The following is a 72089-nucleotide window of genomic DNA, read 5'->3' on the forward strand; positions in this document are numbered from 1 at the left end:
ACTGAAAAGCCCCCCTCCAGTTACATCTGTGGAACACAATTCCCAATATGGATGAATGGTATAAACAATTTGCGTTTCATACCTTTACCGACAAATGAAATTTGAATCATCTTGGCGAGCGCGATAACACACACACACTTACGTACGTACCTACGTACGTTCATACATACATACATACATAAATAACATACATAAATACAAAGATACATACATACATTCATACATACATACATACATACATACATACATACATACATACATACATTATGCGGGGATAGTGGATAACATTTTCTTTAACAACATTAATATCTTTATACGAAAATGTGATATTGTAACATATCACCTTTCTGGAACACAAGTTAAATTATATCCACTGTATAAGCAGGAAAATGGTTTAGTTTTGTTTTTGGTACATACCAAGATCGCTAACGAATGAAAAATTAGAACACAAGACGCGTAATTCAAGCATCCGTCATGTGTTGTCGCTAAAACGTTGATTTTAGAATAACAACCATGCTCGGAGTAGAAGTATCTTGAAAATTGTTTCTCAGATTGTAGTAGTTACTATATTTAGGTATGTCGTATTTTTATGTAAATGAACATAAGATATTTTCGTACAAGCGTTATTCCACTATTTGTAAGTGATGTTTCTTTGATTATTTTAGGTACCCATCCTACTTTAGCAGAAGGTATTGTTGACAGAATTGCGTGTGCAATTGGTATTGGATCATTTTGTTCCACTTCGTACAGCATCAAAGTGAGGAATTGCATGACTTATTCAGTATATTTTCTGATTAACACGAGGACTAGTAACGAAGCTTACTGTTTCGGTACGTTGAAGCTAAGTACATATTCTACGTTTTCAAGTAACATAATACCAGTATTACAGGAGAGTCACCTTTTTGACATACTCAATTGTATTTTTGATAGCAAGTCTCAGAAGGAATGTTTAATCAATAGTATCCGATATGACAGGGATGCGTCGATGCCATCTGGTCGAGACGTATTTATAAGCTATATCAAATAAGTTCTTTCCCACGAGACACGACTGCGGTTCTGTAATTTTTCCATGCCCCTTCTTTTACGCTTTCGAAACATTTTTACTATATGAATAAAACTGAGATTTATAAAAGTTCGACTAACTGCGTCTAAAAATGGGCTAACGAGGTTAAAGGGTGCATGTTTCAGACGTCATGATATACCGATGACATCACAATGATGCGCGTCTGAGCCGCCCTATATAGTCTTGTTTATTATACCTCCTTTATGATTTGATTTAAATCTATGGTAATCGATAATAATGTAGGACCTTTGTCTAAGAGCTTGTGTATTAATGCGCAAAATCTATGTAATAAGGTTAAAATTCAGTTGGTCAAAATAGCCTTCCGGAAGTGTAATATTCTGAAAAAGTATTAGCATTGAGGGACATAAGTACTTTGTTCCAATTCGGGGGGGGGGGGGGGCATAATACGGCGTAGAAATATGCGTCTTGACTGTAAGAAATTCTTTCCTTGTACACACTGGGAACAAAACACATATGCAGTTTTGTTTATATATTGGTCATTTCTATTTTCCGCGTTAAGTAAGCTCTTATACTTTCTAACATGAAACATGATGTTAGTAGGATATTTTATTTGAAGATACAGAATATCGTAAAGTAGGCATTCTAATTCTTAAATCCCACATATTTGGACGTTGATATTTCCGGGTGCCATCAAGAGATTTATGTCGAGTGAGAGTTTGTAGTGGTCCGCATAGATTTATGTAACCAATAAGACTTGTTCTCACCCATGCGACAATTGTTGTTGTAGGTTTAACGCCATTTTTCAGCACACGATAAGCTATGCATGGCGGCCAGTATTTATGGTGGAGGAAGAACCCGGGAAAACCCCGGAAATAACCACCGACCCACGAGAAGCTTCTGGCAAGCTTTCTCACATACCCATATTAGCCGAATCCGAGACTCGAACCTACGCAGACAGAGGTGAGATGGGAGTGATCCGTAACGGAGAGCGCTTTAGACTACTCGGCCACTCCCCCCCTCCCCATGCGACAGAGAAATACTGCTGTTTTGCTAACCTTACTTTTCTTATCTCAGTCTAGTCATTTCAGACCAGTCGTCTTAGTCAAGGTGTCCACCCGCTCAGAACTACTTTTTAAAAAATAAACCATTGTTGTCTTCTGCTGTGCCTGACGTAGTTGTTCTGAAATCAAACAACAAATATATAACAAAAACTTAGTAACTTAAGATAAATCCATCTTTGAGAAGACACCATACAAAAACATTTCGAAAGAGACAAAGACACACGCATACGATGTCGAACTTTTTGGTAAAATGCTAGTTCGTTCCACACAGCACGGTCAATGTTATCCAATATGCAGGCCTAGCTCAATACATTTTCAGGTCAGCGTCATTAAATGTAGCTAAAGCTACGTAACTAGTTTTAAATATTTTGTGTGAAACAAATTATGTACTGTTAGCTTCGTTTAATGACGCTGATCTGAAAAATGACTGCTACAGATAAAATTCTCAATGCTGTGTGAAATGAACTATGACAGAAAACACTGACCCATGCACATAGACTATAGACATATACAATTCATAGCCTCCCAGCTCTCCTAACAACTACAGAAAACTTAGTAACAGCCAGAAAATGTGTTATGTCAAACATACTTTTTTCTAATTTTGTTAAGCATCTCCATTGTACCCCAGTTGAATCACAAATATACCAATACTATTTAATGACAAATAATGCTCTTACCAGCCAGAAGAAATCATTTATCCGTCAACACATTAATCCAAAAGCAAATTTCACGATAGCACTTGTCATATTTCCAAGACAAAAATAAATTTTTCAAAGAATCCGTGAATTTAAAAGTTTAGCACATGGTTATCCGCCAGGGTCTGTTTTTGAAGGGTCTTTTATACAGAGGGGTAATATTACAATCAATATTAAGGACAGCACAAGTATGTCACAAACAGTTTCACCTCCTCTAAAGAAAATGAATTATATACGATAGTGACACGGATCACTAATTACTCGTGAATAACCCAAGCACGGACACTCGTGCTACATGCAACTTTTCGTAATAATAATAGCCTATACAATACAACATACGCGTGGGCCCAGTATCGTTTAATTATTTACAACATAATTTTCTAAATAGGAACTGATGAAAATGAAACATTTTCTTGCAATAAATATTAACTCTTTATTGTTAATTTCATATAACTTCCATATATTAAACGTGATAATACCTCAATACTATGCAACGTTTTATGTTGTTATTTTGTTTGGCTCACGTATAAAAACTGTGTACTTTGGATGACACGGTCACGCCACAGTCCTCATTAACTTATTTGTATTAATGCACCGCATGTAAACATTGGCACGTGAACTATATTGAACAAGTGAGAAGTTCTATCTTACTTTAAAGAAAATTATTGGGTGAGAAAAAGAATCTACGTTGGGGTTTGAACCGAGACAAGAGAATCCCAGTCGCAGGGTTATATTATATGTCTCCCCCATCGGCAAGCCTCCTGGGGAGACAAATAATGTAACCCTTTGACTGGGATTTCCTTGTTTCTGTCCAAACCCCAACATAGATTCTATATCTCTCGTCCTTTGTATCAAAGTTGCACGGTGTGCAATATTTTTCTGCCAAATTACAAATCTATTTTGCTTGTACATGTCTTATTTGTCTACTTATAACCAAACAAAAAATAAAGCACGGTATGTTTACATTCGACAAGAATGGTCCGGTCGTTTGACTTTTCTATTGTCAACTGAACAGTTGTTGTTTTTTGTTGTTGTTGGTGTTGTAGAGTTTGACGCCATTTTTCAGCACAAGATAGGCTATACATGGCGGCCAGTATAAATGGTGGAGGAAGAATCCAGGAAAACCCCGGAACGAATAACCGACCCACGAGAAGCTACTGGCAAGCTTTCTCACATACCCAATTTGGCCGAATCCGAGACTCGAACCCACGCAGACAGAGGTGACATGGCAGCGATCTGTAACGGTAAGCGCCTTAGACCACTCAGCCACTCGGCCACACGGGGCACCTCCACTGAACTGTAGGCACTGATGCGTATGCAGTATGTGTTCTGTTGGGCTTATCTATCTCTTTTATATCAAGCATGCACGGTCGATGCACACCTCAATACCTCTCTCCTAATAAATATCTGGAATATAGCCTTTCTCTGATCACTGACTTTGCCAAATATGAGAAAGTCTTGTTTGGAGATCAATAGCAGACTTCCGCTAAGCAAAGATCTTCATCTTGTATATAGGATGCTGTAATTCAAGTATCCAATTTCAAATTGTTTTAATATTGATGAGTACAATGCTGAATGTTCAAAATGCACTCCATGTATTTCGCTAACTTTATTTTTCTTACCTTTAAAGGTGTATATATGTAGCTCATAGCAATTTGAATTAAGGCTAAGGACGACATTGTAAAATGTTTCATGTTTCGAACTACGCTTTATGGATGATTTTCTTTTCTATCAAAACTAAATTTCGATAATCTCTAGCAAAGTTGAGGATATCGTAGGAACGAATCCTTTGCTACAGTTTAATTATACTTTCAATTTCAGGCATTGGCGAAAGGGGTATGTATACAATATTTATAATTTATTTGTGTTAATCTTGTTCAGACCACATTTTCATTTTCCGTATGCATCAATGTTAAATTATGAGAAATTAAATCTATTTTGTTTACGAGAGGGCCCCGTTCGAAACACATATACTTATCGACTGAAGGTAGCACAAACTAGATGCATAATCACAGCATTATTTCGAGATAAATGACCCTAAGTCTGTGTTACGGTACAATCTAATTTAATCTACGATCTCAACAGGGTAGGCATAGAATAATTTTGATTTAAAAAAGTATGAAAATGGCGAAAGTGCATAGATAGCTTCTGTATCGAAGTTGAAAACTTTGATATAATTCTCACAAAATGCAGACATAAAAGCTTCCAGGCTTAAAATTTATTCATAGGACCGAACTTGGTCTAATAAGTTTTGGTATCTGTTGTAATCTCAGTTCCAGACTTTGAAATTAATAATAAGTGAGTCAAGAACAATCGAGTGGCATGCAGCTCTCACTAGACAATGTATTCAAGTAAATACTAAATACAATTATCAGTAGCAAATAGTCAAAATTATATATATATATATATATATATATATATATATATATATATATATATATATATATATATATATATATATATATATATATATATATATATATATATATATTCTCCCATTGCTGTTCCGGCAACTTTTTATTTATGATTTTCTTAGCACTGCGCATGACAGATAATACATTAGTCACAATAAATAATTTAAAACAGGACTATAGTTTCTTGTATTAGATATCCAACTTGTGACTTCCAAAGCAAATGCATCGTGTGAGACGAACCAGTAAAATGTCCATTTACTAAGCGCCATCGTGTATTTATTTTAGTTGATGCGCAGCACTTTTAACATCTGTTTGATTTGTTCCTAAGTAACGTGACGTTGCTGAACGTCTGTGAAAACCCAATACTTGCAATAGTACTAGTTGGTAAAGGAAAGTAACATTTCCATTGGTCAGAATGTTACCACGTGATCAAAATGAATTGCGTTTATTTCTGTATTAACTGTAAGGAGAACTACTTATCTAAGAATACCCACATCTATAAATAGAGTCTCATGTACAGCATAAGAAGGCAGACACGAAGTAAGCTTTCTTCAATATTTTTAACAAATAATTGACTATATTTGGCTACCATTGGTTGAAATACTGGTATTATGATGACCTTATTACGATCAAGCAGGGCAGTAACAAGTGCTATAAATAGCTTCGTAACAGAAAACCTTAAACATGTATTTCTAGGCTCAATTAAGATTTCTGTTTTTAAATGATGCAAACAAAATAACATAACGAATAATTGAAATTTCAATTATAAGACTTTAACGTTGTTCTTTTCTGAGTTTATCGTGGTATAAACTGTCAGTTGCCCACTCACACAGCTTACATAACGCCATTAAAATATGTATGTATTCCCTTAAGTTTATGAAAAGGAATTTAAATGCAATTTATTATCTAATCAGATAGGGTACAGTGCATAATAAATAAATTAAAAACTCGCCTCGCTGTGCATCGGTCTCAACCACAACATCCACCATTACAAATGCTATAAAATGCACTAAAATTATACCAGAATCGATGCTCTTTTTCAGAAAAGGTTTAAAATTTTCATATCCAAGTTCAGTGTTTGGTCTTGTTTCGTTGAAATAATCGGACTTTCATGTAGACTCTCGCTTCACTGAAGGTGCTAGATCTAAGGATTCTAGTGGTGTGGCTTGTTTATGTCTTGCTCAGATTAACGTAACTTAACGTATTTATTTATTTTTTAATCTAGTAAATGCAATTGATAGAATATCGGTTGCTGGATTATATTCATTGTAGATGTTTAATTGTACTTTTAGGAACTTCAGCCTTTCGCGTCACGTTGCAATATTATATGATTGTCAACACTTTTTTTGGAACTGATATCCTGTAGTGTTTTCTAGTGAGTACAGTAGTCTAGCCGAAGGAGAATGCAATGCATATTACAAGACAACACCGTAGAAGAATAAACCCAGTGGAGGAGGGCAAGTTTGAATCAGTATTTAATCCTAGAATCGCAGTTAGGTCCCCTGTCATAACAATTCAAGGCACATACAGGTTTTGTAACCAATGACAACTGTTAACTTAAATTAAGTATAAAATTAAAAATATAATTATTAAGAAAAGTTGGGAACTATAACAAATGTTTTCATACAGCGAAAAACTCCCAAAAATGGCCGCCATGGCTTAACAGGCTAGACTACACTGTGCACTAGACGTAACAACTGGGACGACATTCATATTTACTTAAATTTAATTGGCAGCAAAAAAATCTAGTTATCTTCCTTACGCCCTTTCATTAACAACAATTTGAAAACACTACCAACAATGCGGAAAACCTAATTCAAATTTCTCTTCAATCGTCAACCATGAAGTCCGATCAACCACTGACCATTGTATTATTCAAAGCCCATTCTTTAAGACCACCTAACAGAAACATGGCTAAAACATTCAGGCGATGAGGTCAAATATGTGGTATGTAGATCTAACACCCATCCCCACCGCGGTTGCTACATCGAGTCCTTGCCATGCAGCTCCCACGGAGGTGAAATTGCTGTAATCGCTAAGAACTCCATAATTCAGCAACTTAACTACCCTACACGTTTCAATTCTGAACGCCTGTCATTTTAACTGGTCCAAACCTCACTTATAAGGCTACAAAGAGCAGTCAAGCTTTTATCTGCCTCTACTGCGTTCCTCATTGTTGAATAAACAAGTTAATCTTAGTCCCGAGCCAGCCACCAGATTTGCTGTGCTGTTTTCAATCACCAACGCGTTTAACCGCGAACGCAACATTGTTTCCAAAGCTGCATTGATGATTTTCTAAAACAACCTGTGGCGGCGCACTTGTAAGTGGAAACGAAGTTGCCCGAAATGAAACACTCTATTGCTGCGGTTTTCTACGACCAGTCTGATTATCTTTTCCTTTGTCGCAGAAACACCACGCAGAGTAACACTAACTGCCGCATCACTAACTTTATCCTTAACAACTTCAGCATCCTTCTAACCGAAATTGTTTGGTCAAACATTCCATGTTCGTGAGCCACTGGGCCAATTTTGCTACATAACCCATGGACAAATCGCCAAACACATTTCCATAATAAACTTGATAGACAGGCAAGCGTGAATATACCACCCTGACTGGGGTATCTCCGTAATGATGTATGCTCCTTATGCTTATTCAGTCAGCAGCGATTAGCTGAACAACGCTGCAGTGTCCCTGATTTACAAACTAACGATAAATATTCCTCTATAGAGTCAACCAGATACCATTCTTGATGTTTTAGTATAAATCTCACCCGGGAAAGAATATTGTTATGGCATTGCAGATAACTGGAAGCGTAGGCACCACCGTTATAAGATTGCATGGTGATACATTCGGGGAAAAACTATACAGGATATATTACTATGAATGTCAGCAACAGCATCACATATGTGATTTACTGAGTTCTGGAGAATTGTTTGCTTTTAACAGGCCCAGGTCACACCATCCCCACCAAGCACACTCTTGATCGAAGATTCTCCAATGTTGATGCCATACCCCGCTGTGGATAATTAAATGGCCAAACTTAGCATTGGCTCTGCTGCTGAAATAGCTTCGTTGATTTCTTCTGGTTGCACCTCGAATCGCTTCAACGTCATCAGGAAGACGTTGTAGTGTCTGCGCGGTTAAAACTAATGGAACGGCGATTTCCCAGAACACCTTAATCAAAGGGTCAAATATTTGTTCGAGTCGTACGTTGAGATCTTCACGGGCCGTTTGTCGTGGTTGCAATCGTTGTTTAACTGCATCGCCTTCTTGTAAATATCGCTGTAATGTTACTAAGACCTCATTTGCAACTTGTTCTCTTCGACTCATCGTTGGAATATTTCTGTTCTTGTGACTCAGCACTGATGTTTACTAAACGTGCTTTTAGTTGAAGCATTTATGCCCACTGAGCTAGTTCTGGTGATTTTATCGCTGACAATATGTCGTATCAGTGCCACTCTGGTATTGCGTCGGAGTTGACATCGATATGGCAACAAACATGCTTTAACTTGTGCGTGTGAAATGACACCACATGTCATGAATATTTCTCAGTGTATGAGAATCTACCCCGTTTAACACAAATAGCATATTGGCGTTTTCCCTGATGACCTTTGTGGATCTGTTGCGGGGTAAGATTGTTGTTCCAGAATGACATCTTCATACCCTACCAGATTTATAATCCCCCTCCCCCCCCCCCCCCGATGGATAGTGCTTCTTCGATGTCGCTGATGAATTCACTAATGTTATCATGGAGGAGGAGATGTATCTCCCAGAGACTCGTCTAGTTCGTGCGCTGATATTTCCTTGGCGGCCTCTTTGTAGTCTCGTAGAAAGTTATATTATTGCTGATCATCATCGGTTGCCCCGACCAAATAATATAACTTGTCCTATTGAGCATTCTCATGACGAGGTTAAGTAACAGTTGAGTCTTACCAGACGCAGACAGCCATATGATTATCGCGCGAATGCTATTTGGCAAGGCCTCATGAAGCTTGACTGGTGAGGGATCTTTTGTCTTAAAAATCAACTATCCTGAATGAATTTTCCGCCTTCACTGAATTGTCTGCGGCTGTCAATAAATTGACTGCTGCTTTAGTTATATGAAATGTCCATAAGTCTGTCATGTCTGGGATGTAAGGACCACGTTGAGATACTAGAAGCGTGTGTAGCCACCACGAAATAAAAACGTCGCGAGACCACTGTGACCTGTGCACTGCTGTGGGCGAAGATATAAACTTATAACAGCCAGCAATAAAACTGCGCCTTCGGGAAAAAGAAATTTCCCACGGTGGTGATATCGCATGGTGGTCTGCCAGGAACACCATGGAGAAATAGCAGGAACTTGAAAGGAACCAGACTGTATCCTGGTGATCATTTGAGATCTGGCTACAATCCAGTCAAAAAAGATAGATAAGGCATGTCATCATATGATCTCGTGAAGAGGAATAATGATATATTGCCGCTGATTCACGCGGTAAATGTTATCAGTTCAACGACGATGCGAGAATGACTTGCACGATGGCAAACAAAAACCGCGATAAAATGCAAGTTAATGGAACGACAATGTAATGTCCCGAGGCAATGACTTAAATCGAATACTAATATTGGAATGTTAATATCAGAATAAAAGTATTTCATAGTGGAATCAATTTATTACGGTCCCAGTAGTTACTGAAGAGGCACCGATCAGCACATTAACGAGTACCGCTCGCATTGATAAAAAAAATGTCCAAGATCGATTGACACGACAACCATTATGACGGATTTATACAAAGGCAATCAAAAAAAAATTCCACTTGAATTGATTGATGTCAGAACACCCAACGAAATTCACCAGGCTGATATTTTGTTTCCTCTACAGGAACATTAAAAAACATTAAAATACACGCTGATCTTGGTTGACATAGCCAGTCGATACAATGAAGCTGAACCGTATACATCCAAAACAGCACAAAGTTTGCAAACGTATTAGTATTAATGTATGCGCTTGAACCATTGAGTTAGTCCAAAATTGTTTGCAGGATGATTCACGCACAGAATTTCTCGGAGAAGTAACCGCACTGATGGAACGCAACCGATTTAAAATTGACATTGACATGCTTAAGTTCACTGAGATCAAACAATCGCTGTACTATTTAACCAAACACTTACGGACAGATTATTTGGATATCACTGCGAGCATGTGATGCGGATGCGAGAATGCAAGGGTTCCAATACACGACCACGAGAATGTGTAACAAGACTTTCTGCAGTCGCAACCGCGTTGGAAATAAAAGTACGCGCTCGATTGCAATGAAACCCGCTGGGGCATTCAAAATAAATTAGTAACACCAGTGCGTATCGCATCCTTAACTGGTCGCCTTGAACCAGTATTATGCCACGACATTATCGTGAGATATTTATATGAGCCTTTAGAGCAAGAAGAGGAATCAAAGGCAATTACCCTTCCATTTGGAGATCGACCACACACAGGATTTCCCGTGTGACCTTTCGCAGCAATGCACAGGTGATTTATTACCTTCAAGCGGCAGCGCCTCGACGAGGGTCCCTTTGGCAGGAATTGCAAGTGCGGATACAGTCATCACCTGCGACGAAAATGCGGCGGCAAGGTCGTTGGCATCCTTACGTCGGTTATACTCGAGACACGTCATTATAACGTTACCAGGTAGATGCCCAAGTCGATTATCAATACGATCTACGGTATGTTGTTTAGAATCGCGCGAGATAATGCCATAACATTTCGATGTTACATAGTTTGCAATGCTTGTTTTGTTGTTGCGCCAGCTTGATTATTTACTACATGGTGAGATCACTACAGATCTCAGAGTACATCGCAATGTTTTGAGTCACAACGTCAGTATAATAATATCGTATTGGTTATCATGATTTGGAGCTTCTATGGTATAAGCACCTGGTGCTAGTGACAGCACATTAGCGTGCTAGCAACAAGTCGCTTGATGTCGCCGGTTGATAAATCTCTAAGGATTACTCGCGACAATTGTGATATGTGTATGACTCGCGATACGGAGACAATAGAAGATGTCGTCGATAATCCAGACCTACTGTGGAGGTTTTATAATTAACCCTTGTAAGGAATGAACCGTCATTGCGTATCCAATACACGAATGAGATGACTTACCATCCACTAGCGAACTTAACGCACTTTCAAGCTTGACACAAGTGACATAAACTATATTGTTGAGAACTAGTTCTAATCTCTCACTGTGTCGCCAGCAACCCTTCCAGGTATTTTCATATTGATATTTTGAGGAAGAGTATCCGCTGGTCGATACATCAGCGACACAACTTTGTTTAAAAATTTTGTTGGAGCACCGTAAATAATTCTTGCTGAAGATCGTCACAAATTTCTTTTCTAGAAACCACGATTAAATGATCGAGAGACCATATGTCGAAAAGGTCGTTGCAAGTTGTCTCAGGTACTTGGTCTGATCTCAAACGCTTTCTGGCCTTTAGTTGTCTCAGCAGCACGTTTTTGGCACGATAATCTTGAGAAACGTCTTCGAAAAAATTAAAGTGTTCGAGTAGCTAATAATGAGGAGATTCACCAGCAATCGGAAGTGGTCCCCACAAACTCACACAGCCTGACATAAAATTTACCCATGTCAAAATCATTTCCAATGTCTCCGGTGGTACCGTACTGAGTTTGTCCCATTTTATCACTTGAGGAATATATTTATTTCCCATGCACATTGAATCCCAGCTGGAATTACTCATCATCTGAAGAATTTGTTATAAGTTTTTGATTTGACTTCTTTGGCTCCTCTCATGTCGCTAGCAAGTTTATATGTGGGCGTTAACACAACAAAATTTGTAAAGGTTTTGAAAAGGTAAGTATTGTTTAACCATAACCCCTTCCACCATTCATATATACAAGTTTGTGACGCACTACCGGGTCACTTACCGGTGAAACCATTGATACTGCAGCAAATTGTATCGTTGCTAGAAACATTATCTGGTGCATGATACTTATTAACAATATTCGGAGATCTTATCATTCCTTTCTTAATTTTCCAGTGGCCATATGGAACAAGTACATTTGGTCTTGGTATTTCTTCAATTGAATGTTTAGTCAATACTAACACAGGAAGTTTATCGAGCTTTGGTAGGTTTTAGTAGGTTTTTTAATTGACGTAAAATGAATCCGTGGCAACTCTAACCGCAGTAGTGGTAAATTTATTAATCGTCGAAAACACGTTAATACTTGCATATGCATATGCAAGTATTATTCTCTTTAATTGTGGAGAGTTCTGGTCGCTGTAGGAAATTATATGCGAACTGATTTCTTCTGTGTTGACATTGGTTTCCGAAATAAATGTACCAACGCGTGCAGTGTTCTTGATGATAAAATATCAAGTTCAGTCTGGTCAATAACAAGTTTGCTACTCAGCCATTTTTAATATCATTATGTCCCTGTGGTAAATTAACCAACGATACTCTGTCCGAAATCCTTAAAGTCTAAATCTTCCAAAAGCGTCGCACCATGTGTTGGCTCAGGAAGCCGGACTTTTTTGCGACTTATTATGTGATAATTGCTTAAGACACGGTTAAACTTGTTACTATGGGCATTTCTGTCACGTTGCTTCTGTGAATTTGTGGCCGAACCATGCTGTAACAACAGGATGAACTCAGAACTGCTGATCTCGAACAATCCTTTCAAGTTAATTACCAGTAGAGGCCTGTCAGAGTGGAAATTGTAGCGCATGCGACCACGCGTGTGCGTTGTGTTTGGTGCCAGTATTTACCAGAATCAAAAAAAAGCTTCACCGGTTATATTCGTGATAACCATTGAACATTTCAATGCCCAATCGAGCGCAATAACGTCACTGAGTTTAGCGCCATTTTTTCTCACACGCTCTACACACTGAGATATCTTTACACGTCGGTGCTCTGTTAAACCCCATCAAAGTAGTGAACCAGCAAAATGCTCAGTAACACTCGCGGCCACATAATTAATTTTTCCAGTGAACAATGGTGCCAGATTAAAACTACTGGATTCATGCAGCGCGCAAATTCCATGTACAACAGCGGTGACCGGATTTCCATCGTTGTAGTAAAATTCATCAATACTTGTTAGCTTCTTACGTGAAGACCGCGACGTAAACGTAATACCTGACTAACCACACTTGCGTTCTTCATTTATTTGGTCATTTCTATCTCTAATCACCCACTCTTCGTTAACGCTATTAATACATTTAATTCTGAGAAAGACTATATTGTGGGGGCAGCAAGTCAGAGATTTCACGAGGTCGTGTATCGTTCATACGAGTATCATGGACGATACGCTGCTTATCCTGTTCAATGTACCACGTTGAATATGCGTAAAAAGCGCTATCAACTGAAAACTCATATTTTGTACCACTAAAACACTGTTGCAGCTCTGAAAAATCTTTCTGAACTTTTCCCCAATGAGACTTTGTCTGGCCAAGATCAAATGCTGGCTCACCAAGAGGACCGATTTGAAATAGTCGTTGGAATTCTTTATCGGCATAAAAAAAATTGCCTAAATCTTTTCTAATCGTGATTTAGGTCCATTACTTGTAAATTTCAACGTGGCCAGGGACACTTCTTTCTAGTGAGTTGAAAATACTTGTTTTGTGCCCATGGAGCAATGATCTGACGACTATATATATATATATATATATATATATATATATATATATATATATATATATATATATATATATATATATATATATATATATATATATATATATATATATGTGTCTGTGTGTGTGTGTGTGTGTGTGTGTGTGTGTAGTTGATTTCTACAACGTGATTTTTCCCTCCGAGGAAGTATGGATGGTTCATTCCAGAGTTTCAGTCGTAGTTTGGTCCCACCATGCTGTTTTCCACGCATAACAAATGCGTATGTGTTGCATAGATCAGAACCGCCACGGTCAAGTACACGACCAGCATATATCTAACAATATTCATCGACACGCTGTTGACCATAATGCGTGGTCTTCCCCATGCGGAACCATTTGCATTAATTCTTTTCAATCATATGTATTAATATTATACTGTTTCTAATTAAATTCAGCGTATGGGGAATAGCAACAAGTTGGGATATTCCCTCGGTGGTTACTAAATAATTTGATTAGGTGGGTGAATTATCCTACTGGAAAAGATCTATTTACCTTTCATGGTTTAGTATTTTTATATTAGATGCATATTAACATAATACGTTTACATGGAATTCAACCTTTTCAGTAGGGTCCGTTCCTTTGGCAACTGGAAAGTCAAATACCATTTTTCCAGCTCCCCCCCCCCCCCCGAACACACACACACACTGCTTGTCGAGCTCTATAGTGCGCGGATGTTGTATGGCTATTTTATTAACTAAATATGTTCACACCGTTTCAAGAGCAGAGTGTAGGAACAAAGATTTCCAAAGAAATCCAACTTTTACCCTTTAGATAAATGGATGGGAGGACATTCCTATCTGATTAGCTATCGGTTTTATGGTGGACATTTTACAAAAAACTTTCATAGTTGTATGGAGTCACTGCACACTGAGTTTGAAAATGATAATATTTTGGATAAATCGCGATCGCTTTATATCCTTTTTAGTTGGGTGTATAGTAGGTATATGTTATTATTTTTCATTATAGTTTGAATGTCAATTGCTTTGTTGGGTTGGGTTTATGCAAAATTTGTAAAGAGGTAGCCCAAGGCTGGGGGGATCGCTGGTCCACATTTTTTTAAATGCTATTCTTATTTCTTATAACGTTAAGGACTAGTGGCCATGATTTTTCCATAAAAATTCGCCAACTATTGGCTAAGATTATTTTTTTTAAAACTTTGAAGGTTAGTGGCTAACAGTTTCATTCATTAAAATTTTGAAAGTATTTAGCCCTGGTTTTATTTCCATTTTTTATTTATTTGACGAACAAGTGGTCTATAGAGGACAGGAAGAGGACCTAGGTTATTTCAAACTAAAAAATGGCACGTGTTCATGTTATTTTGAAGACCGGTTTAAAGTGTACGGTAATTGGTTAATCTCTGTAAACTAGATAGAACCGGTTAAGTAGCCTAGGATGAACTAATGTCCTAAATTCTCACTTTTCTCATCCAGTTCGGTTGCTTTCTTCATGATCTCAGCCTCCGTATGTTGCTAACTTTGCCGTTCAACATGATTGTTCCAACAATAGCTTCTACATTCGTACTATTTCAGGGCTAGAAAAGGGAGATTTTAGGGCAGTAGTTAAAAATGTTACGCAGTGTTTTAATAGTTTGTGTCACCTAAAGTACTTTAAATGTTATTTTCCATTTTTAATATGTAACCAGCCATGTTTAACATTTTCACTTGTATCAAGTGTTGTTATTATAATTGACTTGTTTGGTCGAAAGTAGTGTATAAGAAGGTGCCTACAAAATGCAGCAGTTGAAAAACTGAAATAAATATATCACTCTTGTTTAGGACATATTAGATGAATACATTGATCTTCGGTTTTCATTACTTTTAGGCGAAGAACCAAATTTCGTACCGCTAAAGCCTGTAGTCTACCCCTTAGAAGTAACAAAATCTGATTGGGTAACAAAAGATAATTATTCTCACGTCCACTTTGTGTGCAAATTTGAACCCTCAAAAGATGTATTAGATGATAACCTCTATTACCAAGTGATCTGGTATACAGTCAAAAACAATGTACAAAAAATGTATATCATGCCGGAAAAGCCAAATAAGAATTTGTCTGACCTAGAGCTAACAGAGGACATCTTTAGGAAAGAAATGAAGCAGACACTGGGTGTTGAGGTAAGTGGTGTCTTACAAAATGTTACCTATTGACAGATATAACACATTTTATATTTGACCTGTACAAGAACATGTATGTATGTATGTACGTACGTACGTACGTACGTACGTAGGCATGCATGCATGTATGTATGTATGTATGTATGTATGTATGTATGTATGTATGCATACATATAGTGAGTGATTCTGACATTGAAAAATCATTGCGCAGCGGCAACGGTATATATGTACGGAAGATGCAGTTCTGAAGTTTTCGTGGTCGATTCTCCTGTTTTATTCTGCTGATGTTGCTAATAGTCACATATACTGTTCTTCTTTTGAACCTTACATCCCGTAATAATAACTTCGTGTTGCTTGGCTCTGAAATGTCGTGCTCTCGGTACAGCTGTGGCTGATAAAAGAATGTTACCCGTTTGTTGGCATTGTTAATCGTGTGATATGATTTTTTGCAAAATATGAAATTTCCTTGTAAAAATGCTTCCATTTTACAGATAAGCTGTACTGTATTACCTCTCTCTGGACCAAAGGGTACTCCCGGTACGCAGTCCGAACGATCTGATGCATTTTGGGCTGGAATTCGAGTGAGTATATAGATTAGAAATTAACATATCACTGTTGCTTTATTAGCTCTATTATGATAAGCTTTATGGACTTTCAATCAAGTAGTACCACTATTGAAATAGACGATTCATTGATAAATTAACACTAGTTATTAATTATAGGAACTTTCAAGATAAATCACATACTTTTTGGTTTGCGAGCAAGCTATTCCGAATTGTAATTAGTTAAATATTAGTTAAATATTAACCTATTCGCTTAGGTAACTAGACAGGTATGTTGGTCAGAAGGTTGCTACCAAGGAGCTAAGCAACACTTACAAATCGCGTACAGTTTCTGATTTATAGAGACGATTTGAACCATTTTGCTTACATTTTGTATAAACCATCGTATGTGAGCTTGTTAGAGGTACAAAATATTGCTTCTGGTTTTGTCAACATCTTCCGCAGTCTTTACAAAATATTAAAGTTACAAAACCTCGAACCCAAATGTTCATCAGCTTTAACCACCTGAGAAGAATGTACACACACCTGACATTTTGTTCCCAGCTTACCCACCCCAACCCGTGTGCCGCCAATTTTAAGAGCTAAAAGCATTAGGGATATAAAATAACGTACAGAACTTACTTATTTCTAACCCGATTATCGCCGGGGAGTCTCTAACGACATCCTCTTGCACGTTTCAAAACAAGCGGGAGATCGTTTACTGACACTGTCGCCATATTTGCGTCTATCTTTTTCAGACAACAGCTTTGATATGGTTCTTCATCCTCGATGACTTCTGAATAATTCCGTAAATTTCAGTAACTTTGGGAGTTACATGCCATTAGCAGGTGTATGCAAGTGTTGCACCGTATTATTTTGTTCAATTTTTTAAATATTAAAACTTGACATTGAAACTAGTGGATGCAAACGTCACAGTTATTGCTGAAAATGGACTGTACTAGTAACGCAGAAAGGATGTTGAGCAGTCTGTCTAGTTATGCACACTGTTTGGTTTGAAAGGCAAATAAAATGATTGGTGTATCCCTGACGACAATCAGGTTATAATCATAAATTAATGAACGAACGTTTTGTGTAATTTTATATCCCTGTAGTGGGAGGAGGGAGAGTTAAAACGGGTGGGATGCTATGCGAATAATACACTATTTTACATTGGGCAATTATTATACTATTTGCTTACCCTCCGTGCAGTTTGCGGCACTACCCCTGCCGCCACTGCCACCACCACTGATTTAAAACGAAACACACGAGAGATACAAAATAAAATGAACAAAACTTAGTCATTTCATTCATTAATTTATCTTTTCTAACCTACGTGTCTCCTGGGGTTCACGAAAACTGTCACTTTGTTCGCGTTTTAAAGTAAACAGAAGTGTCCACGGTAAACAACGAACTTGCTTGCTGTACTTTTATGCTTCCTGAAAAAGTCCATGGAAGATGAAATCTCTGTCGTATGCAGACAATATTGGCAAATTATTCGCAAGCCAAAAAGGGCAAGCATTGTAACTCTCATGTACATGGGACAAAATAGATGTAACTCATAAAGCTATGGAAACTGACCAAACTTTCGGCACTTATGGCAGACGATAAACATATCACTCCTGAAAAAATAAAGGCAAATATGGCAGCCGTGTTAGTAAAGAAACTACCGTTTCGTTTGAAACGCGTAGATTACAGTGTTAGATACCCTTTGGTGGCACTTATACGTTGATGAATAATTCCAATTGTTATGATTCGACCGAATATTCTACAATATGTTTGGATATAAACGAACAAGTGATACTGATCAAGAGTGGTTTTTACGTCGGTATATTCTGCGGACTACTTTTGGTTCCCAGTTTCTAGATCATTTTATGTGAAGCTTTATCTATACAATCTCTTACACTATAAAAATAACAACAAGAAGCCCCACTCACCAAACGTTTTGATTTCCGACCAAAATATGCAACTCCCTCATTAAAATCGCCCATTAGAAGCTAAAACAAAGTAATTACACAGTAATTTCTGCATTCCAACAATCACCCGTTTTGCCAAAGAAAGCATATGGCTGGCTTTACAAGTCAGTCTTGAGAAAACATTGTACTTTGTATCGACATTGTTTCACCGTCTGATATTAAATATCAGGATCAAATGTCGAGCAAGGGATCTCCCTAAAACTGGACACGTTTTTACTTTTGAAAGATTGAAATGCGTAGAAAGCAAGAACAACGGATGATATAACAACACGTACCATACGCAAGCGTAATGTTAGAAAGAAAAAAATAACCTGGCTTAAATAGTATCAACCATATTTTTTATATTAAAATAATGATCATAAATATATATCACTGGCATGAACCTCTCTGACACTCTTCCGTATATCAATACATAAAGACCGACGACTCGTGCCTACCGAAGATCGGGCTATATATTCTGCCGCAGTGAAGAGGCTAATGAAAGAAAACTTCCATCTACCTAAAAGTGAATGTTTTGTTGATGAAATCTGATTATATGATGACAGAATGAAAGTAAATTGGAATTATAAGGATTAAATGATTATGTATTTATCAACATCAGACCTTTTACCTTTGAAAGTGATTAGGTAAAATTTACTCATCGATAAATACACAACCATGATCAATTAATCATATAATGTAATGACTCAGTTCTGAGCATTTTGTATCCTTAATACTCTTCTCTATTAGAATGGGGGGGGGGGTGAGCGAGCACTATAAATAATCACTAGTACCAAACGTAGCCACGGAGTCGATGCAACTTACCTGTTCAATACTTCTTGCATAATAATCATATTTATATGCATTAATATTATAAGGTTGACGTCAAAAAGTCAACGATTGTCAGAGGAGATGAAACAAAGCGAGGCCTCGTCACTGTGACTTCAACAATACCACTTGGATGTTCTGGGATGCAAGGTTGTGAGCTTCGTATTAAAGCAATGGTTCCAGATGAATCCAAATGTGAGGGGCCTTCGTTTCAAGATGCCTGTGGGGCTGTTATCCTAAGTGATAAATGGAATTATTCGCATGATATTGTTATCCAAGCTGCAGACTCTGCTGAGTATTCGCTACCAGTAATATTTACTGTGCACCTTAAGACTGTGCCATTTTGGACTACTGTTCGGATTTGGGATGACTATTCTCTGAGTGACTTTCAGGTAAGCATGATGACATAAATTAATGATCCAAACTTGGGCTTTATGTTTTGTAACACACAACCAGCAGCAGGGAGGCTTAACAGACCAATTATTCTGGAAAAATAAGGATAATACCAAGAGGCTGAGGAGGGGGCTGAATAGACAGAAATATTCGGTCAAAACAAGGCTTAAAACAAAGTTCGCCACACGAAGTCTTTGACGCTGAGGCGAGGGCGCAGCCACTTCGCTATAATAACGCTTCGGGAAATTGCGACAAATGTCACCAAAAACGTTGGGGGTGTTACGACGTTTTAAACGGAATCTTCTCACTGGGGTAGCGCTGACGGGTTGCTTACCCAAAAAATTGTATCAAGACCTATGCTATATCACGTTCTTGGATCGTGTAAATTTATTGTAACAAATCCATATGGGATTTACTGAGCATTAGCAAAGAATTTTTTAAACCTAATTATATCCATATCACCAGAACACCAACTCTGACGAATAGTTCGCAGCGTATGTGTATCAACACCATTAAAGTCAACCAATGTGTTGCAGTTATCTCTGATCACTTTAGTCACCTGAACGTATCGTTGCGTGACGTATATGACGTCCATGTTTTTATGTCTACCTCGCGAGAATATTCGAGCTGGATTTGTTTGTCTGTCGAGCATATCATAATCGTATACCACTAGATTATTAATACTACCATTAAGATCATCGACTGATGGCGTATCATCGATGTCAGGGATAAATTCAATAACATTATTATCATCATTGTCATCGTCGTCACCCTTTTTCCAGCAACTTTTTATTTTCATTTAATTCTTTATGAACAGTATAACATCGTTGGTCATCCTCGGATGGTGCCACTGAATAAAGTTTGTCCCATCTGAACCATCTCATTATCAGGTTAATAACAACTGAGTTTTACCAGACCCAGCTGGACCAATGATAATGGCACGAATAGAGTTTGTAGTGCCAGAGGAAGCTTGACTGGCTCCTGTTCTCGCATTTCTGACAAGTCAATCATTGTGTTAAACACATATTATGAGTATATGAGTTTATATAGTGTTCGATGCAAAAAATTCACTGATACAAATGTATTAAAAACAATAACGACAAAAAGAATCGTCGATGTGCACTTACCGGTATGTGCATGAAATGTGGTACAAAAAATACAATTTTGTGGCGTCTTGAGACGTCAAGCGGTGATGATATCGCAACGGCACTTAGTAGATTACCAGGAACTCCCTGGGTTAAATATCCTGGTGAGAACCATCTTCTGGGATATAATTATTGTGGACCTACAAATCGACATGATATTAGACTCGACTAAAATGAAATCAACCAAACCCAGGAGAATCCAGCAATTGTGATTGATCGAGCGTGCCATATTCATGATGTTGCTTATAAAAATCAAGATCTACAACAACGACAAATCGCAGACGTCAAGTTGATTCACACGTTGAAGTCTGTACAAAAATAAATCTCTAAGAGAATCGCTTGCGTGGTACACTCGTATTGGAGACGGGTAATTAATTGTCTAATAATTACAATAATGGAGTCAATTTATTATAGTCCAAGAGGATACTTGAAAGGCACAGCAGCGATTAGTAAACTCGCTGATGCAGCAGGTGTCTGCATAAGGTTGTAGCAGACTGGTTGTCCAGACAAGCAATATCGCAAATTTACCTACCATGTTCTAAAACAATTCGAAATGGACGGTTTGATGTTAGCACTCCCAACGAAGTTCATCAGGCAGATATTTTGTTTTTACCCGATGACACTGTTGCAACCAGCTTAGCACGAAAAAAAAATAGAACCGCGCATAAAAATACGCTTTGACGGTCGTCGACGTTGTGACTAGATACACGGAAGCAGAACCATTATCAACTCAAACAGCAACTGAAGTTGCAACCGTAGTTGAACACATTTATCAATTTAGACTATTCCGATGGCCACGATTGCTACAGGCGGATCCTGGTAAAGAGTTTCTTGGTGCAGTATAATCGGTGATGAAACAACATAACGTCAAAATCAGACTGGACACGCCACATACATCTTGATCAGGAAATCGTTGAACGCTTTAATCGAATTCTTGCTGAACGATTGTTTCGACATTAGTATGCCCAGGAATTACTGATCAAGGACAGATCTCGTTAATGGGTTGCGAGACTACCGCAAGTGTTATCCGCGTTAAACAATGAAGTCACGTGTATAATTGCCATGAAACCTTTCGATGCAATCGTGAAGAAACACATACCAGCTAAGCGACGCGACTCGCCGCTCAGACCCGTGATGGTCAGCAACGTGACGATCCGGTACTTATATGAACCTGGCCAACTTGAAGGTGGTAAAAAAAGAGCAACTGATCACATTTTGAGTGTAACCAAATATAAAATGTATAGTGTGGTAAGATCTTCGTGTAAGCTTGCAATCTACAGACTATATTCGACGGCTCCTCAGCGTGAATTTGTCCGTGAACAGTTACAAGTAATTGCTAAAACTACACAATAACCACCAACACGGACTCGTTTGCAAATCAAGACACTAGATCCTTGACGTCTGTTACATTCAAGAGAAGTAAGTATCACATTCACAAGTGTATGGCCCTAGCTACTATTGATTATGTCCACAGTAAATTGTCATGGGGTCATTAGGAAAATACCGTGATGACGTTATAGTGTTACATCAAGCACAGTGATGGCATTGTCATTTCAACTCCATGATGAATTCAATATCAAGATCGAACTCGCGTTTCTTTGTCATTTCGCTGATAACCAGCTAACATTTTTCTTACCGTAGTCTCGTTAATTTTCTGAGGTTGACTATCTTCCACAGTATAAACTATCCTGTGTAGTTGGGACATTTTGTAACTTTAGATACTGCCAGATACGCTATATTTGACCAATCGCGATCATCGACAATCCAAATATTGGTATCATTGACTGTTAGTCCCTGCAATGAATAAATTGTTATTGCTTATCCTAGAGTCCAGAAAGATGGCTGTGCGAAAGCTTTTTCAACAGCGCCAATGGGGACAACAACAATATCATCAGAACTCGTGTTTGTTTCTTCATGGATGCCGAAATCTCAACGTCAATATTCTGTCGACGGGCATCTGCTGGGCGACAACATAATGGAACAAATACCTCCGGAAATTTCTCCTTATGAATTTACTTTGAAGTGAATCACGAACTATTTTTTTTGATGCATCTATGAGATCATGAGGGCACCACAAATTCCAGAAATCATCAATCGCAGTCTCTAGAATCTCACTGAGCATCATCTTACATTGAATCTTGTTGGATTTAGGTCTCATCATTGCTTTTAGCTTCTTCAATGATTTATCGGTGGCCCTGTGGTCCTCTAACATTTCCTCGTAATAATCGACATATTCTTTAACCAGTCGTGTGGCGATTCTCATGTCAATGGGGAGGTTGACCATGATCGCCGCATATGATAATCGCCGTTGATTGTGTCGATAGCCAATCAAGAAACATTTCTAAAATATATTTAGACAGTACATATTTCATCCCAGATAATGATCTAAGGAATATGGTTCTCATCCATTCTTTCTGGAGTCCACGAATCACGGCGCCACCGAAAGAAACTGTGATAAGTATGAGACTTAACACCTGTCTCTTTGATCTTCCTGGCAAGTTGGGGTAAGCACTATCATGTCGATGGGGTTATGGACATTAACAATATTAACGCACATGTAGATTTACCAGAACCACCAGGACCATTATGGTAAACCGTTTTATGTTGCGATACAGGATCATGAACTGATGGTGATGATGATAACTACGACATTTTTATAATACTGACGAAGAGGTTTATAATATGCGAATTCAGAATAATTATATATTAGCTCATGTTTTACTCACCAGTGCTCCCATGGAGGTTCGTCTATACTTATTAGAAGTTCATATAGCAGGCCTATGTTTAACTCGTTGATATAAAATGAATATGTGGAGACTCCAGCATCGTCTTGGGAAATTGATTAATCATCGATAATAGGTTTATTGATGTCTAAGCGAGCCTTGAAGATCTAGAATGAGCAAACTGCGGAAAATCACCATCATAGTAACTGACAATATTACCTTAGTTCAATTTGGTAGATTTGCACGTGTCTAATACTCCTTTATTGGCTGTATCAGCAATTATAAAGGAGCGTTTTGCCTCGTCTATGATTAATCTTGAACAATGACGCTTATTGTCAAATGATGTTTCATGTGTAAATTTACCAATATTTTTTCGGACTGTCTTTTGCAAACGATATCTCCTTGTCATTTCTTTCTGGTTTTGGCAACTAGACATCGTATTATGGTCTATACGAAATTATTGCATTACTCACTGACATTGATAACAATATCCTCGTATCGTGCATATATCTCATTAGCACCATTTTAGCCCAACCACGTTTATTCTTTGCGCAGTTGTCCTGACATTTATCTCCGGATTTGGTTCGTTAAAATGACAACCAAACTAAGCAGGAATGACCGTATGAACATTCCCAGCAAATTCGAATGAATCAATCTTGGCAAATCCTGCAAGATCGAATTTCGGCAACTGACCATTTATCGCAACTCTGGCCATTTCATGTGTCGGTTGCCCAAATCTCTCAAAATAAGACTCGCATTCACCCAACCAAGAAAGCTTATGGGATAACAGGCAGCCATGTCAATCCAGAGACCTCCATGCCCATATTCAACACACGAACGCTAAAAATCTTCAAGAAATTCTTGAGATGTTGGTCGACATAAAAGTTTCTGCCGGCAAAAGTGAGCACTGACAGATGAGATAGTAAAAAAATTACTCAGTAATTCAATTACTAGATCTGTGTCGGCTGTGTATTTCAGTGCAAGCCGAGTCATTTGCTCATGAAGAAATTCCGTACGATAATGTTCACCAGACTTTAAAACGAATTGATCAAATCCATGAGGGATGACGTTATCTGCTTTACTCTGAAACAAACTAACCAACACCAGATCGACGTCCATGAGTGTGTATTTTGGTCAGTTATTACTAACGGGGTGCCTCACGTTTGTACAAGATCTCACTGGTTATTATCCTTACTTCTATCGTGAAGTTTAACTTTTTTCTAACTCCGCAATATATTTTATTCTGGTATCATCCTCTCTCACACCTTCGGCCCATTTGTTTATTGTTTTGCGTCACAGTTCTGTCAGACCGTTTCCTCGTATATGAATATTTCTTCGGTATTTTGATTTAACACGAGTGACACGGTTCCAGAAAATATATCGGTTGAATGACGTAAATATCCTTAATCTCGCAGAACTGAACACTGAAACCCCGTTCACGCCAGTGACCTCAGCGGTATATTTGATTGTGTTATTTTGCGCTGAACATGTCGCTGATCCAGAATTTACTGTGTATACCGCGCTGAAGAACAAAGTTTTATGAATTTCACCCGCATATCAATCTCTCCAACACACTCAGTGACGTCAGGGATTCTGCTAGATACATCTGCAAGGGTTTTGTTAATCATTGTGGTTGACTCTTGAATGTTGACTAGATCGCGAGTTTTGTATTAATTCTAGCGAGCTTAACGTTGACGTCTATTGGATCTCCAAAAAAATCTTCAATGATTGCACTGAGTCTCCGAACGTTTGTTCTGCTCTGATCCTGAAACGCTACAACGTGGCTATCATACTGAGATCTCAGCTTGGTTAATTTATCACTAAATGCAGTGTCTCTGTCATCCACGTATTTCTTATCGTCTGATACTGGTTCTAAAAGAAGAAAAAATTATATTTATGTTGATGTTGAGTTCACCGGCCATCGTATCACCGGTTTTAGCAACACGTTTGTTTATCTTCATTCCATTCGTCACGACTGATACGCTTGAATCTCTGATTTTCCCGGATTCAGTAAATACCGGGATATTAGCGACGGTAGCACATACAACTCGCCGGACAATATAAATTCACCTAACCATGCTCATATTTAACCTTCCATATTGATCCTAAAAAACATCTACTTCATCCTTCTCAACCCCAGCGAGGTTAATAAGATCAGTAAGCTCATCTCGTGTCGCATATTTTGACAAATCAACGTCGCAGCGACCAGGTTTCTTAACTCTAGCGAGAGTTCTTCCGTAAATATCTACCATTATAAACTTAGAGTTCTTTAAAACGTCTACTGGTATATTTTTTTACGACTTTATGTGGTGCTGCTTAAGAACTTGATATAGCATTGAGTACAGCAAGTGCTTCTGGACCTCATATAGGAGGATCTCTTGATGTTTACGTTGAGTACCAGATGGATCTGCTCGCATTGTCATGTTACGTTTCTAGTGATGATCAGTGGTATCCTTCGCGAACATCATTGACGGACCAGCGGACCGCGAATTACCATCGGAATATCTTGCGAGGCCCAGTATCGTCGTACCAACGTCAACATTTTCGAGACATGATTCAATATTTATTCCGTCATTGTCATTTAAAACGAAGTCGAGTCAGACCTCTTCCTGCTATCAGACTTGCTGTTTTATATTTTTTCTCTCCCGGAAGATTGGGGTTTTTTTGCTAGTGGTAAGTCAGCTAATTATTTCAACCGTTCATTAGCAGCTTCATTTTTTTTATTTTACCAACGCGTGCCGGCATCATTTCTGTGCCTGTCAGATTTACTGACTGCGGTCGGACCGCTGATGGTCTGCGTAGTAATCGTGCTAGTCTGTCTCGGATCGCTGCGAATGGTTTACCAGCAACATCATCAACAGTGCCAATAGTCTTGTTACTAACAACGTCAATGGCTTCATTCATAATTAATTTGCAATCGGGATCGCTTTTGATGCTACCGTCTTGTTACTAACACCGTTAATGGTTTCATTCATAACTGTTTTGCAATCGGGATCGCTTTTGGTGCTACCGTTCTGAATAGACCATGAACAACATCGCCAAGTCCATCTCCGTAGATAACATTATATGTAAGCTGGTAATTGCGAATTTATCTCCCTGACCAACACAGGTCCACGCTGAGCATTGTGCATGATCACGTCATATTTTTATCACTGATCTAATTGCATACCTAGTCACTGTAATGACAGTCGCTGTAGTAATCGTCGGTAATCTCATCGATAAGTGCCCGCTAAACGTTGATGTCCATTACACGCACACTGTAAATAATCGCTAACAAATCTCAGCTGCTTCATTGATGATTTCTTCCTCGTTTCAGATCTAGCTCTTAATATTAATCTCCTTTCTTCTCTTGTTTTTTCAAGTTGCCTCTGCATTTCTTCTTGTTTTCGTTCCTCATCGTGTTTCTCTTGCTCAATATACTCATCTACTGTCTGGCTAAAAAGTTTAACACCACTTACGTCATCTCTAATTTGCGTAGCACCGGAGGAAATGAGATACACGTATTTACGCCAATTGGCACGACTTTTCATACTATTAACATTTTTAGGTTTTACATATTTTTCTTTTTCATCCCAACCAAACGCAGCAATTCCAACTATTTGTTTGGATCATTGATAGCTGCAACATCTTCCTTGGCAAATTCATCCATAATATCAGTGCTAAATTTCGGTGGCTGATCTGTTTCTGGTGTAATACGATCCTTTATATCACCCATCTCAACACGAGCTTGGTCGATACGTTTTAATAATTGTGGCTGAGTACCAGCTATTTCTCGAAGAACTGTTTTAGTAGCTTTAGCTCTTTTTGTTATTTTCCCGGTTTGTCTCGCCATTGAAGAAAGAACTTTAGTAGTCTCAGTGACCGGCTTAAATAATTCTGCAGCACCTTCTGCAATAATTCTCGAGCTTCCTGACGTTCTTGTAGTTGTTATTTGACAGACTCTCGGACGGAGAGATATTTCTTAATCGCCTCTAGTCGTTGTCGAGCTAGTTTATATGTATGAGATTCCAATGTTAGCACAGAATCACTCATTTTTATTTATATAACAACGATTTAATTACATCACCTGTCAGCGCTACCCCGGAGTTAAAATTCGGTTACAAAGGTCGATTCACTCCACACACCACACACACCCACCCCCCCAACCTTTTTTTCTTTTCTTGGAATTTCTTGAAGCGTTATTATAGCGAAGTGGCTGAGCCCTCATATCAGCGTCCCTGCTTTGTGTGGCCAACTTTGTTGAAAGCCTTACTTTGACCGAGTATTTTTGTCTATTCAGGCCCAAACCTCAGCCCCTTACTCTAATCCTTATTTCGCCCGAATAATTGGTCTGCTCAGCCTCGCTGCTGCTCAACGCATGTAAAGTAATATTACTAGTTGTAACCTTCGATTTACTTAGAACTTAAAATGTATAAATGATACAATATGCAGGAATGCTAGAGTTGTCTGTGACATATTAGAACTGCTCCTTAAAGTTTGACAATACAAAAGAATAGCACAGTGATACTCGTGCAGCTCTGAGAAATTTCGAAGACTTGCAACTAGTGTCCATAACTCATTTAATTGACTTGGATAGTGCTTGTTGTTCAAATATGTAGTTTGTCTTTATGCTAAATATATGTACAAGAAAAACAATAGAAAACATCTGATGATTATTAATGTATTATTCTTGACATATTGAGTATTTTATCATCATATTGAATTTTCTAGTTCGTTTGCAAAATTATCCGGGTACGACGACTTACCTATATAAGCACAAACATGCAAAGAGTCTAAACAAAAATGCTCATTCATTACCAAAACATAACGCAAATAAACATTTTTACTACCCATTGTATATTTAAGGTTTCTGAATTTCTTATAAAGATACTCTTCGGCGGTATGACTTATAGGAAATAAATGGTTTTGAAACTAAGCATGTGTTGTATGTATTAAAGCATTACTTTTCCCTTTTTTTTTGAAGCATATATTCTTGTTAATTCTTGCTATCAAATATCCTAACCAAGCAGTCTCCAAAAATTGCATTGCATAAATAGGTATATACTGTATTAACAACCCAATTACACCAACCTGAGCCCGTTATCTGTTCCATTAATGCATTATAGAAATATAAATATATTCAGTGTGATAAAAATCGGTTTATTATAAAATGTTATTGTAAAATAAGGGCAAAACACAATTGAAAAAGACTTTCATTCAAATGAGACATCACACACACACGAGGGTAACGGACAATCGGGCAGTTAACACTAATATCGATACGTTAGGATTCTCAAGATTTTAATGCCTCCTGTAAGTATGGTAGTAAGATATACATTACCTTCTTATTCGTAAGCTGCCGAGTGTGATATTTATTAACATTTTCTATTGTACAAATACTTAAATGATGCATATTAAGAATTAATGTCGCTGAAGATCTGTAAAGGTGAGTGCCTTCGACTATTCGACCACTCCAGACCCCTTTTAGCATGTTATAATAACTTACACACACTCATTTGTACTTGCGCACTCACTCACACAATAGTGTGTGTGTGTGTGTGTGTGTGTGTGTGTGTGTGTGTGTGTATCTTAAGGGGGGTTTCACTGATGCGGAGGTGGTTCATCAGATAGTGCAGCTGTAGTCTATGTGTGTGTGTGTGTGTGTGTGTGTGTGTGTGTGTGTGTGTGAATGCTTGTATGTGTGTGCATGTGTGTGTGTGTGTGGTTAGGATTTTTAACATAGCTTTAGCAATTTTTCAGTCATATCGCTACGATGTCTGCAGTGTGGCAGTTTATAGTGATGTCTAGCACTGGGGCAACATACCGCAGACATGTAGTATGATGTCCCACCCAGTCACATTATCATGACACCAGGCCGACCAGTCCTAACACTAACCTCTTAACGCCTAGCGCCTAGCGAGGAAGCTGTTAGTACCATTTTTGTAAGTCTTTGGTATGACTCGGAAGGGGTTCGAACCCACGACACCCTGCTTCCGAGGCGGACGCTGTAACCACTAGGCCACCGGAACGGTCTTACTCTATTAGTAGTGATGTGTATATATATATATATATATATATATATATATATATATATATATATATATATATATATATATATATATATACGTTCAAAATAATATAGTTTAAGCCACTGGGGATGTGCAAAGTTGACTGTATTTTGAGGACAGTCGTTATTTCGATGAACATTTCACATCGGTGGTCTATATATGAATTCCAACTGATCTGTTGGTCAATGTATACACCAAGAAGTGCTTATTTCTTCACACACAATCTGTTTAAGCGATTTTAATTAAGCAGTAAGTCCTTTTTAGTAGATAGGCTATGTCTTCTTCCTATTATCATAACATTTCGTTTGAGATGAATTGATACCCATTTTGTTTTGGTTTTTTATTGTTTTTGTTTTTTTTAAATACCAAACAGTTAATTGTTTAAGTCGATTTCAAGTTTTATGATTAAAGGAGTTTCGATTTACCATATATTGGTACCGCAGCCTCATCATCGAAGAGGCTTGCATTATTTTTGCATTGGATACAAAGCTAAGTCACTTAAACATAGCACAGCTTTGGGGTACACAACTTAAAATATAACCCAAATACATCGTATTTTTACTCGTACAAAAAAAGCTTTAATCTTAAAGCAAACTATTATTTCAACCAAGTAACTTAGTTTCAAGAAAACTTTTTGGCTCATTATTTTCCAATTAACACCTAATGGTCAATCAATGATATTTTAAGGTCAAAGAATAAGTTTGCTGGATTTATTTCTATTGCTAGTAGCCGCTGGTCAAGGCAGTTTGACATGGATGTTTTTGGCTGAAACTTCACTGTCATGGAGTTGGACTTTGTTAAGCTGTCTGAAAAGAAGCTTACCAATATGTTTTCAATAACGTTATATAATACATGTAAAACAGACATTTCATTCTTAGATGAGCGAATCGTTATATTTACCTTATGTATTACGCATACCATGACTATTTTCAGCGACTCAGGAAATGAATCAGAATTGGGAGGGGTCCATTTACATTTTGGGATTATTCTTTGTGTCTATATTAATGATAATATCCATAGTAACAGTTGATATAATTAGGTGAATATTGAAAGTAACATGATCGAGTTCCCATTCGCTTTAGACCACTCGGCCACCCGGGGGCCAGCAAAGTCTATCGTAAATAAATGTACTGCCTTCGTAAGGAGCCCCGAGTGGCCGAGTGGTCTAAAGCGCTCATCGTTACGGATCTCTGCCATCTCACCTCTATCTACATGGGTTCGAGTCTCGGGTTCGGCCTATGTGGGCATGTGAGAAAGCTTGCCAGTAATTCTCGTGGGTCGGTGGTTCTTTCTTTCTTTCAGGGGTTTTCCCGGGTTCTTCCTCCACCATTAATACTGGCCGCCATATATAGCCTATCTTGTGCTGAAAAATGGCGTTAAACCCCACAACAACAACAACAACAACGATAGAATTTGCAACATTAAAATGAGGTCGCCAAGCAGAGCAGGCATAAATGTATTTACTACAGAGAAAACGTAATGCGATCCATATTGATTATGTATTCAATATTTCTAAATCAGTTCTTCACCTATTGAATAGAATGTTTTAATCATACAGGATTATCCCTCCTCATTTATTTATCTCTATCACGATTTTTAAATGAAAAGCTATGAATAGCAATAGCACAGACATGTAAAGTACAGTAAAGACACGTCTCACATTGTGCAACTACTGCAGATATTTACCGATATGTCATCCTATTACAACTGGGTGTTATTTACTGAGATCAACTTAGTACAAATCTCCTTTGAGACTATCATAAGGGGTAACATCATATGATTTCACAGGTGCATCACACGGAAGTTCTCTGGCTTGGACTTCTTTCAGGATAGATGACCCTGTAATCATTGTCTTTACTTGAGCGAAAGGACCATAATGAAATCGATTTTCATCTGTTTTAGGCTGTTCATTATGTTCGTTGACGAGTATTGGTTTGTCAGCCTATGATTTATTACAATCTCTCTGGATATTTGCTGTCTCATGCTATGGCCTTGTCAACTTTATAGATTTTTATAATAATTCCATTTCTATTTTATTCATTAATACAGCAGTTTTCTAGTTAGTGTCAAATTTCACATCTATTGTATAATGTTTGATTTCATTAAGTTGCACCTAGTTTGATGCATCATACACAGTCTTGCGTTTTGTGATGTTATATTTTGGGGGGGTTGTTACAACGGTTGATTTTTTAATATAATGTGCATTTGGTTTCAAATTACCTTCGTGCACGCGCGTAATCTATTTGTCCGATTCAGAACTTGTATGAAGTCAATGGAAATTTTTCTATATTGAATATAGAGTCAGAATCCTACTGGATCTGTTTTGCTAATACCAGCTAGAGCCCCATTCTAAAAGGACGTGCAGGTTATGTTTTTAAACGTTTTGCGTGTTCATTTTCAATGTTGGTGTGAATCTCCCCATGTCAGTTAAAGCTGATGGAACTTCTAAATATTTGATTCAACTGTCTTACATTGTCATCCAAAGAGCTGACTTCATTCTGCTGATCATTAAAGTCATCACGATATGAATGGATGATATTTTCACTTGGTTCATCATCATACGTATCTAAAAAAGCAGTATTCATATTACTGTGAAAGCTGGAGTGTGGGGAAAGGACTTGTCATTTCTCTTTCTGACGTCCATTTTTTTTAATTGTTGCCTCCATTTTCGAGCTCTCACAAGTGGTACCTCATCTTTCAGGTTATAAATCTTGGCAAATATCAGGACTTGTATTAAACCACTGCTGTGTTATTGCTCGCTGATGTGTTTGAAAAATGTTGGGACACGTGCGAGCGTGGTATTATTCTGATTATTTAGTGGTGATCCATAATAAGCGGACGATGATCAAACTCGATAAGCCCATCTACTGCGGATTTACCGTGCTGAAGTTATCTAAGATGATGATGTACTAATTTCACTACGGGTTTATCAATAAAACAATACGGCAGCATGAGCAAAATTATTATTCAACGACACGGATAGTCTCTGCTACGAAGATGGAAAAAGCGTACGCGGATATATATGACGCGCGAGACCTATTTGACTTCTCGGAATATCCTCAGAATAGTAATACTGTGATCTGGTTAATAAGAAGGTTATTGGAAAATTAAAGAATGAGGCGTTGTCGATACCCTTCTGTTTTCTACGTTATCACAATAATTGTTTACCATCCCTTGTTCATTCTTCAGCTGGGGTGGCATAAATAAACGTTCAACCGGTTTTTAACTCGATCTGTCTTGCGTCACATATTTTGATGACTTTCTTTTCAGGCACACCGAACTTTGTACTCGCTAATATTATGGAGCTAAACTGTTCTCGATGCTTGGTCGGAAGATAATGCGCTATGACATAACGATATGACTTCACGTAATCCGTCATTTCTGTTAATGTAATTTATACCAGAAAAGAGTTTCCAATGACAATTGTACCCATATCAGTTGTCTGATTAGTAAACCATTGTGCTTTGTGTAAGGCAAGCATTGCCAGGTAGTATAGGTACTGGCGGATAATGACCACACAAAGTGATCTCCCCCTGGTCTATTCTTAACGATGCTACTCTCAATTACCTATACTACTCTTCTACGGCAGCTGTATTGTCATCATCATTATTAGTACCATGAATATATTTTAACGCTGTATTTGGAATATTGTTCGTGAAATGTTACGATAAAGTTATATAGATAAAAGATGCATTTTGGTATTAAAATAATGTATCGATAGCATTAGGGTTGAAGATAAACCGAAGATACGGGTCGGCTATTTCCTGTGGCGCCATCTAAGCGGGAGGAAAATGAATAATGATTGTCTTAACAATATTTACGGTTATACTATTTTCAGGTTGAAATCTTCGAACCTCCAAAGAAAGATTGGACAGGAAAAGTATGTTCATCAACCAATGATCCACACATGCGGACATTTGATGGAAGGTATGGAACTTCATATTTAAAAAGATGAAAATTCCATCTGCAAAGTCAATAATGGTTATGGTTTTTAAAAAAATAGAGACCTTGTCAAATACATTAAACTGAGTACTTAAAAAAGTAAGGTAACAAAGAACATGCGCGTTCAAATTAGTCTTTAGAACAAAACAATCATTAGGCATATTAATCTCTTTTTATGATCTAATATCTAACCCTTACACTGTAAATCTTTAATCTACTAAAGGGAAGCCGACACAAAACTTCAAAGGGCCCAAGTCAATTGTATAATTGTGATAGTTTAATTAAAGGTGCTAAACTTAGACTGGGGAGGGGATTATGTGCTATCTTTCATTTTCCTGGTGGTGGGTCATATTGAGATTTTCCGTGGAAAGGAAGATTTTGTCTGTACCTAGCGCAAAATAGAATGTATTTTCCTAAAAAGGAATAAAGATAAATATGAAATTTAAAACGAAATAATTAGAAATATTCATTTCGACCACAAAAGAAGCATAATACAGACATTTGCATACGAGTTTAAGAGCTTTCTTATAATCAATTATAACTGCCGTAGTAAAACCAAAAAAGCTCTTCATATCGTGTCCCATTGAAACATCGTTCGACCAGAATATAGTCCTGCTAGATATAACCTTCTTGTATGTATGTATATGCTTTATATGGTATATTTAAAGCATTAATATGGTTGTGTCTGCTATGCATGACTGTTTATACCAGTAACTATGTTTGATCCTTTTGCGCATGGTTAAGATGTTATGAGACTTTGTCGCAGACTCGCTGTAGGGAACGAATTAAAAATTCTTTAACCTGGATGATATTTCACTATTATGCATTCTCATATAGGATTGAGGGATAGTATATATACTGGAACATTGTCAAAAATGAGAAGCAATAATGAAAATAACAAGGCACTGAGACCACTGTTTCACTAATTGTACTGTTTCCATTTAGAATTTTTTACTTCTTTTTCTAGTTACATCGGAAGCTATCTTATATGAAATATGACATATAATTGCTATATGAACATAATATTCACTTTTTTCATATATTCCATTTCTATTATCATTTTAGGTCGTTTGAAAACCACATCATAGGCGAATATATTCTTTATCGACACTTACATTTCAGAGTTGAGGTAAGTATATTCTAACTAAGGTGGATAAAGTGACAGACACATTCAAAGAGAAATATTAAGAGACGTATAGATGCTGAAAATGAATTGTATTACAGCTGTCTCCATGATACCATCCTTATATCGTTGCATGATTATTCTGAGTACATGAAGAGCTTGAAAATAACAATATTGCTTTATTAGTATTAAGCTAAACATCATGTAACTTCAATCGTGGTATAAACATTTTTTTCTTAATAATATTTAAAGTGTATGTATTTGTATCCCCTTGTTTGAATATTTGCTGTGTTGTCAATTATTAAATCGAATGAGCATTAATATCTCCATCGCATTTATTTTACAAACATTATTTAATTTGATATATGACACTTTTTGTATTAGTATGTATCCTAATAGGTGCAAATCAAAACAACGTCGTGTGATGGACATATCCAGTGTAACTGCGGTGTTGCTGTAATGGCGGGTCAAGACGTATTTGTGGTGGACATGTGTGGAAACAACAACTTTTGCAACTACAAAAATGGATTATGTTTGGATTCTGCATTAGATGTTCGGAAAAATGACTTTACTTACAAGGTATTCTGTACAACCTATGCCCATGAGACAAACATTGTCCACATCAAGAGCTCGGCTGATTAATACGTCTCGTCTTTTTGAGAGTAACGCCCTTTCCCCTCCCCACCCCAAATCACACTGGCTTCCTCAAATGTTTTCTAAAAAGAGTTAACGCCACCGCTATATCAGCATCACTGTGTCTCGTATTTTCTCCGAAAAGGCGAGACAATAATCATAAATTATTTTGTAGTACCGTAAATTTCCTATATCATTATAACAATCACTTATCATTGAAAATTTATTTTTGTGTGTGCGTGTTTGTGTTTTGGGACTTAAAAACGAAACTTTAAACAATTTTAGTTATATAGTTACGCTGTCTGCATTGTGGCAGTTTATCGTGATGTCTAGCACTGGGGCATCATGCCGCAGATATTATCAATCACATTATCCTAACACCAGGCCGACCAGTCCTAACACTAACCTCTTAATGCTGAGCGCCAAGCGAGGCACCTGCTAGTACATTTTTTCTAAGCTTTTGGCATGACTCAACTGGGATTCGAATCCGCGACATCCCGCATTCGAGGCGGACGTTCTAACCACATAGGCCACCAGAGCTGCACATAATTTTAATTTGAACTATATACTAGTACTATATTGGTAATGAAACCATTTCAATGGGGTTTTCTTCCATTTAATTTTTCAATACAGAAAGACAAAAGTAAATTTTCTCCAACTATATTTTCACTTTTAGAATTTTGTTCGGAAACATTTCTATTCTAATTTTACACTTTTAGTAAAATATTGTAAACACTTATGACAGCAACGTCAATTGTAATATCGTGATAGCATTATTTTATAACAGTTGTAAACCTCTTTAATAGTTTGTTGTCGATATGAGTTCTTTTTACCTTGAGATTATATTATAGGAGTGTTATTCTAGACAGCCCAATGTATCATGTTCCCTGTGTAAGAACTCTCTCTCTCTCTTTCTCTCTTTTCAGGTTTATTTACCGTATGGCACATATGTAACCGTGACACTACAGCCGGCTTCTAAACTTCTGAACGTATACATCACATCATCTGTCCATGATCAAGGTGGAAAGTCTACAGGGTTGTGTGGTGCCCTCACAGATAACTGTACAGATGACTTCAGGATGCGAAATGGTAGTTTGCCCGCACACGGAGTCAATTTACCTTGTAATTCCCTGTGGTCCATACAACCAGATACAATTCTCAATGAATGGCGGTAAGTTAAGACAGATTCATCACTTTTTGTGATTATTTAGTGAATTGTCGCAGCAAATAGATCTGTTATAACTACTGTAGTATATCATTTTCTTCGCAATAAAAAAATTGTGTTGACAGAGTGTGTACTTATTTTTGTTCTCTATATTTTGCAGATTCTTCGTCATATTTGACGCACAGGAACTGATTATTCCAAAAGAAGGGTTTATTTTATTTATCATGTTAAACTACCCATTTCTTTCACATTCCTGAATCTAATTATTTTTCTCTCAATATCTCGGGGGGGGGGGGAGTCAAAATTCTGGAAGGACAAACGATATATTAAGAAATAATAGGTACATAGTTTAGATAGATTGCATGTACCAATTCTACTATTACTTGAATGGTTTGTCTTTTGATGGATTTTTTAATGCGGCTGGTATTCACTAGCGGATTTAAAACCATAAGGTATATATACAATGTGTGATAATACCTTTCAAATTCCCCGTGAATAACATTAAATGACAGATAGTCAAGTTATTACTATCTGAATTAGAAAGTTATGTAAATGGCGATGCAAAACTCAAGTAAATACACATATTTTCCAAAGTTAAACTGCTGTAAAAAAAAAAAAAAAAAAAAAAAAAAAAAAAAAAAAAAAAAACTAAATTGAACACAAGATGCAAGTATACAAGTATTCACAAGTAATCTAAGATGAGATAAATTGGCTGTCAATTTTAATTGCGAAAAGTTTTAAACGGACGAAACTGGTGACAGGCAGACTAAGCTTGGTGGCTGGTCAGTTTCCTCTCTCTCTCTCTCACAAACACACACTTTCACACACACACGTGCGCGCAAAGCACCTATGGCCGAATTAGTTTACGTATGGCAGATAAAACATTTGAAGGACGTTGAATTGGCGATGTGAGTACATATTGGTGGTCAGAAAAATGTAATCTTGTTTAGCAAACCATTAAAACTATTGCTTGTTATTAGTGTCTGCTCAATCGTGTATGATCGAGAATACATTATTTAAAACCGGGAGGCAGACGGATTAGAGGTGTTGGTAAGGATTACTAAATAACTGATTAAATCGTCTGTTACCGCATGTTGTACCTCTCAATTGATGCAATATGCGATAACCTACCATGCAATTGTAAGCATATAGCACGGTAGATCTTTACTGTGTCATAAATACCACATTTTATGGATATACTATTTCATTTACATTGTAAAGCATATGATTCATTCACTTTTGTTTTGAAAGTGTATGCTTATTATCTGTACGATAAATAATACGTTTTAGTTATAGTTTTCTAACATTTACTGCAGTGTGCGACCAGATGAAAGCCTCTTTGATCCAACTGATAAGATTATAGACAAACTATTACCTTGGGAAAAATATGTGTGTGTATGCGGTAATACAAGTGACACTAGCATCGTTCCAACTGTCCGTTGTGGAGGACATACGACAGAAGAATGTCGTTCAGGTGCCAAGGTGAGCGCAAGGGCATGCAAGATCATAAATGAACGGCGGAGACGATCAGTTCCACCTAATGACCGTTTTCCGACAACAAAAGACCGCAAACGGCGTTCCACAGTAAACCAGGTAAACACTCGTCCTTTTTCAGCAATATAGTTAGTACCGTTTTGACCAGATTGCAAAGCAATCCCGATGTATGGATTGATGGTGTTTGAATTTAAAGGACAGTGGCCACCCATATTGTACAAACGTGTGATATTACTATAGTTATAAACAAAACGCATTTGTTATGTATGTACACCATAAAAATGTTTAATTAGACTTAAAACTCCGCTTTTATACTGAAAAAATTATTCGGGAATCTCTGTATACAATCGGTAGTTTCCGCGTGCCAAAACCGGATATGACGCACATTTATCCCTTCTATTCAACCTAGCCATTCAATTGTTTAATTTCCCCACGTAAATGTCTATGTGATATAGCGTACGATCGTGCTTTTGTAAAGCAAATATGATGCACTGTGTTGCATACGAATGTAACCAAAAGAGTGATGATAGGAAAAGAGGTTCTTTCTTTTTCCGAAAGACCATGTTTACCAGAAAAAGAATGGATTTAATCCGTGGGATCGAATAGCGGAGGGATCGGAAAGTTGTATCATGTATGCCAGATTATAATGAATTCGGCCCAAGACAATTCGGCCCAACTCGAAAGACAATTCGGCCCAACTTAACAATAGTTTGTACATGTTCTTTTTCTTCAAAAAACAAGTAGATACAATGTAAGATAGGTTTTAAAAAATTTAATTTAAACAAACTATCTTGATATTCTTTCAAAGAAAATAATCATGCTTGGTAACGTACATATTTATGAGAGAAAACACAAACTGACATATCTTGCTCGTTCTAAATAATATATATATATATATATATATATATATATATATATATATATATATATATATATATATATATATATATATATATATATATATATATATATATGCTAAAAATATATGCATCTGCACGACATTCTTAATTTAAGTCTTCCGGTCAAATTATCAATAATGATTTATAAAACAATAATACTTAATAGATAATATTCTACAGAATACTTCAAGTTTTCATAATGTGTGCGCGCATAAACTGAAAGCTTGTCATTACTAGTCAATATCGTCAATCATATTTGCTCCATATTCCGCATAAATTAGAAACGAGATAATTTTGTGTTGAATTTGTCCCCCCCCCGCACAGTACAAAAGAAATTGATAAAAATACACGTATTTGAAAATCAAATGAAATAAATTAACCTTGTATTATTCTCATATATTCCTTCTTTTTTCATCATGCGAGAATTATTTTTAAAAATATATATATTCACGAATTCCGTATATGTAGCGGATGCTGGTTTGCGTATGCATCCTTAGTGTAGTGTGTATCGCTTTTGTCAAATAACAAAATCGCAAATGAGACTAAAATAACCGATTGCTTGAAGGCACCTGCCATTCACGCATGATCAGTTACAGGATGCAAACTGAACAAGATTGTATTGTATCCAGGTTAAATATAAGACGGTATCTCGCAAAAACAAATAATTATTTTAAAATACATTCATTGTGAGTGCAAATAATCATGACCGCTCCGGTGGCCGAGTGGTTAGAGCGTCCGCCTCGGATGTGGGAGGTCGTGGGTTCGATCCCCGGCCGAGTCATACCAAGGACTTACAAAAATGATACTAACAGCTTCCTCGCTAGGCGTTAAGACGTTAGTGTTAGGACTGGTCGGCCTGGTGTCATGATAATGTGACTGGGTGGTACATCATGCTACATGTCTGCGACATGATGCCCCAGTGCTAGACATCACTATAAACTGCCACATTGCAGACATCGTAGCGATATGACTGAAAAATTGTTAAAGCTACGTTAAAAATCAAAATCACACACACACACGCAAATGACCATCTTTTCGCTAGCATGGGTTACAAAAGTATTATTAAAGCAAGTTATTATTGTGTATACTATTTGCCCATCAAACATCAATTATGATTACATATGGCAAACAAATAGAAGCCCGGGTGATAAACACAACTGGCAAGGAGCAACAAACTCATTGTCTAAACTTACCGACAGGATATCATATACATAGGTTATTTTATTACAAAGCAAACCACCCCCGGAAAATGACTTTGGTATCTTTTAAGTGTGCCGAATTTTTCCTATGAAGTCGGCCGACAAAAGGAAGTCAAGTATGGTTCCTTTGCATTCTTTAAGTGTGCCGGTTTCCTTTTTTTCTTCAATAAAGTCTGCCGACATAGGGAAGCCAGCATTGATTTCTTTTTACCTATATTAACGGGAATTTTCAAAATAAATTGAAACAATGGAACAGTTTTAAAAGCGACACAATCTAGCGCGTCGTGCACGCATACCGATATAAGGATGAGAAGTAAATTAGTTTTCGTTAGTTTCATCTAAATATTCCCTATCCATAGTTTATAGTGTTTTATTTTTCGACAACAAGAAGCATGTACTTCGTCTTGTAGGGATAAATATACGTCATTTCCAGTTGGCGTCCTCTATAGGTGGGAAATCGTAACTAAGAGGAAGTAACAGCATTTTATACTTCTATTTCGAGTAATTAAATTATTATTTTTCTTTACGTTTGATAATGTTTTTGTTCTTTTTGTACGAGTATAACTACTTTTAATCATGTAATGCAAATCTGATGTAAAAAGAAAAATGTTGAAGTATGGCCGGTGACCTTTAAGTGTGTATGTCAGTATGGTCATGTAGGAGTGTTGTTTTTTTTTTTTTTTGTTGTTTTTTTTTTTGTTTGTTTGTTTTCTTTTAAATTAAATATTAATTGTTGTTCTAAAATTTAAAACAGTTTAACCAAAGTCTCTTCAAAACTGATTGTTGAATGCTCTGCACATTATACGGCCGTATTGGCAGGAGTGTCCGGACCTTCCCCACTGTTAAAGCAAAACAAAAAAAAGGTAAACACACAAACGTACAGCCATTTGTTTGTGTGTGTGATTTGATTTTTAACGTAGTTTTGACAATGTTTCAGTCATGCTGCTACGATGTCTGCAGTGTGGCAGAGTGTAGTGATGTCTAGCATGATGTCCCACCCAGTCACATTATTCTGATACCAGGCCGACCAGTCCTAACATTAGCCTCTTAATGCTGAGCGCCTAGCGAGGCAACTGTTAGTACCATTTTTATAAGCCTTTGGTATCACTCGGCTTCGAACCCGCGACCTCCCGCATCCGAGGCGGATGCTTTAACCACTAGGCCACCGGAGTGGTACAGTCATTTGTTAAAAATTGAAAGTTGACAATCGCTTTATTCTTGAGCACGTTTATTGAGCAGTATGCGCACTTTGAGTAAGTAGACACATAGACTTATGCTTTGGTGCGTGTTTGATGAAACTCAGGGCCCTTTTGAAATTTTGGAAATAACCCTCTCCCAACACTTGATATGATGCGGCTATGTAAATGTCATAAAATAACTTCCAGAAGAAAATTATTAACCACTAGGGACTTTTACACTGCTAGCCAGATAGTAAAATTGGTAAAGATTAAGAGAATCTATGCTAGGGTTTGCACCTAGACAAGGAAATCCCAGTCTCGGGGGTTATATTATTTATCTCCAAAAACGCAACTCCGGGACAGGGATTTCCATGTCTTGGTACAAACACCGACATTGATTATTTTTCTCACCCAATGTTTTCCAGTTAAATTGAAATAACCCTGCACTATTGCAATTTAGTTAGCAGATTCAAACCACAGCAATATTCATGAGGTATTATTATTGCTTCTCACTCAGTATAAAAGTCATCAGGTCTTGAACCACGTTAATGAAAATCTGAATAATTATCGAAGTAGAATTTAGCTTTATATGTCATTCTTAGAAGAGGGAAAAAAATCAACAACAAAACCTTATAATTTTCAGGTGTAGGAAGTATTGCGCAACGCGCGTATCGAGCCAAGTGCTACTGTTGCTCAAAATGCAGTACTGCGCATTTATACAAACATTATAATGAGGCCAATGAGGCAACCTGTCGACCCTAAGTAAAAAGTTCTACGCATTCGAAAATAGAAACATAAAGCAATTTGATATCATTACTGTATTATCATATTTAATCGATTGGTGTCATATGAAAATAACAATAAGTTATTAATATCTTTAACACAGATTACTTTTTAACTTTCATCAATTCTAATTTGGAAAATGTTCTATGGTAGGCAACGGTACGATACAGTACAATACTGGGTACAAGCTAGCATACGGTTCTAAGTATGTAGTGATATATCAGATTTCTAATTCATTATATTCTTGACAATTAACATTTTCTTTCGAGGAAATATGGCAAATTGTTGCTACTACTAGGGCATAGAATGATACGCGACTTGAAAATCTTCTTGTGGAATATTGTGTGGACTGATGAATGAACCACACTGGTAAGTGCGGGAATTTTCATTTGTTTACAAACTTGATTCATTTGGCGCTCTTTGGGGGTGTTCGACAAAGTTTGAAGAAGGCAGATCTGATATAACACGTTTCTAATTCTTGCGGCATTGACGGTGGCTCTTGAGAGAGTTTCGTTTTTTCACTTTTGTAGTCAATGATGTGTATATTCTCACCCATGCGACAGAGAAATCAAGCTGTTTTGCTAACCTTACTCTTCTTATTTCAGTCTGGTTGTCTCAGACAGGTAGTATCAGTCATGGTGTCCAAGTGCTAAGAACTACTTTTAAAAAGAAGCCATTGTTGTTTTCTGATGTGCCTGACGGAGTTGTTTTAAAATTAAGCAACAACAACATATATATAACACAAGAAAAACCATACAGCAACTTTAGATCCCTCAAACGTTGAGAACAAATAAATTAAAATAACCCTGCACCCTTGCAATTTACTAGAAGTTAACAGTATCCATCAGGTACTATTAATGCTTCTCACTCTATATAAAGTATGAGGTTTTGTACTCTTTTATGAAAATTTGAACAATTATCTAAGCGGAACCTAGCTATATATGCCGCTCTTAGAAAAGGAAATAAAATCAAGAAAAAGGTTATAATTGTTACGTGTTGGAAAGTATTGCGTAATGGGCGTCTCGAGCCACTTGCTTTTCTTTATACTGCGCATTAAAACGAATATGTTAATGATGGCAATGTGGTGACCTGTCGACCCTAAATATATAAGTTCTACGCATGAGAAAATAGAAACATAAATCCATGTGATATAGTTACCTTATTATCACATTTAATCGATGTATGTCATATGAAATTGACAATAAATTATTAATATATTTTATACGGTGAAGTTTAACTATTATTAATTCTAATTTGGAAAACGTTTTATGGTAGGCAACGGTAATGCCGTATGATACTGTGCAGTACAATATGCCTAGGTTACTGGCTACAATTCTAACGAAGTGTGTAGTGATATATCAGGAAATTTCTATTTCATGACTTTCTTCGAAATTTATATTTTCTGCAAATACTGCTATCACTATGATATGCAAGATGGAAATCTTTTTGTGTGGTAGCATGTGGACTGATGAATAAACAACTCTGGTTGGTAAGTGCAGGAGTTTTCATTTGCAGTCGCATTTGATTCAGCTAGAACTGATTGTGGGTGTTCGACATTGAAGAAACCAGTCTGACATAACACATTTCTGGTTTTTTCCGGCTTTGCAGCAGCACTTGAAAGAGTTTGGTTTTGGCCAGTGATGTGTATTACCTGCGTGTTTGGAGCTCTATAAAATAGACGCGTGTGTGTGTGTGTGTGTGTGTGTGTGTGTCAAAATGTTTTGGATGGTGTTATCAAAATTGGAGAGACCTTAAGTTGCTTTATGAGCGAATTTCTTTTTATATATATGTTTTGTTGTCCTTGTTGGATTTTGTATCAATTCCGTCAGGCACAGAAGAAGACATCAAGAGTTTCTTTTTAAAAGAAGTTATTAGCGTGTGGACACTATGACTGAGACGACAGGCCTGAGATAACCAGACTGAGATTGGAAAAGTAAGGTTAAAGAAACAGGTAGATTTCTCTGTCGTATGGGTGAGAAAAGAGGATGTCGGGTCTATCATAACAAATAACAGTGTAGTACGCATTTGTTTTCAACGCGCGCTGCCTCAGTTGTGACGTTATAGAGCGCGAAATTCAGTACAGCTTGTACTGGATTAGACGTTTCGGATGACCTGATCTAGAAATATACAAATGGTCGTAGCACTGATTTTGCGGTATGTACTTCTCGGGACGTGTAAATAACGACCTTCCAAGGGAATATTTATGTATGAAGATCCAAATGAAGTGAATAATTTCCATTTAACGGCATGTATAATAAAATTCTTTAAAAAAAAATGACTCATTACTGAAATACTGGATTCTGAGCGCATACATGACCTTTATGACTCTCGGACACTTTTCCTTGTGGAGTCACATTGGTTAATGTTTAGATGTGTGATATAGAGTATTAAAGCTCTGAATGAAAATTAGGCAGTTGTGTTTAATATTTAACAGCCCAGAGATTTGGGGGAAGATTTCCATTAAAGTCACTTTCTGGGAGCATTATTTTCTACGAGGTTTTATAGCATGGCGCGTGATTGCGTCACGAGGAGTTCTATGGTCATGAGTGTGAACTAGATCATTGTAACCTATATTTCGTGTTTCAATGACTTATGTTTACCTCTGGGTTCGGCTCAATTTCATTAGTTTCGGGATGCGTTTAGGTAACTGTCTCAGTCACTAACACTTTGACACCTATTTGTATTTAAAAAGTGTCATGTTTATTACTACACCTTTAAATGAAATATGATTGTTAACTATAGTTCAAGGTCCTTGATACTGGTTAATCTTTGTATTTAGCTAATTTTGTCAGGTACTAATGCCGGAAGAGTCACATAACCTGTTACGAATTGTTTCATGCAAAGTACGTCAGACACCAGTGGAAAAAAAAATGTCACTGTGTCCTTGACATGCATGTTTTCGTTGATTTAGCTTTGGGTTGAGCTCAGTTTCTGAATCATATGAGTTTGCGTTATTTTCGCAGACACTATTACACGTAGAGTCGCATAAGTTGGGTTTTCGATACGTTATGCAAAATACGAACACCTTCTTTAAATATTATAGTTTTAATATACCCACCAATAAAAAGTAACTTACAGAGACCTATATTTCATAATTCAATGACTTGCACCTTCCTTTGAGATAACCCTATTTTCACTAGGTTAGCATTGACGCTTACGTCATATTCTCAGACATTATTGCTCTTAGAGTCACGTAAGTTGATATTCAGAGGTGCATGTCCGTATCAAAGAACCATAAATCTATACAGATTGGTACTCCACTATCAGAAACGGATTTCTGTAAACGATCTAACCATACCTCCAATGGTTGTTTTGTTATTTAATAAAATTTCCTCCATGTAAACATTAAATGATCTCTTTAATAATAATAATAATAATAATAATAATATATATATATATATATATATATATATATATATATAGTGGCCCCTTAGTCATGAAATAAGTTAAACATCGGGATTACGTCACTTCTGTTTTTGTAGATGGAAGAAAATATCCACATGACACAAGAAGAAGCTTTGAATTATTGTCGAGATTACATGAATCGAAGTCAAATCTACAACCTGTGCCAGAATGTTCCCTCTGCACATTCAGAGACAAATGTTGAGACCTGTGCTCATGATATAATAGTAAGTACCTTTACTTGATTGGTATTTACTGGTGATATTTGCCATATACAAATTGAAATACGATAATTTAAAATTAAGACAATAATTGGAAAAGTGTTAATTTATAGAACGTTTTTTCCTCTGCATATATTATACTAGTTAAACTACATTCAGATTCTTTTCTATCGTAAAGACGTTAATAAATGCATGTGCATTCCTCTTTATACAATTTTTGAAACAAAAACCAACAGTCAGTTTTCTGTATTCTCAGCTGACGAACACAACTGTCTGGTCTGACTCCGCTAGGGAATCCATGAGGGAACAATGTCTGAATGAGATTTCTAGAAATAATACTTTTCGGGAGGTCGAAGAAAATAGTGGAATTGTTCAAGAAATTCAGGAAAAAGCATGCCCATTGATGTGCAGCAACAAAGGCAGCTGTGTTAAGGGTATGTCATAAGGCAATATGGTTTTTTTTAATTATCTGGGTACCAAAGTAAGGTACATTTCCAAAGAAGGTTATGATTTATCAATGTGAGCGACATGCAATCCTTGCAAGTAAAATTAAAACCCCAATGCTGCCGTTACGTGCAAAACGTGGTACATGCCAAATCATCTGAATAATACTGAATCTTGAAAGATATTGATTCTTAACATTGTTGGGTTACATTAAAACTAGATAACATCGACGTTTCATCATATTATGAGCAATGTGATTTTTCCCTCGAACTGAGAAACCTGCCCATTTTTTACATGCGTACGAACTAATCCGATGTTGATCGGCTATATCCGTGGGCAGCCAATCTCAGTCGAAAGCTGGAACACAAAATTTGATGACGTCACCGTTGTCAACATAAAAATCCAACGGATACGGTAGGTGATCCTTATGTGATATACTATTCTCATTTTGCATTTGATATGATGCAGTGCTCGACTTTACACTTACGAGTAGTTTTTCTTCCAAGGCATAACTGACACACATTATTTTTTAAAAGTCCGTGTCGTATGCTTTACCAGTTAATATGGTAATCCGCAACAGCTGAGTTTGTCTTCAGCCCAAGTTCCCCATCAAAGTGTTTCAGTGCCAATATTCATCTGAGTCTTATATTTATGAAATGCACGCCTTTTCTTAGATCCGTTTAGAAAAGCGGGCTGCCTCTATTCGTACCCTCTCAAACCAATTCATCTGTCACGTGCAAATGTTGTTGTCATTAGATACTTAGTCACTAATGGAATTTGTCTAATGTATGACAACACTTCTTTTGGAACACTCCCGAAAAAATAGAAGTACGGGCGATTTCGACGCGTGAATTAAGAGGCGGCGCCCCATAATTCCAAACTGAATATTTGAAATGCGTTTAAGCCTAACGTCTTGATTATTTAAAAGAACGGTAGATGTCAGACAGTCTTTTTTCAAAAATTATTTTCTTCCTTCCAAACTTAGATTGGAAAAATTGTGAAATTTATGAGAAACTGCGGCATTGGGGTTTTAACATGGAAATAGGATAAATATCATACCACTGTAACCTTAAATTTAGAAAATATAAAACTTTGAAATAAAGTATATTGTTAGAATTCTGATTGGGCCACACTTGAAAGGTCATGGGTAGTGTAAACGAGTCACGTGCTTCAATAGTAGTAAGATAACGGATTACATGATATAGCTGGATATGTGTCTGCAACAAATAACCAAGAGTCCATATACTTTCGCATTAGGTATATAGTAAAATCCTACTTTAGTTTGCAGAACACGTATATTAGATAGCTAAAATATGATCGCATTCTCGAATCAAATAAAGGTTTAATGGCAAAGTATTCACTCATGTCACAAAAATCGTCTATATAAAGCATCTGCTGCCGCTAGAGGTTTGGGCAATAACAAAAGTTTTGGAATTAGAAGATGCTGTAATAAAAGTATGAATATAATCTTCTAGCTTTTGAAAGTTATTCACGTTTATAAGCTAAAGGTGTTCTGTACCTTTTCTTATTAAAGCTGTGCCTTGCGAACTTGTGTTGTATAAAAAGAAGCCAAGCAGCGCTGAATTAACTGGAGAGGGCACTGATTAACTGGACTTAACCAATATTTCGTGGAGATTTAATTTTGGACTGAGAGCCAAATGCGCATTTTAATGGAAACTTTGCCAATTAAGCTTCCAATTGATCATTGTTACCCCAGAATCCGGTGACAAACAACGTTTGTCCAAATATTATCATTTCCAACTAAATCTTAGTAATTTTCAATGGAACACTCACGATGTAATAATATACATACACAAAGAAGGAGTTTGAATGCTGTATTAGAATTGTGAGAAAACGGTTGTCTAATTACACTTTCATTGAAAAGGAATTTGCGTGTGTGAATCTGGGTATGGTGCCAATGACTGTTCCTTGAATCTTCACGAACCTCCAGAAATTTTTGGTCTACTAGATGACGGGCTTTGCGATGAACGTCACGTTCAGTGTGATCATGCTTTTGTATACGGAAAGATATTTGCTGAGGGAGAAAACTTAACGTGCAGGATAACGCCATTTACAGTAAGTCTACTTCTAGTTTAATTCTTATTAGACATACTTCTAACGATTCTGCAAAGTATTTTAATTTAGCAGCACTGACAATATCTCACAATATTATGATCAAAAGATCCTTATCTTTGTGCTTTTAAATATTTGAGGAACATTATGCACCTAGTATTGATGTCAATGAACTAACTTTCAATACTGACTTTTCAGCTGTCTTACGAAGGGGATCGGAATGACGAAAAAGCAGTCTACGTTCCCGCTGAGCACGAGACTTTGTTTGAGGTCGTGTGTCCCGTGCAGAGAACACAGAGGAAGAAACGTTCTCTTGTTAAAAACACGAAGGCTCGAGATCGCTTCGTGATTGGTTACACTATCTCTGTCAGTAATGATGGTCAGAACTACGGGAAGGATTTTGACCTCTACATGTATAACTCGGAGTGTCAACTTCCTGAAAACACTTCCAGTACGTTCTCATTTGTACTTCAGGTGAGATGGTCTTATCTTCTCGTATCTAACTTACGTATGCCAAGCAATAGCCCTTGTGTAGTATGAAATTTGGATTTTTAGAAAGATTAGAAGCTCGTCACTCACCTAGGGAAGGTGATATTTTTATTTACATATCCGTTAAGAGCTTTCGTTGGTTTTAGTGATCATTTATTTTATAATGGTGAGTCTGTGATAATATATTTCTCAAACCGAGTAAGTAGTCATTTACTAGGATATTGCTTGTTCTGACATGATGTAAGACTCAGTGGTGTCATGTTACATGCCTGTATGCATAATTTTCATTAGGATCATAACTATGCTTTTGTTCTGTATATAAATTGTATGAAGATTAATCGGGGGATCAAAGATATTAAAGCGAGCTAATGCTTTCTAAATTTACCACAATACTGAAACTGTTCCTCTTTTGTTCGTACATAGTTTGATATTAGAAGTCGAGAGTTCTTTCAGTTCATACTATTGAGCTGTGTGTGTGTGTGTGTGTGTGTGTGTGTGTGTGTATATATATATATATATATATATATATATATATATATATATATATATATATATATAAAGTAACATCTTGAATGAATTTACAGGACGGCTACTGTTTTATCAATCAAAACTGTGTGGTGAGAGGAACTGTCTACGAGAAAGATGAGTGCTTGGTCTGCGACGACAAGCAGTCAGAATTTGAATGGTCTACAGTAGAAAACGATGCAGGTATTTCTATGGTATTTTTATGCATATATTCTTGATATGTGCTTTAATTAAGTGTGTCCGTCAGTGCTGCAATGAGTACTCCTTGGAACATTTGACATCTTAAACTGGAGACCAAATTTTCGACTCAGGAGTACTCACCAAAATGAGAAGACAACTCCTACTGACAAATTGGAAGACACTATAGTTACGTCTGCTAAATTGCAGCAACCACTAGATCTCACTTTCTTTCTTGTATATATCATGTATTTGTGAGACCAGTATACAACAATATTTCGAAATAAAAGTGATGTCACTTCCACAAGTTACAATTGAATGATATTACAAATATAACTTAATAAAGTGGGGTGTGATCTGGGACTGTTTTAGAATAGAAAAAGTCTGCTACCCCAAAAAAACTTGAAAACACTTCTTTTATTGATCTGTAGAAAAAAAATTACATCCATTATATGAGTTGAATAAAATTTATTATCATGATGTAAAGTTTCAACAGCCATGTACTTAATTTTAAAAAGACTATTTGTATGGCTGCTTAATACCCATTGTAGCAAAGACTATCCACATGGCGACCAGTGAATACATTTGGGAATCAAATCATCCATAAGAAGAAAAAAGCACAGGGGCTTGTTACAAATGAAATTAAAAGTATTGGTCAACAGAAAAAGGAATGGGTGTAGAGTGTGTTCAAACCTGTATTAAAATTTTTACAGGTTTGACCTCTCCCCACCATGAGGCCATCCATTTTCAAAAAAAAGGTGCTGGATAGGAAGCATAGTTATAATTTTATAGAAGAAAATGTTAAATGCAAAATTTTCTGACAATTTCAATTACAAAAGGCAAATGACGATGATGATGATGATGATGTTCGTCCATCGGTGTCGATGAGGACCAGTTAATGTCATCGATTCACTGGGAGTGTGTCCGGAGATGGGTGATCAGTCTGATCCAGGCCCGGAAGAGTCTGTTGCAGTAGGGACATGGATGTACAGGTTGCTGACCGGGAGTTGCGAGACTGCTGTTCCTGGATTTGCGCAGATCACGCTTTTTATCTGCGTCCACCAGTCTTTTATGCTCAGAGCTGCAGCACCGACATTGACTTGACTGCACCAAGCAGATCGGTTAGCAACGACACTCCCAAAGCTGTCAGGATCAATGCCTAGATTCTTCAGCGAAGCCTTGAGTGTGTCCTTGTACCTCTTTATTTGACCACCGTGAGATCTCTTGCCTTGGTGTAGCTCTCCATAGAAGACCTTCTTAGGTAGACGTTCTACCGGCATGCAGACAACATGGCCAGCCCATCGGGGTTGTGCCTTGCACAGCATGGCATGGCATGGATACTTGTCATGCCAGCATTAATGAGCACCTCTGTGTTCGGTACCTTGTCCTGCCATCTGATTTTCAGTAGTTTTCTCAGGGATCTCATATGGAAGTCGTTCAGTTTTTTAACATGGCGGCTATACACCGTCAGTGTCTCGAAAGCATAGAGGAGGGTAGGGAGAGCAACAACGCTGGGAAGACTTTGAGTTTGGTGGCAAGCTTGATGCCTCTCCTATCCCATACATTTGAATGGAGTCTGCCAAAAGCTATGCTGGCTTTGGCAATCCTGGTGTTGACCACATCATCTATATGGACTGCTTGTGAGAGGGTGCTGCCGAAGTATGTGAACCTGTCTTCATTTTTGAGCTTTGTCCATTGACAGTGATGGATGGTTCCAGGTAATCTTTTCCCGGAGCTGGCTGATGAAGAACCTCGGTCTTGCTGGTAGAAATGGTGAGTCCGACGTTGGTGCACGCTGTGGAAGAAAGGTCCATACTCTTGCATGCCTGTCTCCTTGCTGTGGGCACAGTCATCTGCAAACAGCAGGTCGTGAATATTCTCACCTTCGTTTTGGCTTGAAGCCTCCTCAGGTTGAACAACTTCCCATCCAGACGGTATCGGAGACCTACTCCATCATCGCTGTCCTTGAAAGCATCCATCAACATTGCAGAGAACATGAGGCTGAAGAGAGTGGGGGCTAAGATGCATCCGTGTTTCACACCATTCGTAACTACAAAGGGTTTGGAATAGTTACCCTGGTCCTGGACTCTGGCAAGCATACCATCATGAAACTGCCTCACCATTTCAATGAAGACTTCTGGACTTCCAAATTTAGCCATGATCTTCCAAAGGCCTTCCCGGCTGACAGTGTCGAATGCCTTAATCAGGTTCCCGAAGGTGGTGTATAGCTGGATATTTTGTTCAAGACACTTTTCTTGCATATGCCTGGCAGCAAAGATCATGTCGATGGTGCCTCTCTCCTTTCTGAAGCCACATTGACTTTCTGGCAGTAGGCTATGATCAATGTGTTCTGTGAGTCTGTTCAGCAGTAGCCTGGCGAGGACCTTGCAGCGATGCAAAGTAGAGAGATTCCTTTTATGGTTGTCGAAGGATTCGCGATTGTATTTGCGTTCGTAAATGTGAATGATGGATGTATTTTTGAATTCACGGGGTATGTCTTTCATCTTCCACATCCCACAGAACATCTCTGTTAGTCTTCCCACTAGTTTAGGCCCACTAGACTTCTGGATCTCAGCTGTGATGGAGTCTGCTCCTGGAACTTTCCCACAAAACAGGAGCTCAATGGCCTTATGAGTTTCCAGCACTGTTGGAGGGTCAGCCAATCTCTTGTCGATCTCCACCTGGGGTAGACGGTTATATATATATATATATATATATATATATATATATATATATATATATATATATATATATATATATATATATATATATATATATATGTGTGTGTGTGTGTGTGTGTGTGTGTGTGTGTGTGTGTGTGCCCATCCCAAATGTTCTCTATGGGCATCAAAGGTGGATCTTGGGTGATGGATTATTAAATCCTTTTTGAGTGTTTGAAAGAGTCCTGGATCAAATTAAGTGATTCTTCATTATAACACATTCTCTGGTATAACATGATTGGTGTATAACACATTATCAGGTATAACATAATTGGTGTATAACACATTCTCTGGTATAACATGATTAGTGTATAACACATTATCAGGTATAACATGATTGGTGTGTAACACATTCTCTGGTTCGCTTTATCGTTGATTAAAGAGGGTTTGTTGAGGATACCGTCAAAGTGTTCCGCCCAGCGATCCGGTATCTTCTCCTTCTCGGTTATGAGAGTGATGCCATATGAGCTCAAGAGTGGGGCTGTGCCTGATGTTACTGGGCCATAAACATCACGAAGAGTACTATAGAAATTCTTCATGTCGTGTCTGTCGGCAAAGGACTGGATATCATCAGCCTTTTGTCGCAGCCATGTGTCCCGCATCTCACGCAGTTTCTTCTACACACCTTGGCGGACTCTGCTGAATGCATCTTTCCTTGCAGCGGACTTGGAGTCGATGTTGTGTGCACGATTGAGACGATGCTTCTCCTCTAGCAGGGACTGTATTTCTTCACAGTTCTCATCGAACCAGTCTTGGTGCTTTCGCGGAGTGAAGCCAATGGTTTCAGATGCAGTAGAGTGCACCAGATGTTTGAAGGTCGCCCAGCATTTCTCTACGTAGTTGGTATCAGAGTCTGTGGTTTCTAGCTGCCTTGTCAGAGCTTCAGACAGAGCTTGCTCAGAGTTGCAGAATTTCAGCCTGGAGATGTTGAGTCGTTTTGGGACTTTAATTCCCTGTGGGCATCTGGGAGGTTGAATTTTATGATTCCTCTTGGAAATCAGTAGCCTGTGGTCTATCCAGCAGTCTGCACCACACATGACCTTGGTCACACGAACATCCTGCCTGTCATTCCTACGGACTAAGATGTAGCCGATCTGATGACAATGCATCCAAATTGTTGTATAACGGTTAGGTAGATGGAAGATGGTGTTTGTGATCAGGAGATCATATGTTGCGCGCATCCTCAAGAGCAGATATCCATTGCTGTTGCAGTTGCCAATTCCATGTCTACCAATAACTCCCTTCCACGAGATGTGATCCCCGTCAACTCTGGCGTTAAAATAACCAAGAATGATCAGATTGTCCTACTTTGGTACCGAAGCAATCCGAGATTCCAGATCCTGGTAGAACTTGTCTTTGGCTTCCTCCGAGTAGGTCATGGTTGGTGCACGAGCACTAATGAGTGTGGCTTGCTTTTTGTCCATGTAAGGGTAGCTTCTGCATTATAAGCCGGTCATTGATTCTCTTTGGTGAGATGGAGAGCTTATTTACCAAACTCGACTTGACAGCGAATCCAACTCAAGACTCGCGACGTTCATCGGGGCCACGTCCACTCCAGGAAAAGGTGTAACCAGCTCCAACTTCAGTCAGTTGGCCGTCGTCGGCCAAGGGAGTTTCACTCTATCTTCTAGCGAGCAAGTTCTCTTGCAATCAGGGCAGTTCTTCTCTCTGGTGTGTCAGCGTCTGCACGATCCAATAGAATATGTATGTTCCACGCACCAAGAGTGAATGGAACCTTTTGGGTTTTCTTTGTGTTTCGACCGCAAGTATGGGATTCCCTCAAGCCTCAGTAAGCTGGTCGGGGTACATGAAGCAGGCCTTTTTTAGGTCACCTTTTCTAGCCCCTTTATCAGGCTATGGAGGTAAGCAGCGCTATCCTGAAGAAGTCTGCTTAGTCGCTCAGACTGCAGCCGACATCTATTTCTGCTTAAGATCAATGGAAGACGACCATATGGCCTGAGCCGCCTGCGTCCAGGTCCGCCACTACGACTGCCAGTGCATCCACACCTGCCGCGTCGCAGCTCGCACATCGGGTGATGAAATAAATGACGTGCGCGTGAGTTGGATTAAAGTGAGGAAGAGTTGCTCTGAGTCAGCCTCACTCTCTCGTCCAGACTCAACTTTGCTCAGTTGCAGGACGTAGTCAAGACGGCTGGAATGGAGACTGGATGCAGTGGATGACCAAGGCGTCCAACGTGTCTTGCCGTGCTCTTAGCGCTCGGCATCACTTTGCTGGGTCCGTCTTCCTGCCAGTTGACCGGCTGATGGTTTCTCTGCGCAGTCCGCCGGACCCAGTCTTCACATGCAATGGGTGACAATCCCGGTGAGTCAGGGATATGGTACAAGGTGGCTGTTTGAATAGCCTTATCGATTTAAGGTACATCCTAACCATATGAATAGCCTACCGCAGGTAAGGTACATGGTTACTGTTTGAATAGCCTCCCACAGCTAAGGTACTTGCTAGCTATGTGAGTAGCCTTCCACAGTTAAGGTAGATAGTTGCCACATGAATAACCTTCCACGGTTAAGGTATATGCTAGCCATGTGAATGGCCTTCCCCATTTAAGGTACATGGAAGCAATGTGAATAGCCTTCCCCAGTTAAGGTACATGGTGGCTGTTTGAATAGCCTCCCACATCTAGGGTATACGATAGCCATGTGAATAGCCTTCCTCATTTAAGGTAAATGCCAGAAATGTGAATACGCTTAGCATGATATAAAATAAAGCAAAATTATCTGGAATCAAAAGAAATTAGAATAGGAATGTGTTCTATCAAGCTATTTGAGTGTCAGAAATTATTTACAAAACAATTGCACAGCTCTCCCCCTCTAAAGTATTAAATAGTTGTTCCCGAAAACATGTACCGTTGCTGAGCTCAAATATTCGGCTTTTCATTGCACTGCACTGTCTACTTACTTTTCCACTATTAAATACTACTAACCTATTTACTACATTAAAGCCTGCCATGGTAATGGTTGTGATGGCTGGCTATCCCACGTATATAATGCAATGTACTGAATGCAATAATGTTTTCTGATTGGTCAACTGTGATCGGCAGACAATCACTACCCCTTTAGAGGTTTTGTTTTCTAATTGATGTGCTACTTTTAGTGTGCGTGTATACTAAATATATGTGCAAACTATGGGAAATGTACTAATACTTTGTATTTAAATTTTCAAAACTTCCCAGGAAGGTATGGTATGGGAAGTGAGAGAAGGCTAGTTGACAAGTTCTCAAACCTGACGAGATGAGACTGCCTCTTCCAGTACTTGAGTCATAAAGTAGCACATACAACCCTAATCCAAGAACCAGATTAAAAGTCATGAAATACTCGTCACAGTTACCTAGCTTACACTCGTGCTGGTAGTACTCATGGGGTTGGCCAGACTGGCAGACTGTCTTCCAGATAAACATCATCAGTTAATAAGTCAGGATTGCGTTGCTATCCAGCTACAAAGAAATATCTAATTTCCAAACTGAGTTTTGATACAATAAGCTTTTTAATCCTGACTTGCTTCCCAATATTTAAGTACTTTGCTGAGGACAATAATGCCCCTAATATAAAATCTAATCTGATTTTAATCCAATAATGTTGGAAATCTTGATTTTAAACAGATTGCCTGCCACCATGACATTTATATTATCAACATATAGTTAACTGTGAGCATAAGCATGTGAACATCTGTCAATGAAATACCCAGCTTATATTATTGGTGCAGCTCCTTCTGGTTCTTTTTCAAAACCCTGATTTCACCAAAATACTCTCCATATGGTATTCACAGAGTCTTTTCATTAGAAGTCCTTATCCAAATGAATTCGCCGGCTTGCGTCATTAGAGATCCTTGTCCAAATGAAGTCACAGAGTCGTCTCATCTGACGAACATGTCCAAATGAAATCAACGACTTGTGTCATTAGAGGTCCTTATCCAAATAATGCAGTCATCTCATTAGAGGTCCTTATCCAAATGAATTCACAGACTTGTCATTAGAGGCCCTTGTCCAAATGAATTTACAGACTTGTGTCATTAGAGGTCCTTGTCCAAATAAAATTCAGTCATCTCATTAAAGGTTTTTATCCAAAATGAATTCACAGCCTTGTGTCATTAGATATCCTTGTCAAAATGAATTCAGTCATCTCATTGGAAGTCCTTATCCAAATGAATTCATACGCTTGTGTCATTAGAGGTCCTAATTCAAACGAATTCACAGACTTGTGCCATTAGACGTCCTTATCCAAAATGAATTCACAGACTTATGTCATTAGAGGTCCTTAACAAAAATGAATTCACAAACTGGTGTCCTTGTCCAAATGAATTCAATCATTTCATTAGAGGTCCTTACCCAAAATGAATTCACAGACTTGTGTCATTAGAGGTCCTTACCCAAAATGCCAAAATGAATTCTCAGACTTGTGTCATTACAGGTCCTTGTACAAATGAATTCAGTCATCTCAACAGAGTCCTCATTCAAAATGAATTCACAGGCTTGTGTCATTAAAGGTCCTTACTCAAAATGCCAAAATGAATTCTCAGACTTGTGTCATTAGAGGTCCTTGTACAAATGAATTCAGCCATCTCATTAAAGGTCCTCATTCAAAATGAATTCACAGGCTTGTGTCATTAGAGGTCCTTACCCAAAATGCCAAAATGAATTCTCAGACTTGTGTCATTAGAGGTCCTTTCCCCAAAATGAATTCACAGACGCTTGTCATTAGAGGTCCGGATCCAAACTGAAATCACAGACTTGTGTTATTAGAGGTCCTTATCCAAAATTAATTCAGAGACTTGTCATTAGAGGTCTAGTCCAAATGAATTCAATCATCTCATTAGAGGCCCTTATCCAAAATGAATTCACAGACTTGTGTCATTAGAGGTCCTTACCTAAAATGAATTCACAGACGTTTGTCATTAGAGGTACGTATCCAAATAAATTCGCAGACCGGTATCATCAGAGATCCTTGTCCAAAATGAATTCATTCATCTCATTCGAAGTCCTTATCCAAAATGAATTCACAAAGATGTGTCATAGAGGTCCTTACTTTATATGGCACAGCTATCATTGTATTTAAAATATGGTCATCCATGACAAGTACTCTTCCAAAACATAGGATGTTCAAGCCAGATTATATTGTCTCACGTACATCTTACATCCACATAATCTTCTTCAAAAAATGGCCTCAATTATTCGAGACAGAAAAACAGAAATATAAACACAACGCTATTTCCATCACTATCTGTATACAAAGAACTTGACAACATTAACAGAAATGCTGCATAGAGAACCAAAATACCTGGCTAGAAAAATAAAATGGAGCATGTTTTCAGTACATATAATTCAATGTCTCTCATCTGGCCTCGATGTTTGGTTCCATGAAGTAAAAAATGACTAAAATAATTGTATTATCACAGCAGAGTCCTACCTCATTTCTATGCAAAATTTTAGAGTGGTCAAATTCATTTTCTTTAAAGCTTTTTCGTGAAAGATTCAGGTTTGCTTGAGGCCATAAGAGGGAAATATTCTTTAAATGCCTTTAATTCTCACTGCTTAATTGGTGATAGTAATTAGCAGGAAATTCAATACCACTCTCAGCAAGTATTCACTCAAATGTCGTGATATAAAATAAAATAATACAGCACTCCTGCATATTTAATAGTCTGATATTCCATTCTATTTTAAAAGAGAAATAATGTACCGGTATCAACAATGCACTGAGTGAACATTAAAAATAGGACGAAATTAATTAGTGCCGTATGAACAGAATGACATTTTTCTCTCTTTTAAAACATTTTTTTTTCAGCTTGCCGGAATGTGCCCGAGACTTCACCATCTACTCTCATCCCCAAAGGTTCCAGTCCAAAAATTAAACTCAACATTGCTCTTCTTTTTGTTTCAATCATAGCATTTGGAATAACATTTACAGGTTATTGACACATAAATCTGATTTGGACAATGCTTCCATTTCGAAGACACATATAATCTTTACCAATTATGAACAAAGTTTTTACAATAGTTTTGTTAAAAATTATGTTTCATTGAAAAGCAACTTCAGCTTCAGCTATTTAAATAGTAAACCAGAACAAATTTTATTTAAGCAAATGGAGTTATCATTGTACAATATATCTGGATTCAGTTATTTAAAATACAATTGGATATGGCTACTCAGTTGCTTTAACGTTTGCTTTATTTCTAAGCGGTATAGCTTTGTTTGCTTATGAACATATTGGTTGTACTTTGTTTAATATAGTTAATTAATTTTTGAACATCACATGTGCACAAATGCCATATATAAGGGACAGTATGCTTAAACAAAGAGAGCAATTTATTATGTGTTCATGAATTTCAAGTAGATTGTTACTGAATTGATCAAGTCATGTATATCCCTTTCTAACATTTCTTTAATCTAACACTTTACTGACAAATGTTTTATTTTAAAAATGCACGTTTAAGCGTTCCTTTTTATTGAATAAATTCAAATATGTCATATATATTCCAGAGCTTTCAGTTTATACTGCAGATATAATTCAAAATTATAGAATAAACTGTGGAAAAATACAAGTTTTTTTAATTGACTTAAGAGTACAGCACAAGTAATATTTTGATGGATTTTTTAATAAAAGCATACAAGATTTTTCATGTGGAATCCTATCTAACAGAGTTTCAAATAAGATTTAAAAAACAAAAAGAAAAATGATTGCTTAATTTTTTAAAAAACAACTCTTTGTCTGTCACTAAAAGTCTTTTTTTTATCCTACACAGAAAACACTACCTGATATTGGAGTGCTTTGAAAAACAGACAATTAATGAGCCACAGTGAACTTTTATTTTTGTCCTACTCAGAAGACTGCTAGATACATGGGGTGCTTTTCAAAAGACAAATAATAAATCACACTGATATTATTTTCACCTGCTTTTAATAATTATATATATCTCTAGTAAAAGAACAATTACATCAACATACCTTCTTTAAATTTGTTTTAATGTCATTGCTTAAGTCATTAATTATCTCTGCAGAAATGCATTATTTCTTTATATCACTTCAAATTTCAGAATCATCTTAAACAGACATAACAAGGAATAAGTTTGGTTATCAGAGATGAAATATTAAAACCATAAGGTTTAGTTACATAAAAGGTTGAGTAGATCTATCGCTTATTTTAAAAATCACAAACCTTTCACCAAATTAAAAATATTTACAAACTATGATATCATGACAGCTGATTTACTTTTCATTAATATTTTAATATTTTAATTTTAATTTTGATTAGAGGGTCCACAATAACTTCTACATGGAACCAGTCCCCACATGATTGCTGTCTTCTTAGTTCTATCAAGAATATATTGTTGCGTTGCAGAGATATAATGTTTCCATGCCTTTGGTATTAGCTTTTCACTTTTTGCAAATAAACAAAATACTGCACAGAATCAAGAGTAGGTAACCACTCTACATTAACTGGTTCTATGTGGAAACCATGCAGATCCTCTTGACGTACAATGAAACATGTTCTACGAGATGCACCCCTCCTACCAACAAGCTATGGTCTTTCAAGACAGGTGGTCTGTCAATAGAGATCATTACATTAAAAGAATTGTACATGAAAATTCTGGTCATTCATTTTTTTTTAAATGCTCTTCCCGAATATTGTTCTTTCAAGTCAGACTGTACTGTATAACTTATAACAGACAATGGCAGATTGTCATATGCCTCATACATTATTATTTCTACTACCGTAGATAGTGGATAATTAAAATTTAAATAGCTCCGAGCGCCCAGTCAGCAATGCCGACGGTCTAGGTGTATCAATAGCTCAAGGTGAAAGGTAAAATGTATCAAATGTATTCAATTATTTCATCGACAAATTTCTCAATCGCAACAAATAAAATCAATGACCTACCTATTCACAGTTGCCAATTAATATTTCATCATATGAAATTAAGGTCTTAAGTGAAAGTGCGTCTTTATAGTGTTGTATCTATTATTCATCTATCAATCACTATCCGCCTCTTGTTTCTCCTTGGTACTTCCGGTACCCTTGAATACGTGCCCTCTTGGTACTTCTGGATCTATCCTTCAAACACTTCCGGTACTTTCCATCGCGTGCTCCTTCCCGTGCTGCGCCTCCACACAGACTACTGAGGTCACAATAAACGCCTACACGTGCTGTCCAGATCTCCTCCCTCGTTTCCGATCCTTAGATGTCGACTTTAACACCCACTCGGAAAGCTTCCTGTCTCCTTGTTCTAATCTCGGGAGAATCAAGCACACCCTCACTGTCCTTTCATCAGAATGATGGCGAATAAATTCTCAGGTCGACTCACGCACCCACATCTAAATATTCCATACACTCTTTGTTCTATAATAATTGTGCTATAAAAATAATGATAATAATAATAATGATAATAATAATAATATTATTATTATTATTATTATTATTATGAAAAAAGAGGCCTAATACATACATACACATCCCTAACTGGTAACTTATTGATAAGTAATTATCATCAACAACAGAAATCAAACGCATTTCCTACCCTACGAATTTTAAAAGACACCTTCAAATATATAGTTACCTAATTATGTGTACATAAATCCAGCAAAGGCTAACTCTGCATAATCCACAATCTATATATGCATGTACTGATGATGCAAGTTCAAGTTCTAACACAATTCTTTAATAAAGTCAGTTAAGCATTACGATGCAACATAGTAGCAAATTACACCATCCACTTCGATTCCAGTCAAACAACCTACATACGTTAATCTTGCACGTTAATAATTCGCTATACGCTACGTTACGATATGTTGATAATTCATTTATACATGGAATATTCTATTTCTAATATATTAAATGTACATAATCATGTATAAACTTGCAACATCTGGTTATGACAGTGAGATAAATTCGGGCGAAGATATATTACCTCAAGAAGGCTTTGTTCACAAATCCAAACCTATAATTTCATTAGAATTCCTTCCCACCTTTCAACTTCTTTATGATCGACCTCTGGCAAGGTTCACACATATACTGATTGAAAACATGGATTTATTCTGAACATAAGCGGTTACGTATCGAGGCTCCGCCCAAGTTTTGAATCTCTCAGTTTAGATTGGATATGGTCTGGTCTCTTTTAAAACTGCCCTGAGGTAATTACTTACTTGAAGCACTTACTTATTACCCTCGGAATTCCAGTCCCCCAAAGCCCGAGATTGCTTCCAAACCGGTCATGACTGATCGCAAAACAAACAGAGGAGTCTCTCCCTGTTCAGCCTGGTAGTATAACTCCCTTTGAATTTATCTCGAACGGGTTGTTGCATAATGGTTAAACAACAGACAGGTAATTTCTTTGTGTCCAGAATCGTGTCTATAGTCGTAATCTTGCATAATACTTATTGACATTATCCCAGGTGTTCTTAACTATGAATTAACAATAAGAAAATATGTATATACATGAAGCATCAAGCATCAGCAAATTTTCCTCACATTATGAATAATTGCATTATTAGGTAAACTGACACTCTGTTAAGTTTTAAGTATTTCACCCATTTTTATCAATAAAAATCTTTCAAATGATAACTGAATACTAACATTTTGTGATCTCTTTATACATATATAATTTATATTTGCTAATATATATATATATATATATATATATATATATATATATATATATATATATATATATATATATATATATATATATATATATATATATATATATCCGAGTGGTCTAAAGCGCTCTCCGTTACGGATCACTGCCATCTCACCTCTGTCTGCGTGGGTTCGAGTCCAAGGCTAACGTTGGTACGTGGGGAAAGCCTGCCAGTTGCTTCTCGTGGGTCGGTGGTTCTTCCCTGGGTTTTCCAGGGTTCTTCCTCCACCAGTTATACTGGCCGCCATGTATAGCCTATCTTGTGCTGAAAAAATGGCGTTAAACCCTAGAACAACAACAACAATATATATGCAAACAGTTGGTCTCACTTAATATGAACGACATAAAAACAAAACATCCACATGAATTAAAACAAACCCATATGGTTTGTTCTTAAAAAGCTTTCTTTCTGTAACCAGATAGTACATTGTTCAATAAACTAAGAGCAATTTTTGTTATCACAGTTTAAGTAGATTCTAGAACTAAAAACATTTCCTCAGCATGAGTTGCTAAATCAGAAAAAGAAAACAAAATAAAATATTTTTATCTAGGAATTTAAAATGATTTTCACTATCACATTCGATGAAAACCAAATATGATAGGACTTTTGTCTTTCTCGAAGTATACTGCTGATAAAAGAATATTGATGTTAATAACCTTAAATAATTTACTTTTGTTTTGAAGTATTCAAGTGCTGCTTTTAAGTTGAAACTTAAGTTTTATTAAGCGTTTGATTTTGTACTCTAACACAATATGCACTGTACGTGAAATATATAAAGTTCTTCTTTAAAATTCAGTTATATTAAATCTTATGACAAGTAAAATTTGATTTGTCATGTTTTTCCAACAAGCTCAAAGAAATAGCAAGTCTGTTAAGCAACAAACCTAGATGATACAAAATAATTGTCTTGGTTAGCACAAATCTGGTATAAAGATAGTTTGGAATAAATATACACAACAACATTTGCAATAAAACGGAGCTCTGTAGACACATACTGCCATTAGCAATCAATTATTTTATCAATGACACAAACAATATCAGCTACAGCTCTTGCCAGATAGTTTTCACGAAAATAAACGTGGCTGTTATATTTTTGTAAAATTTTGTATAAAAATATTCAAAGGATACACAAAAAAAGTTATATGCCCAATTATTATTCGTACCAGTAAAGTGGCATTTTCGGGTTCCATATTTGCTGCGACTTCAGTGTTAGTATTATTCTTCCATGATTAACTGGCTTCATCTCAAACTAGTTATTCATTTTTAAAAATCTTTCCTGGCAACATTACTATAAAATTTCAAACAACAGTAGTATTTTATTCCAACTACTGTTTTAAAACTTAATTATGAACTAATAACAAGATGGTATAATATATGTACCTTGTAGCTTGAAAATACAACTTGTTCCTTTTTCCCAAATTAATCAAGATAAGACATTTTTTTATCGTGGCAAGGAATGTGAAGATAATCAAAGTATACTCCAGTCAAAACCTTTGATCTACCTGATGGACACATTAAAACCCACGCTATCCTTGGATGATAAATAAGATGTGATAATATGGAATAAAATTATATACTGCGAAAGAATAGTATCATACAGGTTAGATAATTTGTCATTTGTTCTGGCTGAGATTTGAACCTGGGATCATTATTTACAACAACAATCACCACGTATGTATGCACCAACACTCAAACTGCAATAAAGGATGGAATATAACCAGAAACTAGCATTCATATGTTGCAGACAAATTTGCATGCTGACACAGTAAATATTTTGTCATCTAATTTAGTCACTCCAGATTCAAATGACACAAATAAAGTCATGTAGTAATTACAGTTGATAGGTACAAATATTCACCAAAGAAAGTGTAAACGTGATACTCCTTGATTATACATAAGGATGTGTGATAATATAATGTGAACGTGTACACTAAGAAAGAATATTATCATATAGGATATATAATTTTTAATTTTTCTCTACTGAGATTCAAACCTGGGTCTGCATGTTATGGTACCAATCGCATTGCCTACACACACACACACACACACACACACACACACCCCAATAACACTATGCACGCATCACCAGCAAATAATGGGACAGTACATATGATACAGGTATTCATGTGTAGCAGACACATCATTTGCTTACCCAGTAATCAAATTCTCAGTTAATACACAGTCAATCCAAATTCCAATATCAGAAGTAAAGGCATACAGAATTTAATATACACCAGATTGGAATGACTGTGTCGTAAGTAGACATACTTGCCAGCTGACCAGGATTAGGATTAAATTCACAAGATAAGCAGAAAATGCCATTGTTTTAATTTACTAAGACCTCTTATTTAAAGATAAGTCAATTTTACACATGTTCGGATTCATCCAGGGTAAACTAAAAGACATTTTGAGACAATCATTCGAAACAAGAGAAAATATTTTATTGGGAGTCTTTTCAATGTAATGAGATGAGTTCACATTAATTGAAAGAATGCCAACGAAGGGAGAAATGTCAATATATATTCAGAGGATTGACTACTTAAACTGATGTGCTGTAAATCTAAGAGTTAAAAGAGGAGTTATAAAAGAATACTGTTCATAAAATCAATTTGCAACATTTAATACACCCCAAAATATATTTTCCTTCAAGAGGGAAGATTTAAACTTTCGGTCAATAAATAAATCAACAGATTATTGAAATAATGGAATCGATTTATAATAGCCCAAGAGGATATGGGAAGGGAGAGCAGCAATTAGTAAACTCGCTGATCAGCAAATGTTACACGTTCTGCTGCTACGAAATGGGTAGCACGACAGGCAATATGGCACATTTATCTCCCACCACCTAAACGAATTTAGTATGCATATTTTGATGTAAGCATTCCTAATGAAGTTAATCAAGCACATATTTTGTTTTTACCACACGATACTATCAAAATTGGTAGACGCCAATTGACATACAAATACGCGTTGACTGTCGTTGCCGTTGCAAGTAGATATAAAATGTAGAACCACTATCAACTAAAACAGCTGCTTTTTAAAGAATTTATCAATGAGGACCCTTGCGATGGCCGCAACTATTACAGGTTGATGCTAGCAAGGAATTTCTTATTGCAGTATCATCTCTAATGAAAAAAACATAATGTCGAAATCAGACGAGGGCCTACTGCAATACATCGTGATCAGGCAATTGTTGAACGATTTAATCATTTAATCGAACACTTGCTGAGCGGTTATTTGGATATCAGTATGCAAAAGAAATAATTTAAGATACGAGATCTCGCGAATTGGTTGCAAGATTACCAAGTGTGATAGCTGCATTAAATAATGAAATTACACGTGCAACTGCCATGAAACCTATTAATGCAATTACAAAAAAAAAACATATTTAAATAAAACATGATTTTTCAAGACAACCAGTATTAAGTAATGTTACTTTAGGATATGTATGTGAACCCGGTGAAATAGAAGACGATAAAAAAGAGCGACTGATCCTATTTGGAGTCTAAAGTCAAATAAAATATGTAGAGTGGTAAGATCCACGGGTAAACCTGCATTATACAGACTAGATTCAACTGCTCTTCAATGTGGATTTGTACGTGACCAATTACATGTAATTCCTGAAGACACGTAATTACCACGGCATTCACTTTTGTAAACTAGCACATCGACGTCGGTTACATTCAAGATAGGTCAGGATTACATTTTCGCGTGTTTGACCAAACTTACTATTAATTCTGTCTACAGTAAATTGTCTTGGATCATTGTTTGAATACTGGCACAACACTGTTGTGTTAAAGCTCGCACAATGAGTTTTTGGCTGTTGTTTTAATGTCCTGATAAATTCAGCGTCAAGATCAAAGTCGCGCTTATTTTTTTGTCACATTGCTTATAACCAACTATTTTTTTCTTACTATATCGCTGTCAATAACATCGCTACTACCAATAGTTTATGTAAAATCTATGACGATTCTCCGCAGCTGAGATATTCTTCTGACTCGAGACACTGCGAGATAAACTAAATGTGACTAAACAATCATGGACGATCCAACTCGCGTATCACAAATAGTTAACCCCTGAGATGAATGAATTTTTATTGCGTATCCTAGCGTCCACGGAGTTTTGTCAATAGATAACGCGCTCTCGCCAACATTGACAGGAACTAAAACAATATCATTTAATACAAGGTTTTGTTTTTCTGACGATCCTGGTGTATCAACGTCGATAATCTGCCGTCGCGTATCAAACGGTTGATAACATAATGCTATGGATAGATTTGAATTTTTTTCTTTATGTAACATAAATAATAGTTGTTGAAGTGTATCACGAACGATCTTTCTACTTGCAACTATCAAATCATTTAGTCTCCACAAATTCCAAAAATTGTTTATAGGAGTTTCTGAAATTATTTCACGTATTACTTCACATTTACTTTTATTCGGTTGTAGTCTGATTAATTTCTTAATCTCTCTTAATTCTGGATCAAGTGCTCTATGATCATCAGTTATTTTTTCATAATGATCAACAAAATTCCTCAGCCATTTATGCGGAGACAATCCAACGAAAGGCGGTGGTTCAACATAATCGCCACACATTATCACAGCAGTATTTCTTTGTTAATAACCAATCAAGAAATGTTTTTAACGTTTCTAACGACACTTTACATATTTCATCCTAAACCATAATCCTTGGAATATATTTTCGCCCATTCGATCAGGAGTCAATTTATCCCTCTTCCATCGACTAAATTTATTCTAAGTGCATGATTTAATATTTACTTCTCTCTTTCCCCTTGCGAGTCTTTGTGTGGGGGTTAAAACGATCATATCATTATTCCGAAATAGTTTAATCACACGAGTTGTTTTACCAGAACCCTCATATCCATTGATATAAACTATTTTATGTCTAGCTACGGGATCATACACTGACGGTGCTAATGACAATTTTGATATTTGATACTTTTTGGGATCAATATCTTTGATTTCCACATCGGCGGATTCAGGATAATCGAGTATATTTTCTTGTTTTATTCTCCATTCACACCATGATGCATAAGTGCCTATATTTAATTTTTCCAATAATCTTGAATAATTTTTATTGATATAAAACGAATCTGACAGCAAACTTATAAACTCTATTTATCATTGATGATAGATTTATCGAAACGTACGCGAGCATTGAAGATCTTAAATCAGTAAACTGCGGTGACTCACCATCAGTCTAACTCACAATTGTATCTAATTTAATTCCGTCCGATAAGTTAACATTGCTTCGACTTATAAATGTATTTTTTTCGTTGTATCAGCAATTATAAAATCTTGTTCAGCATCATCTATAATCAATCTTGTATAATGTCGTTTATGATCGTATGATCCTCCTTTGGTGTTGTGGTAAGCAAACTTCTTTCTGCGGACGATATGATATAATTGCTTCACTTACTCTCAGAAATATCAGCATTTTTGCATCGAGCTATATCGTTATAATATTGTTGGTACCCACATTTTCTTCTGAAAAAATGTTTGCCAAACCAGACATAACAAATTTGATGAAGATTTTCCGCAAACTTAAATTGCTCCATACAAGCGAACTCAGTCAGGTCAAAATCTAGTAATGATCCGTTTAAAGATACTCTTGTCATTTCGTGTGTGGGATGACCAATCGCTTAAAATAATTAGAACACTCTCCCATACCAAGAAAACGTCCCGGATAACATGCAACCGTAGCGACCGAGATAGCATCTATGATCGTATTTACTATTATACAATCCACCGTGTCTGTATTCGACACAGCTCGCTATTATATCATTGAGAACATCAAACCGAGCTTGTTTCCACGAAATTTTCTGGCCTGCAAAATAAGCCACAATGACGGAACTGTAAAACAATTACTCAGTAATTGTTCAGCATCATCGGTATATTTTAACACAAGATTTTTCGTTTCTTCGTGGAGAGATTCTGTGAGATAAATAACGCCACTAGGTCGTACAAACTGATCATAGTTTCCGTGATCAGAACTTTGAAATAAACATGCTGATACTGGATCGTTTTGACTTATTTCGTTAATAAAATCGAATATATCTCCTTGCTAAAATTTAACAGTTCGATTTCGTGGAAATATTGTTACTGAATTAGTATACACATGCGCATTATGATCAATAATTTCGATCGAAGCTCCCTTTGATTTATATTTTGAATCGTCCAAAATCTCTGTGATTATCGTTTTTATTGTTATTGGAAATCTTAGTTTCTTTCCTAGCTCAGCGACATCTTTGACAGACACTCCGGTATCCTTAACCATTTCTCCCCACTCATTTATTATTTTACGTCTTTAATCCGTTAGACCGTGTCCACGAGTCGAAACGGTACAATGTTTCGTTACTCGTTAAGCTTCACAATTTAGCATTGAAAATTTCATTAGTTTTAAATTATTAACGCCGGGTTTATTATTTATTGGATATAACGCTTAGATAACTGCTGTTAGAGGATACGCTCTTTCATAATACGGTTTGTCAATACCAGTCAGCATTCCTGGTTAGGAATTTTTACTCAGTATGGCAATTTTTTCATTATGAAGGACATGATCATATTTGTTACGGATAATCGAAGTATTATTGTCTGCTTCTGCTAATACAACAAATTTTACTTTCAAAAGATATTTTCGATTCTCAAGATAATTAGCGATCGTTGCAGCTCGTTTGTTCTTCATTGTAGCATCGACACCGTCGGTGTTGCGCATGATTTTAAATGTTGACTACATATCAGATGCACCATCTTTGCGAATTTCTTTCTTGGCGTCATGAATTTTGTTCAACAAAGCTTTATTCATCGGATCAACCACAGCTTTTATCGGAAAGGGGATATTTTGTCAAGATTAAATATATCTTTAGAAGGCTTAATCATAAACAATCTCTCAAATTCATCCATATTATAAATAAGACAAATATTTAATTGAAATTATATATATATATATATATATATATATATATATATATATATATATATATATATATATATATATATATATATATATATATATATATATATATATATATATATATATATATATATATATATATATATATATAAAATGATCCAAGCAAAGAATAAATGCAAGTGGCTAACGATAGGTTCTACGACTCCTTGTAACAAAGACTGCGTAAACGAATTCTGCGGATACATTTTCAAAGTCTAGAACCAAAACCGTGTCTGATGTGTGGCGTTGGAGTTAGAGGAGAAAAGCGTTTGTGTGTGCAATGTGGTGGTAAAAAATACAGAAAGCTGAAAAGATGTTATGATAACAAATAACAACGATAATAATGACAGTCATAAGAACCGCCGAGGACTATCTAGCAAGATTTTTAAAGTAATGATTTAGACAAATAATCAATTAAACAAATAATATTGTATATAAATGGACCAAAAACTATTTGTCAAACATCCAATCATAACGAATTACGAAGCATCTCATGATGGTGTAATCAGGTAATCTCGACTAAAAAAAAACCAGTCGGCTTTGTTAATAATCATGGTTATCTAATGTTTAGTGTTGGGAGAAAAAATATATGTTGTTGCTGTTCTTGATGTCATTGATCTAAAGGAAGAGAGACAACTCTTTAGTAGATCTTTCTCCGTAGATCGTATATAATTTTTGTCATTGTAATTATTTAATCAACCATCTTTAATTAATATCAGTGAAGTAACATAATTGTATAATAGTTCAAAGTGTACAGTATAATAGATCTGTTGCACAGAAATATATTTTTCAAACCTGATTTTGTCAAGGCAGATAAATTATATATGTTATATATAAATTATATATATATATGTCACAGGATGAAGCCGGGTTGGGACTGGATTAGGGAAGACATCAAAAGCAACTGCGTTTACAAGATGTTTATTCATAAACGAAATTTAAACATTAACAAATCTGACACAATTATAAACAAAAAGATATGGAGAATTATAAAGTTCATAACATGGAACTATCAACAACAATTAACTCAACGAGAAAAAACTCAAACATGAATTCAACAAATGGAATTTCAAATAAACGTGAATTAAGTCCTATCACCGATCAACAAAATATAAACAAACTTGGATGTATCGTTCATATAACGATATTGAAATGCATGTAAATTTGAATGTATCGTTCAAATAACGATATTGAAATGCATGTAAATTTGAATGTATCTTTCATACAACGATTTTGAAAAGCACGTAATTATGAATGTATCGTTCATAAAACGATATTGTAAAAGGAATGAATGAAATTATGAACCTATTGATCGTTCATATAACGATATTGCAATAGGAATGAATGAAATTATGAATCTATCGATCGCTCACATAACGATATTGCAATAGGAATGAATGAAATTATGAACCTATCGATATTTCATATAACGATATTGCAATATGAATGAATGAAATTATGAATTTATCGTTCAAATAACGATTATGAAATGCATGTAATTATGAATGTATCGTTCAAATAACGATATTCAAATGCATGTAAATTTGCTCAGATAAGAATAGTGAAAACAACAACGTGGAACACAATATATATAACTATCGTGGCGCCCATTTGACGTCCAATATGTAACTCCCGTTCCACTCGCTCTAGTCAGTGGCCAGAGAAGCACACACGCATGGTCCGCCCCTCTCAGTCTGTTGAAGGATCCCTCGAGAGCCCTCACATTTAACTCAGACCGGATGGTCGCGAAGCCTTGGTCCCTCACATCGAGAAAACCAGTACACTCTTCCGATCCAACGTCACCATAACACAGCGTATACGTCACACGAAACCACACAGAGTTCTGTGACTCCACATCAAACCATTATAAGGCATGGCAGCATGTATAAGGCAGCTTAAACTATAACAACTAAACCGTGTAGTACATATGACACGGTTAAGTACTTCTGCATTCATATATGTTGCGCATGCGCGCACATGAATTCGTTACCCATTACATTAATCGTTCAATGCATGCAGCGTATAATTAAATTTCAATTTGCCAGTTCAGTTACAACAAATAGCTAACTCGAACCAGACTATAGTATTTCTAATATGGCGTTGTATAACCTAGGTATTGACTCTCTGTAGAATTTAAAATAAATTCTAAAACATCTAAAGTATAAAAAAAATTCTGCCAATAAAACGAATAGTAATAAAGAATACTCAAATTTCATTACCTCTACAGCTGGAGATTTGCTACCGTAAAGAGGTAAGCTTTCTGACAAGACTCGTCGTAATGTGATATGGTTACATAGAATTTGCTCTATATGTACACTAGCTGTGACAGATATGAGCAGCTAGTTACTTGGGTTTTCCGCTGCAGGCAATTCGCACGTGTAGCATGGTTTGAGTTTCGCTCAAGATTTCGAAACAACTAGAGCCGAAAAAATATACCACCCTCGGGTGACGCTGTACGCGGCAACGAAACCCGAGTACATTTTTGACAACATATACATATTGATATAACTCATACACAATTCCGTGACTATATATATATATATATATATATATATATATATATATATATATATATATATATATATATATATATACAATTTTTTTATACAGCGTGTTTCTTAACAGAAATAAATTCACGCTGTAATGTTACTCAACACCGTAGCATTTTGACTATCCACACTTGACAAACGTCAATTTGGCTATTCTCACTAAAATCTCAGATTGCTGTCTTTATATGTTGTGCAGTCATTAGAATTAAGATTATATGTATATATGTTGTGTTGTGTACATTGAGCTGCTAGAATGTCGTCTAGCAATCTAGGAGCTCACATGAAGGTTGTATCTTCCTCAAAAACGGTCAATGATGACATAATGTATTTTATTTTAATTATATATATTATAATATATATATATATATATATATATATATATATATATATATATATATATATATATATATATATATATATATATATATATACAATAAAATGAATTACGAAAGCATTAATCATATTATTTCTGCAATAACAAAATTAAAAAAGACGGCATGAAAATTCAATTTCACCGAGAGAAAATTATTTCTGATTTTGAATCAATACAAAATCGTAAATTTGAAGATAAATATACACTACCAGCTGAATATAGGTTCATGAAAATTATACAACAGGCCATGTTCCAATCTTTGGCTACTGAAAAAGATACGGAAGTTAAAAAAATCGTAATCCTCTCAAGCGTGATAGAAAAAATTAAATTAGAATTAGCTCACGAATACGAAACGAAGAAAAATTATTGACACATTATTGAGATAGTTAAGAAAGATTATGTCAGATCATGAAAGCGAAAAAAATAAGGAGAATTTTGAAAGAGAAAGTGAAAACAGTGAAAGTAGTGACAACGT

At 36.7% G+C, this 72089-nt stretch overlaps 1 protein-coding gene across 1 annotated transcript; it reads left to right on the forward strand.

Annotated features, from left to right (window-relative positions):
• Positions 1–15882: 15882 nt before the first annotated feature.
• On the forward strand, positions 15883–57999 carry LOC149779229 (von Willebrand factor D and EGF domain-containing protein-like). Its single transcript, XM_089938410.1, has 13 exons — positions 15883–15972; positions 19345–19686; positions 33441–33529; positions 34610–34673; positions 35067–35246; positions 36227–36471; positions 40812–40920; positions 45501–45647; positions 45898–46075; positions 47971–48161; positions 48357–48632; positions 51068–51122; positions 57869–57999. Exons 1-13 carry the CDS (start codon positions 15883–15885, stop codon positions 57997–57999), a joined length of 2097 nt encoding a protein of 698 aa, XP_089794536.1.
• Positions 58000–72089: the final 14090 nt, after the last annotated feature.

This window comes from Sinohyriopsis cumingii, chromosome 17 (assembly GCF_028554795.1).
Source record: "Sinohyriopsis cumingii isolate HCF-2022 chromosome 17, ASM2855479v2, whole genome shotgun sequence".
Lineage (NCBI taxonomy): Eukaryota > Metazoa > Mollusca > Bivalvia > Unionida > Unionidae > Sinohyriopsis > Sinohyriopsis cumingii.

What these genes read in the sequence shown, in the direction of transcription:
- LOC149779229 (XM_089938410.1), top strand. Translation starts at nt 15,883, where the DNA reads ATGCCGGAAAAGCCAAATAAGAATTTGTCTGACCTAGAGCTAACAGAG. An exon ending in ATTCTCTGAGTGACTTTCAG is followed by an intron (nt 19,687 to 33,440) that starts GTAAGCATGATG and finishes TACTATTTTCAG; the next exon opens with GTTGAAATCTTCGAACCTCC. An exon ending in CGGTCTTGCTGGTAGAAATG is followed by an intron (nt 51,123 to 57,868) that starts GTGAGTCCGACG and finishes TTTTTTTTTCAG; the next exon opens with CTTGCCGGAATGTGCCCGAG.